Source organism: Molossus molossus, unplaced genomic scaffold, assembly GCF_014108415.1.
Source record: "Molossus molossus isolate mMolMol1 unplaced genomic scaffold, mMolMol1.p scaffold_m16_p_12, whole genome shotgun sequence".
Lineage (NCBI taxonomy): Eukaryota > Metazoa > Chordata > Mammalia > Chiroptera > Molossidae > Molossus > Molossus molossus.
In genome coordinates, this window is record NW_023425347.1 from 99,456,835 (window position 1) to 99,517,782 (window position 60,948).

General features: G+C 49.7%; 1 protein-coding gene and 1 pseudogene across 1 annotated transcript; one reads left to right on the forward strand and one right to left on the reverse strand.

The window, feature by feature from the left end:
• Positions 1-21,282: 21,282 nt before the first annotated feature.
• Positions 21,283-38,936, forward strand: ENO1 (enolase 1). The gene is made up of 12 exons (XM_036255878.1): positions 21,283-21,419; positions 23,561-23,654; positions 28,427-28,522; positions 30,245-30,303; positions 32,620-32,689; positions 33,147-33,280; positions 33,660-33,882; positions 35,383-35,580; positions 36,261-36,462; positions 36,906-37,014; positions 37,287-37,345; positions 38,521-38,936. Exons 2-12 carry the CDS (start codon positions 23,570-23,572, stop codon positions 38,588-38,590), a joined length of 1,305 nt encoding a protein of 434 aa, XP_036111771.1. The 5' UTR covers positions 21,283-21,419; positions 23,561-23,569; the 3' UTR covers positions 38,591-38,936.
• A 10,749-nt stretch (positions 38,937-49,685) lies between these two features.
• On the reverse strand, positions 49,686-60,443 carry LOC118626839 (annotated as a pseudogene).
• Positions 60,444-60,948: the final 505 nt, after the last annotated feature.

The window sequence follows — 60,948 nt, forward strand, 5'->3', positions numbered from 1 at the left end:
AACCACCCAAGGATAAACTCTGGGTTTCGGGTACTCACAACTGTCAACCTGCTTTTGCCCCACCCTGTGTTCCGCAAAGTGATTCCCACCATAGCGTGACCTGGGAATGAAACTGAGACGGAGCCATGTCCCAGCAAGGACGGAACTAAAGCAGGCTGAGTGAAAGGAGCCAGACGCAGAAGAGCTGCTAGTGTATGGTTCTGCTTTTACGAGGGAGCTGGAGTCGGCAAAGCCAGAGACCGGGAGTAGGATAGTGGTTACCAGGCGGGCGGGGGCACTGGCCAATCCGTGTTCAGTGGGGACAGAGCTTCTACTTGGGAAGATGAAAAAGTTCTGAATGTGGATGGCGGTGACAGTTGCACAACAGTGTGCATATTTAATGCCACCAAATTATACCCTTAAAAATGGTTAGAATAGAAAAAAAGAAAAAGAAAAAATGAAAAAAAGAACAAGAAAAAGAATGGTTAGAATGTTCAGTTTTACAAGAGAAAAGAATTCTGAACATCGGTTGCACATCAGTGAGATGTACTTAACACTACCAAAAACCGTACCCTTAACAATGGGGAGGATGGTAAATTTTATGTGACATATATTTTACCACAATCTATAAAGTTAATAGCAAAAAATTCTTTATTCATTAATTTGAAAATGTAGATCAAGTGGACACATTCCCCCAAGAGCACATGGTGTACTATCTCATAGAAGGGGACAACCAGAAGAGTCCGACAATTATTCAAGAAAGTGAATCCTTGTAACTTGCGGACAGACCCACCCATGAGGGAAAGTGAACCCGGTGTCCTCAGAAGTGTTCAGTTTAATCTATAAAGAGCCCCAGTTTACTTCCCATTTAATTCATTGACCTTTCTTCCTAATTTAAAAAGACGTTGATGATGTTATCATTCCAGATGACTTCCCACAACCAAGAGGAATAATTGAAGGTGCTGGTTTGCATCCAGGCCTCCCAGAACTAACCCCACATGGGGAGGAAACCAGGAGTACTTTGATCAGTGAGGGTACTGGTGCCATAACTTGGCATAGCCAAAAAGTCCACAATGACTGGAGTCAGGACGATGTACAAGGAAGTTACTCTCCAACGAAAAGACCGGTCAGTGGGAAGTAAAATAGTGACGATGAGCATCTCTCCATCTTTATTTTACTTTGCTAAATGAGCAAAGCCCTGTACTGTCTGAAGCCAAAGGGTTCCAGGTCACTCACCTTTCGTGGTCAGAATACTTGAGAAGTGGCCCCAAGAACACCTTATGTTAGATTTTAAGTTTCCTCTTATAACTGAGGACTCCTTGAAATATTCTGGAAAACATAAAGACGCCAGTGTTGTAGTTTTCTTTTCTTTTCTTTTTTAATCCTCACCCGAGGACATTTTTGCATTTATCTTCAGATAGAGCAGTAGGAAGAGAGAGAGAGAGAAACATCAATGCAAGAGGGACACATCAACTCGTTGCCACACACACGACCCCAACCGGGGCCGGGGAAAAACTGCCAGCGAGGTTTGTGCTCTTAGCGGGAACCGAACCCGGGACTCTCTGGTCTGTGGGCCTACGCTCTAACCGCTGGGCCAAACCGGCCAGGGCCAATGTTGTAATTTTCAATCTCCTGCCTCTAATTTGCTTCTCAATGTCCCACTTGCAGAAACAAAATATCTTTGCAAGGCTCATTGCTGGCCCCTCTGCACAGTCATGCCGAGGACCACCTGGTACTAAATGAAGGATGCAGTCTTTCGAGCTGAAGCATAATATTGTGCACTCATGATATCTGGTGGTCAGAAAACTACGCAGGTTTTTTTTGTGTGTTTTGTTTTTAGCTCTGTACAAAATCCATCGCAAACAGCTGATCTGTAGAGAAAGGATCTGCAGTGAAACAGGATCGAGGTTGGTGTCTCCCTGCTACAATGTCAAGGACAGTCCAGGCTGGCCCAGGAAACCTGTTTGAAGATGAGAAGATGCCCATAAAAGGTTGTTTGGATATTCAGAAAATCTGCCCTGGCTGGTTTGGCTCAGCGGTTAGAGCGTCGGCCTGCGGTCCAGAGAGACCGGGTTCGGTTCCCGCTAAGGGCATGTACCTCGGTTGCAGTTTGTCCCGGCCCTGGTTGGTCGTGCGGGTGGCAGCCACTCAATGTGTTCCTTTCACATCGATGTTTCTCTCTCTATCTCTGTTCCTCTCTCTCCCTCCCACTCTACCTGAACAAAAAATGGAAAAATGTCCTCGGGTGAGGATAAAAAACAAACAAACAAACAACAACAAAAAACGGATATTCAGAAAATCCCATTCCCCAGGGGATCGATTTTTCTTAATTGAAGTGAAATTCACAAAACATAAAATTAACTTTTTCTAAAGAGTACAATTTAGTGGCATTTATATATTCACGATGTTATTCAGCCACCCTCTTTATCTAGTTCCAAACATTTTCATCAGCCCCAAAGAACACTTCGCCTCCATTCAGCAGTCACTCCCTGTTCCTTCCTTCCTCCCGCCCGGGAACCACCAGTCTGCTTTCTGTCTGTGGATTTACCTGGCTGGATGTTTCATGTAGATGGAATCATTTCGTGAGTCCCTTTTATGTCTGGCTCCTTTCACTTCACTGTGATTTTCTGAGGTCCATCCATGTTGTAGCATTGTGTTAGTACTTTATTCCTTTTTATGGCTGAGTAATATCCGTGTGTGTGTGTGTGTGTGTGTGTGTGTGTGTGTGTCTGCCCATTGGGCTGATTCATTCATCTGTTGATGGACATTTCGGTCGTGTCCATCATTCGGTTGTTGTTAATGGTGCAGCTATGAACATTTGTGTGAGTATTTGCTTGAGTACCCGATTTCAATCCTCAGGAATGGACTTGCTAGGTCATATGGCAAGTCCATTTAACTTTTTTTTTATCCTCACCCGGGGACATTTTTCCATTTTTTGTACAGATAGAGTGGGAGGGAGAGAGAGGAAGAGAGAGAGAGAGAAACATCGACGTGAAAGGGACACATCGAGTGGCTGCCACCCGCACGACCGACCAGGGCCGGGGACAAACTGCAACCGAGGCACATGCCCTTAGCGGGAACCGAACCCGGGTCTCTCCGGACCTCAGGCCTACGCTCTAACCGCTGAGCCAAACCGGCCAGGGCCCATTTAACTTTTTGAAGAAAAAATTTTTAGACTCCTTAAAATGTGATAGAAGAGCCCAGCTGGTGTGGCTCAGTGGATTGAGCGTTGTCCCAGGGACTGAGAGGTCCTGGTTCGACTCCTGGTCAGGGCACATGCCTGGGTTTCAGGCTCAAACCCTGGTAGGGAGCGTGTAGGAGGGAGCCGGTCAATGTTTCTCTGTCACATCAATGTTTCTCTCTCTCTCTCCCTTCTCTCTCTGAAAAATCAATTAAAACATTTTTTAAAATAAAATAAAATGTGATAGAAGACATTGAAACAGATTTTTAGACTCCTGGAAATTGATGGAGGAAGGAGTTTATTTGGACCCGGACCAACTTGTCCCCAGTGACCTGAATTTTTTCCCTTCATTCATGTGTATCTAACTCCTCAGCCCAGACTGAAAGGACCCACCGGAATGAATGCAGATAGATGAGGGACAAAAACCCATTCAGGGGAAAGTTAATTCCCTGAGAATTCTCTGTTGACATTTGTTTAGCTTGAAATGACAGCTCAGCAAACAGAAATCCTCACCCCAAATCTTCGGGCTGAACTCTGTCATAACATGGTGTTTGAAAATCACTGGCAGACCCAGAATGAATTCGGACAGCCGAAGTGAATTAATTACGCTGAAAAGAGCTCTCAAAACGATTGCCCTGATGTGTTTTTTATTCAAACCTTCCAGGTCACTAATTTGTCATGTTTTCTTTAAAAGGATGTTTGGTGCCCTCTACAGTCAAATATGTTGATTTAACGTCCATGAAGAAAGCGCCATCTGGAATAAGCGAATTGTCTCTTGAAGCCCCCGTTGTAGAGATGTTAACCATTTTGGGTTTTTTTTGTTTTGGTTTGTTGTTTTTTTTTATTTTTTATCCTCACCCAAGGACATTTTTTTTTTTTTTTTTGATATTTTGTTCAGATAGAGTGGGAGGGAGAGAGAGAGAGAAACATTGATGTGAAAGGGACACATCGAGTGGCTGCCACCCACACAACCCAACCAGGGCCGGGGACAAACTGCAACCGAGGTACATGCCCTTAGCGGGAACCGAACCAGGGTCTCTCGGGACCGCAGGCCGATGCTCTAACCGCTGAGCCAAACCGGCCAGGGCGAGATGTTAACCATTTGGGATGAACCACTTTCTAGAAGTGAGCGCTCAGTCCCTGTCCTACACAGAAGATGCTGAACCTGATTGTGGACGTTGTCGGACGTGTCTGAGCTACAACACAGCCATCTTCTCAAGAGCAGAGGCCTTGGCAAGGGCTCCAGGGCCTGCAAATGACTTCCACGCCGAACCAGACCGTTGCCTTAGGTTCCTGTGGCTGCTGTAATAAACTGCCGCACACTTAGTGGCCTCAAACCACACATGTCTATTTCGCATAGTTCTGGGGGTCAGAAATCCGCAATGGGTCTAAAGTCAAGGTGTCAGGGCTGCATTCCTTCCGGAGGCTCATCCTTGACCTTGCCTTTTCGAGCTTCTAGAAGCCTCTTACAGTCCTTGGCTTGTAGCCCTGAACCACTCTAACCTCTAGTGTACTTTTGACCTTCCTGTCTCTATGTTTTAGATGGAGTGGAAGGGAGGAAAAGAGACAGAGAGACTTCGATGTAAGACACATCGATCAGCTGCTTCCCACACAACTGTGACCGGGGCGGGAATCAAACCAGAAACCTAGGCATATGCCCTCGATCAGAAATCAAGCCCTCAGCCCTTCAGTCCAAGGGCCAAAGCGCTAACTGCTGAGCCAAACTGGCTAGGGCTTGCCTCCCTTTTATAAGGATCCTTACCACTGCCCTGGGTCCACCCAGATAACGGAAGATAATCGCCCCACCTCAGGGTCCTTAATCTACCTGCAAAGTCCCTTTCTTTTTTGGGGGGTGGGGTAGTACGTGCCCCTCGCGGGAACCGAACCTGGGACTCACTGGTCTGCAGGCCGACGTTCCAACTGCTGAGCCAAACCGGCCAGGGCTGCAAAGTCCCTTTCGCCACGTAACATTCCAGGTTGTGGATTAGGACGTGGACATATCTGGGGGCCACTACTCGTCTGCCAGAACCATCATGCCAGGTCACAGTGAACAAAACTTACAGGAATTCTGTAGTACCGTATGACACCCAGCCCGTATTTCAATTTCTCTGCGTATTTTTTTACATTTAGTTTATTTTGGTTGGAATCCAAACAGGTCGACGTTGAGTTAGGTTGTTGGGTCCCTTTTGTCTCCATTGTCCTATACCAGTTGCCCCTTCCTTCCTAGTTCTTTTTTCAGGACTCAGGTTTGCTAGAGAAACAGCCACTTGCCCCGGGATGTGTGGGTGGCCTCCTCGTGGTGTAATTCACATGTTCCCCTGTCTCCTGCATTTCCAGAGAGGGCAGGAACCCGTCAGAGGTGCCCTCTGTACCTCCCATCCCATCAGGTCCTGAGGACGTGTCTGCTGGTCCAGGTATTGCAATGTGAAGGAACCACCTGCCAACACCTTGAGCTCAGACGCCCTGCCAGCAGGACTCAGGAAACACTTCCTGCTGCGTCAGTCACTGGTGGTGCTTTGTGAGGACAACCCTAGCAAACTGACACTGAGCTGTAGGAACGTCCCTCTGTTCCTAGCTTGCTGAGCGTTCTTACCGTAAATGAGCGCTGACTTGCTCAGATGCTTTCTCCATGCCTATTGAGATCAGCATATGGTTTTTTCCCCCTTTAATTTATGTAAGTTCTGGATTATTCTTTTCAAACGTTGCCTCTTCCCTTTCTATGTTTTGCTGTGGTGCTTCTCAACCTCTTGCAATTTCTCTCTTTGTCTCTCTGGGCTGTCTTCTGACTTTTTTTTTTTTTTCTGTATTGAATTTTACAGAGAGAGGAAGGGAGAGAGAGAGAGAAATATCGATGCGAGAGAACATAGATTGGCCTCCTCCTGCATGCCCCCCACTGGGGATCGACCCACAACCTGGGCATGTGCCCCGACCGGGAATCAAACTGGTGACCTCCTTCTTGGTGTGTGGGTCGACGCTCAACCACTGAGCCACACCAGCTGGGCTGTTCTGACCGTTTCTACTCTGTCCCTCTGGTGACCACTTCTGTCTTCAGTTTTGTCCAATAATCTGCTTCTTAATTGATTTGTGGACATTTTTTAAAGTTCTACTTGGTTCTTAAAAATATATACCTGGTATATCTTTTGGAAGTCTCTCTTTAGTGTTCATTTTTTTTTTAACTCTTTTTTTTTTAATTTCATGTGTAATTGCTTAGTGATCTGTAGCTGATCGCTCCAGTGGGAAGTCTTCCGGTGGTCTCCGTCTGCCGTTCACACTCTCCGTGGCGGCTCGCTCCGGATGGCTCTCTTCCTTACGTGTTTGGAAACTGTGTCGGGAACCTGTGTGTAGTTGAACTTTTCACGTGTGCTCCTGAGGCCAAGTTGGGGATGCTTTCCTCCAGAGAGGAGTGACATGTGACACAGCAGCTACAAAACAGAAAGGCAGGCGTGAAATGTAATAAAACACCACGTGGCCTGAAGCTGCAGAAGAGCCGGTGCCCCGGCGACGAGAAGGGGGATGAGAACGGAGAAGGGTGTAAAGGTGGTGGGAGAAATGCGCAGTTATGTGAGGAGGTCATGTGACAATCTTCTTTAGGAAAAAAATTGACAGTCCCACAGCCATAAGAATGTTACCAAATACTTTCAGTTTGGCAACCGTGCTACCTCGGCTGGATGAAATCAGCCAGGGACAAGCTTTGGCGGAGAGACACATACACGATGGGCAGCAGCTCCAGAATTTCTAGACAATACGGCAGCTACTTGCCGTATTCTGCGCTTGTGCCTGTGTTTACCTCCATCATGTTTGGGAGCTGTCTTGGAAGAGATGCTGATGGAGATTACAGGGGAGCTGAAGACCCCCATGGGCGCCTCTGAAGGTCTGTCCATAAACTGCAGAGAAATCAGTGCCCCACCCTGTCAAGGAGATACTGAGCCCTGCCCGAGCTGACCTGTTACAGCTTATTCCCCAAGTGCCTGGGACACCGGATCTGGAGCGGCTTTGAAACTGCTGACGGGAAACGTGCCAACAGCGACCGGCGCCAACCCTGAACCTCACGGCTGCCTGCACCCTGCTGCCTCGGGCAGCTGGCCGGGTTTCTAACGAGGTTCGCCCGTTGGCCCTGGGAGCCCAGAGGTCCTGCTTGGAGCCCCCGGAAGATGCAGGTGTCTTCTGTGACCCCTGTAGCCGGTCCCCCTGGGAAGGGGTTTGGCTGTCTGTGAAAGCTGGGTCCATTTCTCCAGCAGAGCCGCCCGGGTGCAGATGAATTCCTGCAGAATAGCACAACCATTGACAAATGAGGACGAGAGGGATCTGAGGCCCCGACAGTGGGCTTGAGGGCACTAGGAGATGCAGCATCGCCTGCAGAGAAGCACTCACTGCTTAATGCGCCTGCCCTGGGCTGGACCTAGGAGTGCCAGCCTCAGCTTCCCGGTCTGATGGGGGAGCCTAAGGCAGGGCGGGGGACGGACAGGGTGCAGAGAGCCAGAGGCACCAGTCCACCGTCTGGGGGTCAGGAGACAGGCCTGGTGAGGAAGAGGCGGTTGGTTCATAGCGTCCTCTAGGCTGCGTGGTATAAGGCTTCAGAGGGGCTTTGCTGTTTGTTCAGCCAGTCAGAGGAAGAGGATCTGTACCCCAGGAGGAAGGAGCCCACAAACAGAAACCTGGGTTGTTGCAGGACCCCCCCCCCTCGCACACACTTGTCTCCTGACCCCACCACATGGCAGGAGAGGTGACTGAAGCACAGGGGTTGGGTTGGGGGTTGGGGGTTGGCCAGCCGGTGTGAAACCCCACAAAGGGCCCTCCCCCTGCAATGCTGTCCTTCAGAAGAAATCCCCGAGCTGAAGGTACCCAGGGTGAAGGACGTGGCCCCAACTCCCAGGAATAAGGAATCCTTGTTACTCCTTATTATTGGTTTATTAATATTTGAACATTGCCAGCATCTCCCCGCAAACAGCCCATGTGTGTGTTGTTTGACTTTATTATTAAAATGACACCTGAATCTTACAGAAAGTTTGGGGCCAGGGTGTCTGGGGAACCACCTACAATTCCACCTCCTACATGTCGTTTTCCAGACGTAGGCTGTATTTTGCCCAAAACACTAATTTGTTTTTGAGATTATAGGTTAGAAATACCTAATGATATGAAACGATGTTCAGAGTACTTTTTTAAGTGTGAAAGGAACGCAAGCCACTTAACAGTATGTTCAAAATGAGTCTCTCTGTGGGGATAAAGCTACCTCAATATATAAGATAGGAAAAATATGAATAAAACTGAAGAATTCCACTTGGTTTATACTCAAGAAAAATGCAAACGTCTGTCTACACAAAAATGTGTACATCAATGGTCATAGAAGCATTGTTCATAATAGCCAAAAAGTCCACCAGTTGTGGAATGGGTAAATCGCAGCATTCAGCAATAAAAAGAAATTAAGTACTGACAAATATTACAACATGGTTAAAATTTGAAAAGATTATGGTAAAGTGAAAGAAACCAGACCAAAAAATGTTACCTATTGTCAGCGTCAAGACTTACATAGATGGCTTGACACTGTGCTTTGTTTTGTTCTGTTTTTTAAATGAAACTTACATAACATTATTCTAGCTGATTCTGAAAACGTGTGCAGGCTTAATAGGGTCAACTGATGACAATCTAGTGACTTGGTGGTCCTTGTTTTTTGGGTGGTTTTTATTTTTTACTTTTATACTTGAAGACCTCTGCTTCCTACAGTTTGTTTACATTTTGAAGCTAATCTCAAGGAACTTGCAAAGGAACCCCTGGCCTGCAGAGGGAAGGCCTAGAAGCCCACGGGAGCCACGTCTCAGATTTCCCTCCCCTCCCGGACTCCAGTTCAGGGGCTAAGGAATAAACACGAAAAGCAGCTCAATTTAACCAACACTCATTAAAATGCAAATTAAAGCAAGATAATGTTTTTCCGCCTCATAGACTAGTCAAATGAAAATACTGCTATTATGGCGCGTTGGGAAAGCGGCAGACGGGCCCGTGCCCGCAGCGTGGCAGTGGGAGTTGGCACGGCCGCGTTAGCCGTATCTGTGAAAACATCAGGTTTTCGTGCCATTCCACCCAGCCGGCCGAGTCCCAGAGATCGGCCCTACGAACGCGTCCGCACGCCGACGGCGTCTGTTGCATCCTACGCACAGGAGTTAAAAGTTTGGCACTTAAATGTCCATTAGCCGGACACCAGTGACATCGTGCGTGATATTTAAACTATGACAAGCAATGCAGCCTTAAGAAGGGCAAGGACAGCCTGGGCCCGTTTGGCTCAGCGGTTAGAGCATCGGCCCACGGACCAATGAGCTGCGGGTTTGATTCCAGTCAAGGGCACCGGTTCACCCCGGCCCTGATCAGGGTCGTGCAGGAGGCAACCAGTCGATGGGTCTCTCTCTCTCTCTCTCTCTCTCTCTCTCTCTCTCTCTCCTTTCTCCCTCCCACTCTATCTGAAGATAAATAGAAAGATATCCTTGAGAAAAATATCCTTGGTTGAGGATTTAAAATAATAAAGGGCAAGGACAGATGACCCCGTGGTGTGTCAGAAGGGCGTGCAAGGTGTGCGGGGTCGGGGGGAGCACATTGCAGAACAGTGGATCTAGCATTGCTCCATTTTAGCTTTTTTTTTTTTTTTTAAGTATGCATCTATCTCTGTATGAATATGTATACGTTTCTTGGAATAGACAGAAAAACCCTGGACTGTCACACACCAGACAGTTAACAGTGGGGAGCAAAATAGGGAGGAACAGGGCAGGAGTATGTTTCTGTTCCATTTGAAGTTTTTATAACCAGCATAGAATGCTTTGGTGATTTTAGAGCAAGTAGTAAAAAACACAACTGCTTCTTGTAAGTACGAGGTGGAACGCAGCGGTGCATCTCCAGAGCGCAGGTTCACTGGGAACCAGTCTGCCGGACTACCTCTAAGGAGAGAGTAGCAGCCGGCTTGCACACACTAGGGATTTTTTTTTTTTTTTTTTTTTTTATCCTCACCCGAGGACATTTTTTCTATTTTTTGTTCAGATAGAGTGTGGGAGGGAGAGAGAGAGAAACATCGACGTGAAAGGGACACGTCGAGTGGTTGCCACCCACACGACCCAACCAGGGCCGGGGACAAACTGCAACCGAGGTACGTGCCCTTAGCGGGAACCGAACCCGGGTCTCTCCGGACCGCAGGCCGACGCTCTAACCGCTGAGCCAAACCGGCCAGGGCCACACTAGGGATTTTTAAACTCAGGGCTGGGGGGTGGTCGTCCACCCGAGCAGACGTGGTCATCTTTGATTGGTCGGGCCTGGGGTCTCCTGAAACTTGTTTTTCTTGTTGAGCGACCGTTTGCAGTTTTGGGTGGGTGAGGGTGGTTCTGTCATTCGGTTCCACCTGACTGGAGTGATGGGTTTTGGTTCCTGGAATGAGAGGCTTAGGGCAAGGTTAAACGATAAGAGGCTTGGGGCATCGATATGAAAGTAAAAGATTTAAGAGGCTGGGGCAGTAATATGTAAGTTAAGAGCTAACACTTCTTTTCTGTCCTATTTTAAAAAACAAAAACAAACCTAGAGACTCTGTAAAGGTATAAACTGCTGGAATTTTATATTGTGAAATTGTTTGCTATGGAATAAAGAACATACTATTCACGCAGGCTCCCCCCGCCCTTGGGAACTGCTTTAAGGATCTCCGAAGGGTTACTGCCAACCACTGGATCTACTTGATCCCTATCTGTTTCCTACACCAGAGTGTAAGTGTCAGGAGCTTTGCCTTGTTCTCTGTTCTGCCTTCAGCTCCCCAAACAGTGCCTGGCATGGTGTAGGACTTCGGTAAATATTTGTCGAATGAACCTTGACCAGCAGGGGGAAAGCCAGGTTTCTTTGAAAAGTGTAGCTTGAATGATATTTCAACACAAATCTGAAACCACAGGTGTTGCTACCCCGGTGATGATATTGTCAGAGAGGAAAAACCTTCCCTCTGCTCTCTGTGTTCTGGCTTTGGGGGCCTGCGAATTAAACCGAGCAGAGAGCTTTCCAAGAGAAAAGAGATTTTCATTCACACATGAAGGGAGTTCACATAAAAATGTGACTCAGGAACCGATCAGAGACAGCTTCCCAAGAGAAAAGAGATTTTCATTCACACATGAAGGGAGTTCACATAAAAATGTGACTCGGGGAAGTGATTAGAATCAGGGCTGATATCCCATCTTCACAGGGGAGGGAGGGGAGGCAGACCCTGAGGAGAAGAGATGGGAGATGTGATAGTTTTGTGACAATGTCTGTTTATAAGAAGCAATCTTCCCTGATTGCCCCCAGAGAGGGGATTAATGACAACTGAGTTCTGTTGAGAGGTTCTGCTTTTATTTTATTTATTTATTTTTTTATCCTCACCTGAGGACATTTTTCCATTTTTTATTCAGATGGAGTGGGAGGGAGAGAGAGGAAGAGACAGAAAAGAAAAACATCGATGTGAAAGGGATACATCAAGTGGCTGCCACTGGTACGACCCAAGCAGGGCCAGGGACAAACTGCAACCGAGGTACGTGCCCTTAGCGGGAACCGAACCCGGGTCTCTCTGGACCGAGGGCCGACGCTCTAACCGCTGAGCCAAACCGGCCAGGGTAAGAAGTTCTGCTTTTAGACAGAAAAAAGGAGTTGGGGGGGGGGGGTCCTGTTCTCAAATACCTTCAGCTCAAAGGAATTCCCATGCCGCAGTGGCCTGCCGTGGCCCCGTCAGCGCTACATTTTGCATCCCAGAGCTTGTGCTTCTGCACCAGCCAGCCAGGCGCCTGCACGGCAGGAGCTGTATCTGACTGGTTTGAGGTCCCCACCCCGAGGCGGTCGGTGGAAGGTATTTAATAACCATCACTGTATGCAGAGCTTTGCAGAATTGCTCAGCAATTCAGAATAAAGCAAACAAGGAGAGGGTGCTCTCTCCCCGACCACGTCTAAGAGCACCCCCAAACTCTCTGTGACTCTATCCCTGAATATACATTTTTATTGGGTGAGAACCCCAAACAAAAAGGATGTGCGATCATCTCCAAAAGGTAACTACCATTATGGCTGGTAGAAATTGATGTCTTTTGTGTTCCTTTTTTTTTTTTTCTTTATTGATTTTACAGAGAGAGGAAGGGAGAGGGAGAGAGATAGAAACATCAATGAGAGAGAACATTGACTGGCTGCCTCCTGCATGCCCTCCACTGGGGATAGGGCCCACAGCCTGGGCATGTGTCCTGACTGGGAATCGAACCAGCGACTTCTTGGTGCGTGGCTCGACGCTCAACCACTGAGCCACACCGGCCGGGCTTGTGTTCCTTTCTGATGTTCTTCTTTGGGCATGGTTATCATAGATTCTAGCCCAAGGCACTGCTCCAAATGAAGCTGGTAGGGGGTAATGCTGCTAAAGAGGGGACCCCCTCCCAGCCTCCCTCCATAAGATGCTGAGCTGGGCTCCCGACCTCGTTTTTCTGGGGAGGAAAATGCCAGAATCAAAGATGCTGATGTACCCTCGTACCCTGTACTCACATGCACCAGTGGCAGCCTGGCAACCTCAGTAGGAGCCCACAGGAAAGGTCTGGAACCTGCACAACCACGTGACGGGCCTGTGGCCTCCTGTCTCCAAGGACGTCTCCTGAGAAGCTGGGAGGAGAGTGGGAAGTGAATGGTCCTTCTGCAGGGCTGAGGGCCCTGCAGTTCCTGTTGCAGAGTTCCTGAGCTTAAAGCAGAGCCATGCTGACCCGGGTCAGAAAACAGCGATTTTACAGAGTTACAGAAAGGTTCATTCCTTTTGTCCAGCTACAGATGAGCAAAGACATTACTCGGGCACCATCTGGAACAATGGTTCTTAATGTTCTGGGGCCACAGCCCCTGTCAGGAATTTAAAGTGGACCGCCTCGCCACAGACACACCTCGCCCGCCCACAGCTCGGGCATTCCTTGGACCTCTGCATGCTCATGCACAGACTCCTGCCCAGATTAAGACACTGCTTCTCAGTACATGGGACCAGGTGGAGCAACTCCTGTGATGGATGAGAAGACGGTAAACTCATTGCACAAGAAGTGCCCGCCTTGGAGAGCTGGTGTCCGTGCATCGAGCAGGAGCCCAAGGACACCATCAGGATGGGACCAAGACAGGGACCTTGGCACCGGCCATAGATGGTCCCTCTCTTGACAGGAGTCTGTGCATAAGTACCACATTAGCAAAGCCTGGGACAGTGTCCAAATGGGTCAGACTCCAACTGAAAAGTAATACAAGCATCTTTGTCTTTCCTGGAACCAGAAACCTATTTGTGATAAATGGAGTAGGAGGCAGAAGCCCAGGATATTGATGTTAATGCTCAGCCGTGGGGTTCTGTTTTCTTTTTTCTTTCTTCGTTTAATATCAAGGTTTCACGAGTGATCTTAAAGATGTTCTAAACATCTCCAAAGGGTTGAATGGTGATGAATTTTAGTTTGCCTTATATTAACACACACCGAGAACCCTTTTGACAGAGAGGGAGGAACTGCAGGCCCCAGTGGCGAGCGACGAGTGTCGTTTTGCAAATGATTTGTTCTGTTTTTCTCTCTTTTTTTTTAATCCTCACCCAAGGACATTTTTGCATTTATCTTCAGATAGAACCGGAGGGGGAGAGGAAGAAGGAGGAAGAGAGAGAAACATCAATGTGAGAGAGACACATGGACTGGTTGCCACCCACACGACCCCAACTGGGGTCGGGGCCAAACCTGAGGTACGTGGCCCTATCAGAAACCAGACCAAGGCCTTTCGGGTCCGCAGGTGACCCTCTAACCACTGAGCCAAACCAGCCAGGGCTTGTTTTTCTCTTAAATTGAGCTGCTTCAGCCTCCCTGGAACCTTCTCTCTGTAGTCACTGTACTCATTTCTGGAGCCACAGAGATTAAGTCTGTTCCCTTTGCTGCATATTAATCCTTCAATAACTCAAGTTCAGCTCTCAAGTCCCCCGAAGTCGGCTCTCCCGGGGGTGGGGAGAGGCATGGTCCCGTGTCCCCATCTCCTGCTTCCCTAGCGGAGCCCAAGCGGGCTCCTTACTTGGAACCGAGTGTCCTTCTTCAGGGCGCAACTTTCACGTCGGACAGGGACCTATCGATGCCCCTTACGTACCCGCTGCTACGTCAACCTGAGCCAAGAATTAGGGTGAGGAGATTTTTTCTTTTTTTTTTAGTTTAAAAAACTGAATGAAAGTTTTTAAAAATCTAGACAGAAGGAGAGAGAGAGAGAGCAGGGAGACACAGAGACACTGGGATGTGACAAGTCAGTTTGAAACGATAATCTACGAGCAAGGAGTCCAGCAACCAGCAGAAACTGGACAGAGCAGAAGCAGATGCTCCCTGGGCCTCCAGCAGGGACCAGCCCTGCCGACACCCTGATTTCATGTATTTATTCATTTATCCTCACCCGAGGACTTTCTTTTTTCCCATTTATCTTCAGATAGAGTGGGAAGGAGAGAGGAATGGAGAGAGAGAAACATTCATGTGAGAGAGACACACCGAGTGGCTGCCACCCACACGACCCCAATAGGGCCAGGGACAAACTGCAACCGAGGTACGTGCCCTTAGTGGGAACCGAACCCGGGCCTCTCTGGTCCGCAGGCCGATGCTCTAACCGCTGAGCCAAGCAGGCCAGGGCTACAGCCTGATTTTAGACTTCTGGACGCCAAGACTGTGAGAGTCGTTCTGTCCCTCCACGCCCCATGGTGCGGACCTGGGTTGGCTACAGCAGCCCTGCCGCACAGAGGCAGAGGTTATCCAGGCTCCCCAGTCTTCCTGCAGCAGCCGCTGGAGTGAGCCTTCAAAGCCAGACGTCAGAGCACAGTTCTCCTCGGAACCCACCATCACCTCCTCCCCTCGGGCAGAACCCACTGTCCTTCGCATTGCCCACGAGATGCTCACCCCATCCGCCGTGGCATCGGGTCTAGTGTTGTCCCCAGCCCCCAACTCAGGCGCACTGGTCTCTTTCAACTCCTCAGACACGAGGGTCCCTCTGATGGGCACACTCTTCCCGGTGACTCATTTTCTGGGTCTGTTGAAATACGCCCTCTGATATGGGCCAAGTGTATAATTTATGCACTTTTCTTTTTAATTCTCATCTGAGGATATTTTTACATTTGTCTTCAGACAGAGTGGAAGGGAGACAGAGAGAAACATGGATGTGAGAGAGACACATCGAGTGGCTGCCTCCCGCACGACCCCAACCGGGCCATGGACTAACCACAACCGAGGTACGTGCCCTTGGCTGGAATCAAACCCGGGACTCTGGTCTGCAGGCTGATGCTCTAACCACTGCGCCAACTGTCCAAGGCTAATTTATGCACTAGCAAATGTCTGCCTCCCTCCTCCCACCCCATTAGAAGGTAGTTTCCTTGAGGTTAAGGCTTTCTTCATTTTGTTTTGGTTTTTTCCTGGCTACACCCAGGACCTAGCACGTAGTAGGGGCTCAACAGACAGGCACTGCGGTGACAAATTTAAGTCACTTCTTTCCCATCAGGGGACTCCATGCTTGTCTTCACTGAGGCGGATCTGGCCTCCATCCCAGAGGGTCGAGCTGAGGTCAGCTTGCAGAGCACCAAGCACGGGCTCCTCAGCTCCTGGGGCTTCCTGGGGGATCCCAGGAAATCAGCGAGGACAGCAGTCGGAGCAGCTAGACATCGGGCCTCCTGAGAAGGAAAATGTCAGCACAGTTCCGGCTGTGGCAGCTCCGTCTCCTACAGCAGCTCGCTAAGCTGTGACCTACGTCTGCCTGCCCCGCAGACCGGTGACACTACGCTTCCGTCTCTCGGAGCGGTTTCTTTGAGGGCTGTCCAGCCCCCTCTTCCAGCCCACTCCATGTCTCTCTACATCTGCAGTTTCTACCCTCAGATCACTCTCTTTGTAGATCCTGAATCCAAACTTCCCAAGGGAGAGGCGCCAGTGGGCTGGCCAGGACCCACAGTCCCGACAGCTCGCACTGGGCAGAGCCTCAGACCAGGCTGTCTCCCTGTGTCCGGTGCCGATCCTGGTCCAGCCAGCCAGGTGGCAAAGACCTGCCCAGCCTGGGAAATCCTTCCTCAGGGGCTGGGCATGTGGCAGGCACTCAGACGCCCCTCCCAAGGGGCACTTTATCAGCTGTCACCTTGCTTGGCCTGGCTGGTACAAACCCCGAGTCAGCCACACACTGGCAGGCTGTCCTGCCACCTCTGAGGACCTGTGACATTTAGCAGCTCCTCACCTGGGAGCGAGCCTTCAGTTCGGGACCAGCCCCTGAGGAACCCACTGGGCCAGTTACGAATCCACCTAGTCTGCATCGCTCTTCTAGCCACGAGAAGATTCCCACAGGCTCTGACAACCGCTGAGGTCCATTCTCCCCTCAGCAGCCTCCTGACCCTCGGGAAACAAACAAAAACAAGACTCACCATGGAATTCCACGTCGGCGGGCCACGGACCGGCCCCAAGAGAACTGTAAGGGGTTTGCGGAAAAGCAGAGGAAGTTCTACCCTTTTGTTTAGGGAATGCCAGAAAATGCCTTCGCAAGTGGGGGTTGGGGACATTTTCGAACGGGAACTGTGATGCAATGTAACTGTCGCTCTGGCTGTGGGAACGGCTTTCTCCTCATAGCTACAAAGTCGTTCTAGAGAGATGGGACCCAGCACACACAAAGGCTTCCTGAGTCACATTGCTCAAATACGAAGTTGCTACAGTTAAATTGTGCGTGCGGTTATAGTCATGGGCTGGACGCAAAGGACGGGGAGGCTCCTGGGACGAAGTTTAGGGTTGTGGTCCAAGCCCAAGGCTGGGTGAAGTTCACCACGGAGAAGCCGGAGGCTGAGGGCGTGGGGGTGGTCCCTGGCCCTCTAGCTGTAGGCCTGGGCAAGTCAGCGAGCTCTGTGGTTTGAACAGTGAAGATGATCCCATGCAACCCAGTCACAACCTTGTCGCGGGGATGACATGAGTTACAGCTGGCAGATAATAAGGCCTCAGGACTGTTGCAGATTTGTGACAGGTTGGGGGTGGGGCAGGGATCTGGTGATCTTGTGGTCCATGTGAAGCCTCCATGGAAACCCTACGCTCAGTCAATGAATCACGCGGGGCCAAGCCCTTCTGAAGGAAGAGCTCGGCCCTGCTTTTCCATCGGGGGCTCGCACTGTGTCCTCTGACCTCTCTTCCTGCACAGGGTCTGGCATTCCGGAGAGGGCCACCTGAGGGTCCTGCATCCTGCCGGCCTCTAGGAATGCTGCTGGCCTGACGGGCTCTGTCGGCTGCACGTGCTCTGGGCCCCCCTTCAAGTGACCACCCTGAGAACCGCGGAAAAGGGGGTAGGACCGTGGAGAGGAAGAGAAGACTGCTCCAGAACTACTGCAGCGGCTGCCTGCCGAGAGCTGAGTCCTGCTTTCCGCAGTCACTGCCGCGCTGATGGGAGCCCTCTGGCTGCACAGCTCAACACTGCCTCCTGAGGCTGGTGTGGTTCCACCTGGTGCAGACAAAGGAGCTGGCACCGGAGAGCCGCCGAGCTCTCTGACACAAGGTGAAGACTTCCCTCTGATGTTCTCCGTTGGCCCCCACCTTTATCTGCTCCTCTGGGGGGAGCTCTGCTCACCGGGAGCCTGCTCCTTGCTTCCCTGACTCCTTGAGTTGTTTTTGTTTTTTTTCTTAATTCCCCTCTTCCTTACTCCCCTCAGGAGGGCACCCCCGATAAATGCCCTCCTAGCAATGACAGTTTAAAAACCATACTGTTCTCCCTTCTGTTCCCCAAACGTACGCCTTGCCCAACCCCTCCTTCCTACCGCCGACTCTGTGAAGTCAGCTCTGAAGAAGGCAGGGGAGGGGGCTGACAGCAGGTGCCCTAGGAGGTGCCCTCGAAGCCATCATTGGTAGAATGCTGCTGCCGTTTAGAAAGGGGACATGGGCTTTCTTTAAGTGAAGGACTTGGAAAGGGTGGTATCAATCCAATTTCTAGAAAACACTGCAAAGGAAGAGCTGAATTTGATTCCCTCCTCCCCCCAAACTGGTTCAGAACTCATATACGGTCCTGGGAGAAAAGCACAGAGGTGCACATTCTTTGGAAAACAACGATGAGGAGGCTTATACCCATGACCTGGGAACTCCAAGTCTAGGTGTATGCCCAAGGCATATGACCTAGAGAAACTCTTGTGTCTGCTCAGGAGACATTTGCAACAAAGTTCATAGCAGCATTGTTGACATTAACAAGAAAAAAAGACCAGGAAAAAATCCAAATGTGCATTGACAGGAAAAATTGTGACATTCACATGATGGAATACTATACAGCACTGGAAACAAACCATTTAAAGCTATAGGGATGGAGCTCACAAACGTCAAGTTAAAAAGTTGAAGCAAAAGGCTGCAAACAGTATGATGCTATTTCTATAAAGTTCAAACAATTATTTGAATACCATAAAAAGGGGGACATCTGTAATACATTCAACAATAAAAATGAGTTTAAAAATAAATAACCATAAAGAAAAACAAGGGAATGATAAATACAAAATTTAGGATAGTGGCCCCTCTAGAGCCAGAGAAGAATGACACAAGGGACCTTCACAGCATTGCTGATGTCTTAACAGTGGTGATGGGCGCACAGACATTCAAGTATTATTCTTTACACCAGATACACTGCATGTAATCTTTGGTATGTGAGATAATGATAAACGTACATTTCATGGTCTGTTATGAGGAGGAACCATCCTCTGAGGGCTTCCTACCTCCTCTGATCTCTTACCTCCCTTGGCCACTATGCAACCCTGAAGTTTCCTGTCTGGCTGGTTACCTGCCACTCCTTCAGCCAACCAGCAGATTTCAACCAGGGATACACAAACCACAGGTGGATCACAGGCTGCGGCAGATTCACCTTCTCTCAATCCAGTATGCGCCTGCAACTGTCTCGCAGGTGCTACCCACAGTGCTTCATGGTGTGGTCTTCTGACAGTAGCTTCAGACACTCATTTCCCCTTCCTTCCCACCAGCAGGGTGACTGCTACTGATATGCCACTGCAATGAAATTGCTTAGCAAACACATTAGTCAATGACGGGTAATAACTAAATGCCTGAAACAAGGTCAGTGTCCCTGCCCTGGACTGCAGACCAGTGTGAGCTCCATGGCCTGCTAATAAAGCCTCGGGAGCCATGGAGACAAGAAGGGCATTTGGCAGCCTGTAGATTTTGGAAAAGATTTGAGGGCGTGAATACTCATTAACCATTAACAGTGGAACTACAATTTGAGGTTGAAGTGCTGGCTCAGAACACTATGCTGTGGTCCCAAGAATCTTGCAACAGCTATCTGTGATCATGTTCTGTTTGATTTACTGCTAGGGATCGCTGATTGTGGCTAGGGGGCAGTTATAAGAACCATGTCTTTCTCTAACCACTTTAAATGTAAAATGAAAGATTGATCTGGAGCCTTTCCAGGGCCACATCTTTTAACTGCTCTCAAAGTGAGTTGTGTCTGATTTTTGTAGCCATGTTTAAGAGATGCCCTGGCCAGTATGGCTCAGAGGTTAGAGCATCGGCCTGCGGTCTAGAAAGAACCGGGTTCGGTTCCCGCTAAGGGCATGTACTTTGGTTGTAGTTTGTCCCCAGCCCTGGTTGGGTCGTGCGGGTGGTACCCACTCGATGTGTCCCTTTCATGTCAATGTTTCTCTCTCTCTCTCCCTCCCACTCTATCTGAACAAAAAATGGAAAAATGTCCTTGGGTGAGGATAAAAAAAAAAAAGAGAGAGATATGTTGGCTGTTGATTTAGCTGCTGAGTCATAGGGCTGAAATCTTGGTTTTAAGCAGTCTGAAACATCAGTGTATTGCTGGTGAAATCATAAACTCGGCTTGCAAAATTCATCTAATTTTTAAAGCAACATTTTACAACTTCCTTGTTGCTTGTTTGCTGAATTTAACCCTAAAGTTCTTGCTTCTTAGTCAATGGAAAACAAATACTATGGATTCGATAGGACTTCTTCACTTTTACTGTATGCCTTGGAAACCTAAGCCCAGTACTAGCTCGGGAGATTTAAAAAAAAAAAATGCTAGGCATTAAGGAAGAAAGGCAGTTTTTGCTTCCGACCAGAAGAAATATTAGATTCACACATTTGGACGTCTCCAGGCAAGGCATGTGGAAAATATGGCGATGAAAGGTATCGTTTTAGCCTTCAGTCTTACAGACCAAGAGGAATGCCGAGAAATACAGAACAACTATACTAGAAAATGGAGTCGGGGCGTGTGCCGGAGAACAGATTTTAAACGTGTATCAGTTCTTTCCTGATCAGAAAGGTAAAAATCACGGCACTCACACCTGCCCGTTTTTCACTGGTCACTCTGCCCGGGTTCTGCACTTGGAGAAAGGCCCCTGCCCTGCGCGATTCCAGTCCAAAGCAGTACACGGCCGGCTCACTGGACGCCGGGCAGGTTCGATCCACGAGGTAGGAAAGGGAGGGAGCCGAGTCTCCTTTCAAGACGCAACATTAGCAAGAGCCAGGGAATGAACCGACACTGGGGACGCACGCGGAGACCTGCCCGGCAGGCGGGAGGCGCTCAAAAGTATCAGCTGTAATGACAGGCCATCGGGCCGACACTCAAGTCTGACCACGCACAAGGGCAAAGGGACGGGGTCACCTCGGCACAGACGCCGCGGGCGAACGAGGGCCTGGGTCGCAGCTCCGGGCTCGCGGCTCCCGGGCGCCCACGCCTCCGGGCCTGCGGGGTCCCGGACACCACGCTGCGGGGCGGTGGGCGCAGCGGCGGAGGCGGAGGGCGGGCCGCGGAGGTCGTCCCCAAGGTCGTGGGCCGGACGTGCGGCGCCGGAGCGACGCTGCGTGCGTGCGGGACTCGGAGTACGTGATGGATCCCCGAGCGCTCATGCCGGCCGCCCCACCCCGCCCCTCCCCGGTGGTAGCGGCGCCCCAGAGCCCGCGATTCCAGGGGTCCCAACGGGCGGCGGGAGTAAAGTGGGGCGAGGGCTCGCCCGCACCCCCACACAGCCGCCGGGGAGCCCCAGCACCGCGGCGCCCCACCTCCGCGGGTCGTTCGCCCCGTCCCCGCAGGAGCAAAGGCCGAAGTCGCGCCCCTTTCCCGGAGGCGAGGGCCCGAGTGACAAGGCGCCGGGCCAATGGCGAGGCGGCACGGCGGAGGCGGGAAGTGGGCGGGGTCTCCCGAGCTGGGCAGGAAGTCGAGGCGCTCGGCACAGACACGGGCTCAGGGTCTTCCGAGCGGCCACACCTGCTGACTTAGCGCTCCCCTCGAGTGTCTGCAGCACCCTCTTTCCCGGGCGGCGACATCCGGCAGCCAGGTGAGGACTCGGGGGAGGGCTGCCCAGCAGGCACCCAGGCAGGCGCGCGTGTGCCCTCCTGGGGCTGCGGCCCATCAGACGGCGTGCCCGGGGGTCGGCGGGTCGTGTAAAGGGCGAGTGGGCGCGTGAGCCGGCCTCCCCGCCCCCGCTGTGCGGCCCGAGGCCGGGCGCGGCGCCCGCTCTCCCCGGAGGGCTCATCCTGTGATTACGGAATTACGGGGCCACGTAACTGTCCTGGGAGCCCAGGAATCGAGCGCGCGGGCCACTTAACGAGGTGCTGGGAGTGGCAGGTCTGGGGGGAGACACAGGCCTAACCCGGGCGCTCGTTGAAGCCAAGCCCTTCCTAAAATGGAGCGAGGGGCCGGGAAAGGAGAGATGCGCAGGGAGCTAGAATCCCCTCCCCCACCAGCTGCCCCTGCTTCCCGCGGCTGGGTGCCCAGCCCGTCTGCTCGGAAATGAGCGGTGACTAATACAACTTCAGAAGGTGCTCATTCATGGGGAGACTGCAGCAGAACCGTCGGATGATGGGGAAGCCCTCCGGGCGACCTCCCCCAGCCCCGGCACGGGCTGCTCCCGGCTCCCCGGGCTGGCCACCGCCAGTGGGCCCCGATCTGACATAAAGAGGATGTAGTTTAAGAAAGCTGTGGGTTCCCTGCTTCCTCCGCCAGGAGGTCTTCGCTTTGGGTGGTGTGATGTGCTGGCTGACTTGCCTCCGGGGCACGTGTAGGCCCTGGCCGCGTGGCCCACACAGGGCGTCCCAGGGGGTCCAGCCCCAGTAGATACAAAGCTGTGAAGACTCCTGATGAGACCACTCTTCCTTCCTGCCTGTACTCCCCGACTTCTTTGCAACATCCAATTTAAAGCCAAGCTGAATTTGTTTTCACATCATGAAATAAGTTGATCACTAATAAACAAAAAATGAGCGCTTACAACAGTATGCTGAGGTAGTGTAGTGAAGATGTGTTTAAAAGTACATCAAAACCGAATTTTTTAAACAAATTACTCTTTTGTAAGTTAATAGATAAGAACCAGATATCTTTTACCCGTTCATGAATAAAATTCCAGTGTTACACCAGCAGCAAAGCTCCAGACGGACTTCAGCATCTAATTTTGAAACTTAAAAAAAAAGCCATTTGCTGCTTCAGAACATTCCAGAGAGTATTTTGCAGGGAGCCCAGCTAGGTCCTGGCTTCTGAACACTAATTCAGTTCCTTTCATCCACACTTCAGTCCTACAAGTGGTTCAGTGTCTTCCTTGGAGAGAAAGTAAGAGAGAGGCTTTCTTTGAAGACTTGCTATTTGCTCTTTGTAGCTGAAGTTTTTTTTAATGGTGTTTTCAAAGGAAGGCTCTTACCTTGGAGTACCTTAGTGTTCAAAGATAGAATCTTTCCTCTATTTAGAGATCATGACAGTTCATAATAAAGTTTTTTGTACAGGGTAAAATGCCCTTTGAAAGAAATACTAACTACATATCATTATTAATGTGTCCTATCTTGCTAAAGATCCAAGTACTGTGAGTTTTGAAAGACCCAGAAATTGGCAGTACAAAGATCACAGTGCACAGACCAAGGAGCTTACTGATTATCTAATATCCACCAGTTGAACATCCTACTGCTGCCTCAAGTTTAACTTGATGAAATATGTCCCAAACTTTTAATCCACTGTTTCACTAAAATCAGATTTTCTTTCTGTCCCCACCCCTATATTTAGTCCTAGATGGTTTTGCCTGTGACCTTCATGTACCCTTGGTCCTGACTTTGTCTCTCTGCATGCATGCCAACCCTCATTAACTAATTACAATAATTCCTTTCCAACTGCCCCCTCTTCAGCCATTCTCCATTAACACGGTCATCTTACCTGCTGGATTTGATTTTTCCCTGGCATACCTTCTCTGGCTTTCTTCGCTTATAGGACAAGGCCTGAATTGCTGGGGTTTAAGGCCTTACAGAGCTGAGCCGAAGGTATTTTTTAGGAGCAGTTCCCACTGCTTTCCAGCAGGCTTTCCCCATTCTAGCCAACCTGTCTGCGTCCAGTATTTAGTCCGGTGCAGGTTCTTTTAGTCTAGGAATCCTCAGAAGTGATCCCTGAGTGAATGAGTCAAGGCTGCGTTATGGTTTACTATGTGAACTCTCTTCCCCACAGAAATTCACGATGTCTATTCTCAAAGTGCATGCCAGAGAGATCTTCGACTCTCGTGGGAATCCCACTGTTGAGGTGGATCTCTACACCTCGAAAGGTATGGTGCCACGTCTGTTTCTCTAGTTCCTTCCACCACACTCTATTTTTGAAAACTTGCTTAAAGTGACAGAGTCTGGGGCAGGAAAATGTCTATTACTGTAAACGCCTTTCTTTTGTGTCTGCACGTGCTGGTGGATTGGTTCCCGACTAGGGTTGGGGGCGTTGTAAGGCAGGAGTCCTAGTGTTGCTGCTTCCTAGGTCAGTGAGGTGGGTAAGGTCAGACCTAGTCCCTAACTGGCCCCATCACTCGTTTGCTCTGAAGCTTGATGTGACCAGATCAGCAAGTGCAAATATAAATATAGCACTGTCACCTTTGTTTGCAGAAATCACTCTTTTAAAAAAAAAAAAGCCCTGGCTGGTTTGGCTCAGCAGTTGGAGCGTCAGCCTGCAGTCCGGAGAGACCTGGGTTCGGTTCCCGCCAAGGGCACGTACCTCGGTTGCAGTTTGTCCCCCGCCCTGGTTGGGTCGTGCAGGTGGCAGCCACTCTGTGTGTTCCTTTCACATGGATGTTTCTCTCTCCCTCCCTCCCTCCCACTCTATCTGAACAAAATATGGGGGGAAAAATTCTTTTTTTTTTTTTTAATCCTCACCCGAGGACATTTTTTTCTTTTTTGTTCTGTTTTTTTTTTTTTTTAAATCCTCAGCCAAGGACATTTTTTCCATTTTCTAACTGCTTAACTGCTGAGGCAAACCAGCAGGGCTGATTTTTTTTTTTTTAAGAGGGGGAGGTGGAGAGAGATAGAAACATCGATGTGAGAGGGAAGCATTGATCGGCTGCCTCCTGCACACCCCGCCACTAGGGATCGAGCCCACAACCCGGGCACGTGCCCTGACCAGGAATCTAACCCGGACCTCTCAGTCCATGGGACGACAATCCACTGAGCCACACCATTGGGCAGAAATCACTCTTAAACCAAGGATTGGGTACAGTTTTTACTTTTGGGTGTTGGGCTATTCTGAAGGTTCTTATTTTTACCTGCTATAAGTCCCCCTAGGAAGAGTTCACTTGCCTGTGTGGAAAAAAGAATAGAATGGGGACTTTTAAAACTTTCTCTGTTGCCCTGCTGGTGTGGCTCAGTGGATTGAGCATCACCACGTGTACCAACAGGTCACTGGTTCAATTCCCAGTCAGGGCACATGCCATGTTGCAGGCTCGATCCCCGGTAGGGGACATGCAGGAGGCAGCCAATAGATGTTTCTCTCTCATTCGTGTTTCTATCTCTCTCTCTCTTCCTTCTTTTCTTCCTCCAAAATAAATAACGTATTTTTTTAAAAAGAAAAAAGAAAAAAGTTCCTCTGTTGTCCTGGCCGGTTTTTGGCTCAGTGGTTAGAGCATCGGCCTGCGTACTGAAGGGTCGCAGGTTTGATTCCCAGTCAACGGCATGTACCTGAGTTGCAGGTTAGGTCCCTGGCCCCAGTTGCCATTGTGTAGGAGACAACCAATAGCCGTGTCTCTTACATTGATGTTTCTCTCTCCATCCCTCTTTTCCACTCTATCTAAAGCTCAATGGAAAAAATATCCTCAGGCCCAGCTAGTGTGGTTCAGTGGATTGAGCATCATTTCACGGATTGAGAGGTCCTGGTTCGATTCCCGGTCAGGGCACATACCCATGTTGTGGGCTCAATCCCCAGTGGGGGGGTCTGCAGAAGGTAGCCGATCGATGTTTTTCTTTCACATCAATGTTTCTATCTCTTTCCCTTCCTCTCTAAAAAATAAATTAAAAACAAAAGATATATCACCTTGTGTTACTACCTCCACAGTGTCTCATCTGTCTTCTAGTTGGACGTAGTGAGTGAGGTTGGAAGAGGAGGGTTGGGCAGAATCACCCAGTGGTGCTGAGCACGTGAACACCTGCCAGGCAGAGCTGAGTCACATTTGTGACTCACAGGCCTGGGTATGGCACCTCCAGCCCTTCCTTTCCTGTCCTCATCTCCTCTCCTCTCCCCCTGCCCAGGAAAGAAGCCCTTGAGCCCTGCCGGTTGGCTCCGCAGTTAGAGTCTGGGCCCCAGGACCAGAGGGTCTTGGGTTAGATTCTGGTCAAGGGCACATATCTGGGTTGCAGGTTTGACGCCTGGCCCCATTGGGGTCGTTTGGAGGCAACCAATTGGTGCGTCTCTCTCCCATTGTTTCTCTCTCCTTCTCCCTATCTAAAAATCAACGGGAAAATATCTTCAGATGAGGATTAACAAAAAATAAAAATAAAAAAGTAATATAAAAAAGAAAGCCCTTAATTCTAGATGTCATTGGCCAAAAGTGTGCCTGTGTTTTGCCTGTGCTCACTAACTGTGGTAGGCACTCTCTGGTAGGGGTTGTTCCCTCTGAGCTTGCGCTTAGAGTGGATGCCGTGGGCTCTCTGAGGATTTCTTGGCATCTTATGAAGTTGGTTTGCTTAGTCATTGGGTGGAACTTTCCACTTGGAAAGCAATGGACTTGAAATAACGGGAAAAGACTAAGACACTAGAAGATTGTAGGGAGTGGGGCCATTTTCTTTGAAACCCTTTAAAATGACTAAAATTAACATTTCTTAAAAATTTAAATATATGGAACTTTCCCTCTTCTGTCTTTTTTAATTTTTTATCTTCACCCAACGATATTTTCCCATTGGTTTTCAGATAGAGTGGAAGGGAGGGAGGGAGAAAGAAGAACATCGATGTGTGAGACACACATCTATTGGTTGCCTCGTGCACGACCCCAACCAGGGCTGGGGATCGAACTGCAGCCGAGGTACGTGCCCTTGACCAGAATCAATCCCTGAACTCTTTGGTCCCTGGGCCATTGCTCTAACCACTGGGCCAAGGCTCCCTCTGTGTCTTAATCCTTTTCATTTTTTTTTAAACAAGGACATTTTTCCATTTTTGGTTCAGGTGGAGTGGGAACGGGGGAGAAAGAGAGAAACATCAATGTGAAAGGGACACATTGAGTGGCTGCCACCCACACTACCCAACCAGGGCCGGGGACAAACTGCAACCGAGGTACGCGCCCTTAGCGGGAACCGAACCCGGGTCTCTCTGGGCCACAGGCCGATGCTCTAACCGCTGAGCCAAACCGACCAGGACTTAATCCTTTTCAAATAAAACAGGAAATAGTGGATTTATCAGCTTTTTGTCACTTCTTCCTTGGAGTCTCTACTTTAGAGCAGTCTTAGTTCACAGCAGAGTGGACGGGAGTAGCAGAGAGCTCGCCTGTACCAGCTGTCCATATCAAAGTGGTCCATTGGTTACAGTCATCCTGCCCTGACACTTTGTCACCCAAAGTCCATAGATCACATTAGGGTAACTCCTGCTTTTGTCGCTGCTTCACCTGGTCCAGTACCTGGTGAATATATAGAAAGCCAGGCCGTGCCCAAGAGAATGTCCTGCTCACACAGGGCAAAGACCCAGGCTTACTAACAGGTCACTTGATTACAATCCTGGCTGATTGCTTCTTTGTTTATTTGCTGTCACACCCCCACACACCCACCCTTCTTCAGACCTCAGGCTGGGAAATGCCTTACAGTTCCAAATAGATTGAGGAGTCTGCCTGCTCTTAACTGCTCCCCCAAGCCTGTCTCCCATGTAGCCAGATCTCAGCGCCGTCCTTGACACTCTCTGTCCCTCCAAGACTGGCCATTTTCCGCTCCACCTGCAAAGTGTAGCCAGATGGCTGGTTTCTGTATCTGCAAGACCGGGTTTAGTGCTTTGTGTTCTGGTGTCGTCAAACTGCACCTGTATTGTCTTGAGTCCTTTACCTCCCAGTCTGTCCTCTTTTCCGGTTTTTCTGCTGTGCAGAGAACCCCCAAGTAGCATTGTCACTGCTTAAACTGAAACAACTGAGCTGTAGAGATTCCTCTTAAGCCAACGCTTTCAAGACTTGAAAGCAGGTGACCTGATCCCAGGGTTGTCCGAGGGTGACTTAGCAGCAGTGCTCTCTCACGCCGGACTGTCTGAAATAACCTCAGAACGTTTCTATTGATTTGGTTACGTGTTGAAATGATAACGTCTTGGCTATATTTCCCGTTTTTAATTTTTTTTTTGTTTTGTTTTGTTTTGTTTTTTTTGGTATGTGCCCCTAGCGGGAACCGAACCTGGGACTCTCTGGTCCGCAGGCCAATGCTCCAACCACTGAGCCAAACCAGCCAGGGCCCGTTTTTAATTTTTATCTTCAACATAGCTGCTAGAAAACTGTAAATCCTGTAAGTGGCTCACATGTTTCTGTTGGGCAGTGCTCCTGGGTGGTCAGCAGACCCACTGCAGGGCATGAGGCGCTTGTTAGAGAGGAAGAATCTGGGACCCCCTGGTTTGCTCTGCATTTTTACAAGAGCCCCAGGTGATACATACGCACAATCAAGTTTGAAAAGCTCTATGTACTCTAAAGCTTTTTCTTTAAACTAGAGCGGCAGTTCTCAACCTGTGGGTCACAACCCCTTTGGGGGTCGAATGACCCTTTCACAGGGGCGCCTAAGACCATTGGAAAACACATATTTCCAATGGCGAGTCATAACAGCAAAATTAGTTATGAAGTAGCAACGAATGTAATTTTATGGTTGGGGCTCACCACAACATGAGTGAACATTAGGAAGGTTGAGAACCACTGAACTAGAGGAATTCATCAGCTTTGCTGCAGGGTCTGTGTTGCAGAAGCATGCAAACCAGGAAGAAGAAACCATCTGAGTCTCCCAGTTGGTGGAAGGAAGTAACAATGTTTCCCAGTAGCCCATGCCACCTGTGGGTGGGTGGCATGGGTGAGGGCTGTAACTTTCTTAACGTTCGTTTCCCTCCCTCAACAACCAGGTCTCTTCAGAGCTGCTGTGCCCAGTGGTGCCTCAACTGGTATCTACGAGGCTCTAGAACTCCGGGACAATGACAAGACCCGCTATATGGGCAAGGGTAAGAACCGTCACCCACAGCCTGCCCCAAGCATGGCTGTCAGAGCCCCCCACCCCCCTTGTATCTGAGGGTGAGAAGCCTCAGGTGTGGCCCACCCTGTTACAGCAAGCAACCTGAAGAGCTAAAGAGTTGCCTATTGGCTCCAAGGTTCCTACACCTACTGTAAACTCAGACGCAAGCATTTTTTGGTCTTGGCTTTTGTTTTTTAAGTTGTTTTTGTTTTGTTCTGGGGGTGGGGGGTGGGTTGATGAAGAGAGAAACATGGATCAGTTGCCTCCCTGTGCGCCCAGACCAGGAATCGAACCCACCACTTTTTGGTGTACGGGATGACGCTCCAGCCAACTGAGCCACACTGGCCACAGCTGGGGCAAGCGTTTTAATGCTTATTGCTGCTTGTCTCCGGCCTGTGAAAAACTCCTGGGTAGGCCAGGGAACCGGCAGATAAGAGGACATGTTAGTTAATACGAAAAGCCCTGCCGGGCTCCCAGGGCCTCCCGGACCCCAGCCCTCTTCAGGGGTCTCAGGGAAGCATCTGGAAGGTCTGGCTGACGGTGACCTGCACAGCAGTAGTAGCGGCTCGACCTTTGTTGACTGGTTCACGGAAGCATCACTGGCGGAGCTGGGAGCAGGGACCTAGGTCCCATTTTTGCGTTTATCTTCAGATAGGGCTAGGGGCGGGGAGACATCGACGTGAGAGAGACACATTGACTGGTTGCCACCCACATGACCCCAATCGGGGCCGGGGACAAACTGCAACTGAGGTACGTGCCCTTAGCGGGAACCGAACCCAAGTCTGTCTAGTCTGCAGGCTGACACTCTAACCGCAGAGCCAAACCGGCCAGGGCTAGTTCATTGTTCTGTGAATAGAACCAAACGACAGAAAGGTAGAGAGGGCTGGATCACATGTATTCTCGGGGGGGGGGGGGGGGCAATGTCACCCCAGGGGGCAGAAATTGGTTTTGCCCGAGAGGCAAAAAAAATATCCTACAGTATTGCCACAGTTTGTGGCCCACAAAGGGCCACGATGCCCTGGGGGAGCGCGAATATCGAAAGGTCTAAGGGGGCTGTGGGCACGGCAGTCAGGAGATAAGTTTGGAAGCACTCCCTGCGATCGGTGTTCTCGGTCCTACCCGATGGTCTACAAAGGGCCCTCCACGGGAACAGTGGCTCGGGGCCCGCTCGTGTGTGTGTGTCTGAAGTGGGACGGCGCTGTGCCTTAACCGGCAGGAGGGTGAACTCGCAGTCCCTGCACTGTCTTCCCGCCTTCTGTCCTCTCTCTCTCACTGTCCTTCACAGCCTTTCTCTTCTCTTCTTTCTTTTTTCCTTCTCTGTCACTCTGCACTGGTCAGGTGTCTCCAGACCCGTTAAGTATATTAATGAGTTCCTGGCACCAGCCTTGTGCACGCAGGTAACGCATTGCACGCCCTTTAGTTTTGCAGCTGGTGTTTCCAGTGCATGGTCTTGCCCGCTAACCTCCCCTGAGACACCGAGGCGGTTGCTCTGTGTGCGGCTCTAACCCGGGGGTCCTAGGAGAGAGCACTCAGACTGGGCCAGAAAGTCTTCCGATCTGGGGGGAGGGACATGGGGATTTGAAGGAGGTGCCAATCATTAAAGGGCTTCGGTGGGCTTTGGACTAGCTGGGTTCGCAGCAGTGGTTCCCCAGCAATGCTGCTCAAGCCTGTTTCATTACTGTCCGTAATCTGATTTGATTGCTCCTTCTAGGTGTCTCCAAGGCTGTTGAGCACATCAATAAAAGTATTGCGCCTGCCCTGATTAGCAAGGTAGGACCTGCCTCCTGATAACTAATGAATATTAATGTCATCAGAGCTGTCCCAGGCCAGCGGGCTTTCCTGTTTATGGAAGAGCTTATTCTGAGCGCTGAAGGTGCTGGGGGTTCCCTGTCAGCACGAGACTCGTGTGGCCTTTTCTAACCCACTCCCTGTGTGTCCACGTCTAACAGTGAATGGAACTAGAGCAGGGGGGTGGGAGGCTGCCTCAGAGCCTTGGCTTTTCCCCCCTGCTGCCTTGACCTTTGGGAAGTATACATCCAGGGGTGTTAGACGTAATATCCATGGTGACTGACTCATTTTTGTGAACTCTGGATTATCTGCTATATTTCTACTGACTACTTTTTTTCCTTCACCCGAGGACATTTTCCACTTTTTGCTCAGATAGAGTGGGAGGGAGAGAGAGGAAGAGAGAGAGAGAAACATCGACATGAAAGGGACACGTTGAGTGGCGGCCACCCGCATGACCAACCAGGGCCGGGGACAAACTGCAACTGAGGCACGTGCCCTTAGCGGAAACGAACCCGGGTCTCTCTGGACCGCAGGCCGACGCTCTAACTGCTGAGCCAAACCGGCCAGGGCTATTTCTACTGACTTTAAACAGTGGAGCTCTTGTTCAGTCTTACTTAGACTGTCACATATTAAAAGTAGGGCACTGTGGGCGAAGTAGGTCTGGGACCCAACAGCCCGAATGTCCAGCAGTTCTGCCTCATTATTCTCCCTCCGGAGCTCCTGCGGCCCTTGCACAGGGAACCGTTTGACAACCCCTGGCTGGAGAAGCTTTCTCAAGGCCCAGACCCGCCACAGCCTCACGTCTGTTCTTGGGTGTGGTCACCCCTCCTTGAATTCAGCCTGTGTGCTGGTGGCTCCTCTGTGTCTCCCCTGCTGGCTTGCTTTGGCCTGGCCTTTGGGACCCTGGAATTGGTCCTCCGTTTCTGCTTACTGCCCAGCCGGTGCATGCCTCCATTTTTTGTGCCCTTACCTGGCGTGACTAACAGCAAGCAGGGTTTTCCTGGACATTTTTTTTCCTTGGGAGAAAGAGGGAGACATACTTCAATCTAACTCTTGGTGAGGGTTGGTCCCTGAAGCCATCTGCTTAAGTAACTGCTGACTTTTTCCATATTTACCTTGTCAAAAGGCAAAAGGTGCCAAATTACCATGGCATGATGGATTTACATATGGTTTTATTTATTTTTATTTTATTTTTTGTTTGTTTGTTTTTTATCCTCACCCGAGGACATTTTTCCATTTTTTGTTCAGAGAGAGAGAGAGAAACATCGATGTGAAAGGAACACATCGAGTGGCTGCCACCCGCACAACCGACCAGGGCCGAGGACAAACTGCAACCGAGGTACATGCCCTTAGCGGGAACTGAACCCGGGTCTCTCAGGACCGCAGGCCGACGCTCTAACCGCTGAGCCAAACCAGCCAGGACTACATATGGTTTTATATATGAGTTTCTAGAACATGATAAATGAAAGGACACATCATTATGATTCAATTATGAAGTTTTTGTTTTGTTTCTTTATTGATTTGAGAGGGAGAGAAAGATAGAAGCATTGATTGGCTGCCTCCTGCACGCCCCACTCTGGTGATTGGGCCCACAATCTGGGCATGTGCCCTGACCGGGAATCAAACCAGTGACCTCTTGGTACATGGGTCAATGCTTACCATTGACCCACACCGGCTGGGCCAATTATGAAGTTTTAAAGTAATACCAACTTTTATTAAAAATTGACATTGAGCCAGTTTTCAAGATGCCAGTTTTATTACTTTACAATCTCACCAAAAGTATTCGTCTTGAGTATTCATCAACTGTTCCGCTAAATGGTTTTGGACTATTGCAAGAGTCACATCTCCCGTCAGCTGCTGAAGTGGGCCGTCACTGCGGACGGCGAGGGTGGCGCTGCTGAGTGCATAGCCTGCCCCTCGAGGGCGAAGCCCGTTTGAGTGAACAGTGTCCGATACCGCCCTACGAGTCACATTTTGTAGTAACACCTTAGCATGCACCAGTCGATTCTGTCTTATGTACGGTGTAACTTAGGGCTCCCCAGGTAGACTTACCTTTGCACACAAGGACCATATCTTGTGTATTTCTTTATTGGCTCCCTAGTCCTTGGAAAAATGTCTGATAGTGTTAAAGCAAATGAAGGGCAGTTTTGTGTCTCCTCGTTTTTTCGGGAATTTCCCCCCTTTTTGCCTGTCACATGTGTAACAGAACTGATTTGGACTTGGCACAGTTCAGACTTGTCTGCTTCCATGGTGAGTCCAGAGACCGTGCAGATAGTGACGTCACCCCTCTCCCTGCAGAAACTGAGCGTGGTGGAGCAGGAGAAGATCGACAAGCTGATGATAGAGATGGACGGAACGGAGAACAAGTGTGAGTGGTCCGAAGTGGACTCCCTGCCAGGGGAGGTCATGGTCCCCAGGAGACCTGGTGACCGTTTGCGGGGAGGTTGTGTAGTCCCTAACAGTGAACTACGTGAAGACTATGGTGTCCCCTAATTTTCCTGCCTCCCCTTAATAAGTCACAATTTTAGATATCATAGCCAGTGACGGCAGTACGTCTGAGGGTTACTCAAAAGAGTAGTCCTTTACGCTAAATCCAGCAATTTGTGGAATTTGCCCCCATTCCATACACCAAAGAAGGGGCTCTCTCTTGAGGGGAACAGCAGATGAGGCCACGTGGCATGCAATCTGCATTCCTAGCTTGAACATGGAAAGTAAATCAGGTGAGGGAAAGGTTCAGGGTGCAGTCCAAGGTGCACTCAGGCCGGAAGGCCAGCAGGAGGAACGTTGAAGAGTAAGAAGTACCTCAATTAACTCTTCTGTTCCAGCTAAGTTTGGTGCGAACGCCATTCTGGGAGTGTCCCTGGCGGTCTGCAAGGCTGGGGCTGTTGAGAAGGGAGTGCCCCTGTACCGCCACATTGCTGACCTGGCTGGCAATGCCGAGGTCGTCTTGCCAGTTCCGGTGAGTGGCTTCTTTGGGAGTTGGGAACATTAGCTTTCTGGTGGGGGCCCGAGACCACCTACCTTGATCGCATCCGCCTGTGTCTCCCAACATGGTGGACGTGAGCAGGCTCTGGAGGTCTCAGTGGCGGTGATTCGAATTCTCTGCTCCCCAAGTCCTTGATGGTTGATGGGGGGTGAAAATCGTCCTCGCTGGGCTGTGTGCTTTCACTGAGGGAGTAGCGGGTGCTCAGAATGGCGAGTGCCTCTGAAGGTCATTGCAGTTATCAAGGGTGACCAGGGAGCATTCACAGCCACAAGTGGCCGTGCAGTTGGATGTCGCGCGGCTTGGTGCTCCGGGGGCTTCTCTGGGCTGATCCTGTACTCTCTGTCTCTCCCAGGCTTTTAATGTCATCAATGGTGGTTCTCACGCTGGCAACAAGCTGGCCATGCAGGAGTTCATGATCCTCCCCGTCGGTGCCACCAGCTTCAAGGAAGCCATGCGCATTGGAGCGGAGGTGTACCACAACCTAAAGAACGTCATCAAGGATAAGTACGGGAAAGATGCCACCAACGTAGGAGATGAAGGCGGCTTTGCTCCCAACATCCTGGAGAATAAAGAAGGTGAGGCTCTGGGCTAGAGGGACCCCAAGTTCTGTGGCACTGTCCCGTCACCCCCCACCTCTGCCCCTGATGGTGGGTCTTCCACACCTACCACCAGGGAGCGATGCTCTTTCCACCTTTTGTTCAGCAGAACTGCAGTCTGGGGTGGGTGGGAGCTAGCCCTTCTTCTTTTTTAGTAGCAGGGATTTTTTATTCGTTGGACTTCTAAATGGCCTGGTTTGCTGGCATTGGGCTGGTGGGCTGTAGAGGCCGTTTATTTCTCTCGCTCCATCTGGCAGTGGCAAAGGTGTGACATCTCTGTCCGAGGAGATGCCGTGTGTACAGGACTGATCAGTGCTGTGTGGTTCCTCCCACCGCGGGGAAGCTCACGCAGGCTGCGTTTTCTTTTTCCTTAGGCACAGAATTCAGTGTGAGCATTGAACAGAGGGTACAGAAATCATGGCTGATCCTGGCTGGCATGGCTCAGTTGGGCACAGAAGGGTTGCCAGTTTGATTCTTGGGCACTGCCCAGGTCTCAGGCTTGATCTCTGGTAGGAGGTATGCAGGAGGCAGTAAATCAATGTTCCCCTCTCACATTGATGTTTCTTTCTCTCCTTCTTCCTCTAAAAAAAATCAATTAGAAGTATTTTAAGAGAGAGAGAAGTCATGGCTGAGTATTTTTTGCGTTAGAAGGAAAGGACTCGAGCATCTTTGGCTGCCTTCAAGGGCACCTGGTGAAGGAGAACATCCGTCCTGCTCTGTGGTCAGCGCCAGTCGTCCCTCGCTGCTTCGCACTTCAACTTTCACATCTTCACTCTGTCACGGTTTTTCAAATATAGTATAATCTTTTTTTAAAAAAACCACGATAGAGTGAAGCTGCAAAAGTCGAAGCGCAAGTGGCAGGGACAACTGTATAAGTAAAGATTCCTACTTCGCGGAAATTCATTTATGGTGGTAGAGTCTGGAACTGATGGACCGCGATCAGCGAGGGCCGACTGCATAGGATATTGATGGTGTTCGGCCCTTTGACCTATGAACAGTGGCCTTTTCACGTGGTTTCTGTGTTTTTGCTGTGAACAGGAGCCACGTGTGAGAGTTAGTTTCCCTACAGACAGTGCTGCCGAGTGAGGCAGAGCCTGGGTCCTGGGCCCCCGTCCTGGGCTCTGCTCCCCTGGGCTGTCTTGGATCCCAGGCCCTGTTCCTCAGGACAGCTGATCTCAGCTGGTCGCTGTACCTGTATCTTGGCCAGCATAGAGTTTGGGCACTAAATTGGGGGGCGTCTGTCAGCGAGAGCCTCTTTTCTGAGACGCAGGATTGCATTTCCCGCTGGGTGATGCACTAGGGGTTTCTCGCCAGTGGTTTCTCGCCCCAGAGCAGAAAGAAGGAACTGGAATCCTTGAAGCTGATGGTGGGGCCAGAGCACCTCTGGGTCTGGGTCACGGGTCCCATTTGGCAGCTATTAGAGAAAACTGTGTCTCTGACTGGTCTCCAACCCCATTGTCGCCCGCCTTGTGTCCCCAGCACTGGAGCTGCTGAAGCATGCCATCGCGAAAGCTGGCTACAGCGACAAGGTGGTCATCGGCATGGACGTGGCTGCCTCTGAGTTCTTCAGGTCTGGGAAGTATGACCTGGACTTCAAGTCACCCGATGACCCCAGCAGATACATCACCCCTGACGAGCTGGCCAACCTGTACAAGTCCTTCATCAAGGACTACCCCGGTGAGTGCTTCCCGAGCGCCGCCGCCTCCAGCGCTGGGGCAAGGTGACCGCAGCACTCCGCCTGCTGGTGACGGCGCCAGCGTGAGAATGGGGCGGCGGCCCAGCGCGCTGTCCCCGAGGGACAGTTCAGACGCACACCGAGAGCAGAGGGCTTCCCAGAGGCAGCTGGTGCTGCGGAGGAGTCGGGGTGGTTCTGCAGTGACTCTGACGGTTGTCACGGTCACAGCAGCCGCCTAAGCAGATGGGTCTTGGTGTTGTCGTAGAGGTGAGGGGAGCAAGCTTTGTCAGGCAGGCTGAGCTGGGCGCACCTGCAGGTCCTGTGCTCACTTAACGCACGTAGGAAGGTAGGGACTCTTAGTACCATTTTATAGGAGGAAATGGCACAGAGGGGTCAGTAAGTTGCCCAAGGGCGCTCAACAAATGATTCAGACCAGAAAGGCTGCCCTGAGCCCTTGTGTGTGACCTTGGAGCTAAATAATTCGCTCAAGGTAGAGCCGAGATGCAAACCACCCTGGGCAGGTAAGTACCCCACTAAAAGCCTGTGAGTCCCAGGATGGCGGGTGACTGTGCCGTCACAGGAGTAGGTTGGCAGGGCAGGCGTGAGCTGGGGAGCTGTTCCTGCCCTGTAGGTGAGGTGCGGCTGGGGGCTCACTGATGCCGTGCGGCGCCCCTTTCCGCAGTGGTGTCCATCGAAGACCCCTTCGACCAGGACGACTGGGAAGCGTGGCAGAAGTTCACTGCGAGCGCGGGAATCCAGGTGGTGGGCGACGACCTCACAGTGACCAACCCGAAGCGTATCGCCAAGGCCGTGAGCGAGAAATCCTGCAACTGCCTCCTGCTCAAAGTGAACCAGATCGGCTCGGTGACCGAGTCCATTCAGGCGTGAGTGCCCCGGGGGAGCAGCCCCTCGGTGTTGAGCCCTCCTGCCTGGAGCTGTGGCAGGGTTGCTCGTGTGAACTCGCGGGGACTTGTGAAGGAAGCGATGGCACCAAGGGGACTGGGGCATTGGGCATTTGTGGCCTAATCCTGACCCCACTTTGTGGCCCTAGACTTGTAATTTAATTTCACACGGGGAACTTCAGAGAAAAGTCTCACTCCCCTCAAGAAAGCTATGCCTGGTTTTTAAATGTGACCAGAGGGCCGATGAGGTCCCTGGGGTGCGTGAATGCAGAGGAAGGCCACCGTCTCCCCCAGGCCGGCCACTCCCGGGTCCTGGTCCTCCCCTGGTCTCCTGCCGTGGGTGGTGAGGCATGTCACCAGGAGGGCCAGCAGGGGCTCTTGTGGAAACGGAGTTGGTGGCATCTGGGTGGTTTCCTGGCTTCTAGGTGCAAGCTGGCCCAGTCCAGCGGGTGGGGCGTCATGGTGTCGCATCGCTCCGGGGAGACTGAAGACACCTTCATCGCTGACCTGGTGGTGGGGCTCTGCACTGGGCAGGTAAGGAGCTCCCTGGAATGAAAGCTGGTCCTTCCTTCCCTCTGACCTCAGCTTCCTGAACACAAAATGGGGGCGGGGGCCACGAATGGGTCCTGGATGCCGCTTTTCTTCTTCCTCTCTTGTGGATGCCCTCTTTCTCCCCTTCTTTCTAGGGTCAAAAACCCTCCTTAAAAAATTGTTCTTTCTCATCCCCGGCACTGTCCTTGCCCAAAATGCCTACCAAGATCCAATGTGCACTAGAAGCAAACATAACCTTTCTTTTCTCTTCCCAGATCAAGACTGGTGCGCCTTGCCGATCTGAGCGCTTGGCCAAGTACAACCAGATCCTCAGGTAAAGAGGACGCCTGTGCTGAGTGCGTGGGCACTGCCCTCCACTGGGAGCTCCTGGCTCTTTGGGGCTGGTGCAGGTCATGGGGACTGAGCAGTGTTAAGCTAGAGCAGAGGTGGGTGCGGAACCTGGGATGCCTGCCTTACCACATTGCCCCAAAGCAGAGTCTGGTCCGTGCAATGCTGCCATCTGCTGGTGGAAGAGGGAATAGGCTCCCTGTTGGACAATCATAGAATTTTAAGAGCCTTGGTGATTATCTAATTTAGCACCATTGTTTTCTGGACAAGGAAATCATTGGGGGTCAGAGAGATGCAGAAAATTGCCAAAGGGCAGACATCAGGGTTTTGCTTTGGGATGTTCTGGTCCTCCCGTTTTTTATCTTGGTTGTATCCTTAGGAGGCTCCCAAATCCAGGGAGACTTGCCGCCGCCCCCGTTTTTTATTAGTTTTTCCAGGCTTGCAGGGAAGAGATATACCCATTTTTAAGCCCTGCCACCTCACTCCTTTAAAAGTGTCCTGGAAAGTTTTAAGCATAGAAGAAGCAACAGTAAAACGTACGCCCTTTCCCATCACCCCGACTTAACAGCTGTCGCTGTTCCTCCATGCTCGTGTTGTCAGCACCACACTTGTGATTTTAAAGCCAATTCCAGGCGTCTTAGGGTTTCACCTGCACATACTTCAGTATGTATCTCTTTCAGATAAAGGTATTTTTGGGATAACCACTCTGATTATAGTGCCCCGGGTTAGTAGTAAGTCTGTAATGTCAGTTACAAGTCTGTCATCTGTTCAGTCCCCAGGCTCCTGTGTTCACACTCAGTTCCCCTCCTTTTTTCCCCATGCTGCTTAGTAGTTGAAGAAACTGGGTTTTCCTTTCATTTAAAAAAGGGTTTTTTTTAATATTCAAAGAAATAACGATTGTGATGTTTCTTCTGTTTTGTCCTTCGGAAACATTACGGGGGTAGAGCAGAGGAGGCAGGGCTATAGGTGGACAGCAGCCTGCTGGGGGAGGGGGAGTGAGTGCCCCTCTGTCCCCAGCTTCTCGGAGACCCTCAATTTCAGAGGGTTTGAGTGAATTGTACAGACCGGGCGAGTATGGGGTCTCAGAGTCTCTGGATGAGAAAGCTTACTGCACTGAGATCTGACTTCTGTTTTCTCCTCCCCCTCTCTCTGCTTCCCAAGAATTGAAGAGGAGCTGGGCAGCAAGGCCAGCTTTGCCGGCAGGAACTTCAGAAACCCCTTGGCCAAGTAAGCTCTGGGCAGGCGAGCCCCTGAGCCCTGTCATTAGACCTCCGCACGGGCAGCTCAAGGCCCCCAGCCGATGTCTGCAGGGCCTCTGGTAGTTCAGTGCCCCGTCCCCTCCCTGTGGTGCGCTCACTGCTTCCTTAGAACTACAAAAGCCGAGCTTGACCATCTGGAACCCTGGTGGAAACCCTGACCCCGTAGTCCTGTGATTGCCCCAAATCATTGTTTTTCTCACCTCGCTTCTCAAGTGTCTGGAGCCAAGTGTATCTGCATTGTAATCTCCGAGGTGTCCACAGGCAAGATCCCCAGTGGTTTGTGAGCAAAATAAAATGGCTTCAGTGTCTGTAGGAATACTCTGTGTGTGCGTGTGTAGAACAGTCTGTGAGTCTCTGTCCTTGTGCCTTGGGGCGTTGCCATAGGCCTGCAAGAGTTCGAGGCTTTGTGTCCTGAAAAAGGGGACAAGGAGTTTGTTGACATTTGCCGAAGTCCTTGGAAGGGCATTTTAGGTGAGGACGAGTGCAGTGTCCTTCCGTAGGAGTCAGGTCAGGTGGGAGGCCCAGTGTGACTTCGAGTTTGTGCGTCTCATTGGAGCAGAGACAAATGAGGAGCTGTTAGAGGTCACCCAGGGCAGTGGCATGTCAGCCACCTGACCATATTGCCCACCAGAGGGACTGCAGTTACCGTCCTGGGCAAGCTGGGGCACAGGCTCTTGGTTCTGGGAACAGGTGAAAGAATGGCCAAAGATAGCTCCGGGAGGAAGGGCATCTCAAGGGTCTCGGAACCCCGTTTCGATGGATTAAATTTTAATTTTACTCCTCTTGTTTCACTGACCTTATTTCAGAAGTTACAGGGGCCGATGCCCACTGGGTTGGGGTGTGCTGGCGTGAACATTGCACTGCGGGGAGCTCTGCTCTGGAGTAAGGAGGCAGCACGTGTATTACAGAGTGAAATGCTGTGGTTGCTTGCTCTCTGCCCCTTGGAGTTTGATGCTTTATTAGCATTTTATTCCTCCCCTAAAAGAATTTGATCAGTCTATTGAGTTGTTTTTAATATTCAGTCGGGACTAGGAGGCCCCCAGGTGGACATTCTTATTTATTGCACACCTATCGGAATTGAACCCAAAAAGCAGAATCAGTAAGTGAAGATACCTGTATTGAGAGATTAACCACAAGGAATCGGCTTCCGTGATTGTGGGATTTGGCTGAGCAAATCCAAAATCCATAGGGTAGTCAGCCAGAAGGGAGGTGACCAGGACAACTCCACGGGCACAGGTGAAGTGCCAGTTCACAGGTAGAATTCATTTTGGGGTAATGGGGCAGGGGACCACAAGCCCTGATGTAAGACCTTTCATCTGATTCCGTCAGGCCCGTGCAGATCACCCAGGGTAATTCGTTAAGGTCAACTGATGAGTGGCTTCAGTTACGTCTTCGAAGTAGCTTCACAATAATACCTAGATTAGTATCTTAACAGGACTTCAATTAGGCTGACACGTCACAAAGTCATCACAGTCTAACCTTTGTCATGCTGCACCCGCACACGTCTTATACCATGATCTCCAAACCACAGCAGTGACATGGGTAACTCGCACGTGCAACCAACCACTCACCCGTTCCAGGTTTGAATGACGAGTGTCCGTCTGACATTTGGCTCTGGAGGGACCTGGTAGTCTTACTAAAGTGTTTGTCCCAACTTGAAAACCACAGGTTGGTGTTAGTGTTTGTTTATTTTTATTTATTTATCTTTTAATTCTCACCCAAGGATATTTTTCCACTTATCTTCAGGTAGAGTGGGAGGGAGAGAAAATCAACGTGAGAGGGACACATTGACTGGTTGCCTCCTTCATGACCTCAACCAGGGCCGGGGACGAACCGCAACTGAGGTACGTGCCCTTTACTGGAATCGAGCCCACGACTCTGGTTCGGGGGCTGACGCTTCACCACTGAGCCAAACGGCCAGGGCTGTGTTTATTTTTAATCCTCACTTGATGTATCGCTTTCATGGAAGTGAGAGAGAAACATTGATCGGTTGCCCCTTCCCTTACACACCTGGACTAGGGATGGAGCCCACAACCTGTATGTGCCATAACCAGGAATCTAACCTGTGACACTTCAACCAGTTGAGCTATATCAGCCAGGGCAGCATTAGTATTTTTGTTTTTTTAATCCTCACCCGAGGATATTTTTCCATTTTTTGTTTAGATAGAGTGGGAGGGAGAGAGAGAAACATCAACATGAAAGGGACAGACACATCAAGTGGCTGCCACCCGCACAATCCAACCAGGGCCGGGGACAAACTGCAACCAAGGTACATGCCCTTAGTGGGAACTGAATCCAGGTCTCTGGACCGCAGGCTGACGCTCTAACCGCTGAGCCAAACTGTCCAGGGCGCCATTAGTCTTTTTAAGCTTGGTTTAATGTCAACATTTTTTTTTTTAATCTTCACCCGAGGGTATTTTTGTAATTGTCTCAGATAGAGTGGGAGGGAGGGAGGGAGAGAGAAACATCACGAAGTGAGAGGGACTCATCACCTGGTTGCCTCCCACATGACCCCGACCAGGGCTGGGTACAAACCGCAATTGACGCATGTCCCCTTGACCGGAATCAAACCTGCAACTCTTTGGTTCTCAGGCTGACACTAACCAGTGAGCCAGACCAGCCATGACTAATGTCAACATTTTCTGACACTGATTTTTAAAACAGTTACCTGACCGGTAGATAAAGGCATTTGTCATTCGGGTTCAAGGGCAAGTGTAGGTAGTAGGAGTCCTTTCAAATATGCTCCTCCCTGAAAGAAGGCTGTGATGGGGCTGGTCAAGGAAGGACCACGGACAGGTTCTGACCCAGCAGACATGAGGCTTCAAGATGTCCTGGGTTTTAGCCATGTCTCTGGATCATGTGACTTTACAAGAACTTTGTTTTTAAAGTAAACATTTATTAGCACGTGTTCACATTCACAGTCTCTGGGCTTTTTTTTTTTTTTTTTTTTTTTTACTTTATATTACAAACGCTTTTCCACAAAACACGTATATCTCCCCTGACTGGGTATTTCAGTTGGTTAGAGCATCGTCCCAGTACACCAAGGTTGTGAGTTTGATCCCCAGTCAGGGCACATAAAAGGGTCAATCCATGAGTGCATAAATGAATGGAACAACAGCCCTGGCCGGTTTGGCTCAGTGCTAGAGTGTTGGCCCGTGGACCAGTGAGTCACGGGTTCGATTCTGGTCAAGGGCATGTACCTCAGTTGTGGTTCATCTCCGGCCCTGGTTGGGGTCATGGTCGTGGGGGAGGCAACCAGTCAATATGTCCTCTCACTTCGATGTTTCTTTCTCTCCCTCCTACTGTTTCTGAAGACAAATAGAAAAATATCTTCGAGTGAGGATTTTTTAAATGAGTGGAACAACAAATCAATGTTTCTCTTTCTTCCTCTCTAAAATATCAATTTTAAAAAGAAAGTGAAAAGTTGAAATAAAACCATGTATATCCCATGTGTCCTTCAACTTCCAAATTACTACACTTCTGCCATTCGAACAAAAACCAACTGACAATGGGAGCAGTGTGGTTCTCTAACTTGGCCATGCAGCACAGTCACCTGGGGGCTTCTGAACCTCCCGCCCCGTGCCCAGACGAGCACCGCAGTCTCGGGTGCAGATAAAGCATCAGCCACTCTCAAAGACCCAGCTGACTGGTGTGTGCAGCCCAGCTTGAGAACACTGGTGCAGAGCAATGAACTGCAGGGCTGCTGCTGACCGGGCACAGCTGGGTGCCAGGCCTTCCCTGAACACCCCCAGCCCTGGCACTTGTTAAAAGGAAAGCAGCTGAGGCCGGAAGATGGCAGCTGAATGCCATGAACACAAGCCCCAGAGCGGGGCCATGTTTCGGGGAGGGGGCCCTGCGGGGCTGGGGCCTATGGATGCAGCAAGTCCGCCCCCCCAACAGCCACAGCGCGGGCAGTGCAGCGGCTGAGCACGGCCGGAGCCAGGCGGCCTGGGCTTGGGTCCTGGCCCGTCCTCTGAACCAGTGCTTCCACTTGCCGTCTGTGAAATGGGGCCAGTAGGATAGCACAACCTCGGGTCATTACAGAATGAGGACCAGAAGGAGTCACATCGGTGTGGGCTCCCACTTGGAATAAAGCGAATTCAATCAGACGCGGATACACTTACGAGGTACAGGGTACAGGGACTGAGGAGGGAGGTCTTCAGTGCATGTAAAGGACCTGTGGCCGTGGTTAAACAAAAGGGAGAGGCTGTGGAATGGAGTGTTGGCAGCACCCCCAGGAGGAGCGCTAGGGCCCCCTGAACCAGTCGGGAACAACCTCGTTGGAGTGTAATTGACATGTAGGAACAGGCGCCCGTGTAGTGAGTGGACACCGGAGCCAACAGCATGACAGTCAAGACAATTCCAGCACCCCCAAGAGTTCCTTGAGCCCCTTCCCAATCAGTTCTACCCCCAATCCCTGACCCAGTGTTTCTTTGTTTTTTTTAATCCTCACCTGAGGATATTTCTCCATTGATGTTTTCAGATAGAGTGGGAGAGAGAGAAACTGATTGGTTGCCTCCTGCACAACCCCAACCGGGCACAGGGGTTGAACTAGAAACAGGTACGTGCCCTTGACTGGGAATCCAACTGGTGACTCTTCAGTCCGAGGGCTGATGCTCTAACCACTGAGCAAATTGGCCAGAGCTGGACCCAGTATTTTTTTAAAATTCTAATTATCGAAATCTAAAAAAACATTTCTTGTAAACACAGTTTCTGGGTTATAACAGGTTAGAAAATTGATACACTGGGCCTGATTCTCACATACGTGGCCAGTTGTCAGCTTTTGAACCTGCAACCCCTGGTCCACGGTCTCTTTGGCAAGCGATCTTCCCAGTTCCTTCCTTTTCTGTAGAAGCCCTCTACCTCAACCGGTCCCAGCGTGTCCCTGCCATTGGCAACCGACCTGGTGCCCTAAGGAAGCAAGGACTCCCCAGACACAGTCTCGAACTCTCGCGCTCATCTAGGACCCAGAAATGAGGCAGGCAGGTACCACCATCTAATTATGCTCCTCAGGTCTTAATGGGAGGCCACCTGGCCAGTGGCATCCTTACTTCCTGCCCATCAGGCTGCGTGCTGTCCGCTGGGACCAGGGGTGATAGCAGACTCATTTGCATATGTGACCTGAGTAATTAAACCCAGGTGCCCCAGGGGTGAGAAGTAAGCACATTAATGCCGGAGCACAGAAACCCTCCAATACCACCCTCACCAGCCACCACTTCTGAGACTGGCTCTCACTGCTGACAGTCACCCTCTGGCTCCCTCTGGGCCACCAGACTGTCCATGACTGCACGTGTTTGAGGGGGGTATGCTCAGGCCTAATTGGGGCCCGCTTCCTTTACTCAGACTTCTCTAGGGCTCCTGATCCTATAATGGAGAATGGCCTAGTCTTTTTTTTTCAATAGCGGCAAAATACACATAGCAAACTTTCAACCTTTCTTTTTTTTGTGGTACGTGCCCCTAGCGGGAACCGAACCCAGGACTCTCTGGTCCGCAGGCCAACATTCAACCACTGAGCCAAACTGGCCAGGGCCAACCATTTTCAAGTGTACAATTCAGTGACATTAAGTACACTCAACATTCATATAACCATCATATTAACTATTTCCAGGACTTTATTATCCCAAACAGAAACTCGACACCCATTAGGCAATAACTTCCCATTTCTTGCTTCCCCCAATCTCTGGTACCTTTTACTCTTTTCTCTCTAAATTTGCCTACTCTAGGTGTTTTATATAATAAGGGTCTTGTACAATATATATATTTTTTGGGGGGGGGGGGTCTGGCTTATTTTACTTGGCATAGTGTTTTCAAGGTTTATACATGTGTCAATATTTAATTCCTTTTTACAGCTGAATAATATTCCATTTTGTGGATATACCACATTTGTTTATCCATTCCTCTGTTAGGCACTTGGATTATTTGTACCTATTGACTTAAAAAAAAATTTTTTTTTTCTTTATTGATATTAGAGAGAGGAAGGGAGAGGAAGAGAGAGATAGAAACATCGATGAGAGAGAACATCAGTTGGCTGCCTCCTGCATGCCCCCCACTGGGGATCGAGCCCACAACCTGGGCACGTGCCCTGACCAGGAATCAAACTGGCGACCTCTTGGTGCAGGGTCCACGCTCCACCCGAGCCACACCAGCCGGGCCCTATTGACTACTATGAATAACACTTCTATGAATGTTGCTGTACAAATACGTGTTTGAGTCCCTGCTTTCTATTCTCTTAGCTATATACTTAGCAGTAGGAGTTGTTGGGTCGTATGGTAACCCTATATTTAACTTCATGAGGGACCACCAAACTTTTCCATAGCAGCTGCACTATTCTCCATTCTCACCAGTAATGTGCAAAGGTGCAATTTCGCCACATTCTTACCAACATTTGTTATTTTTTCTTTTTTATTATGGCCATCACAGTAGTTACGAAGTGGTACCTCACTGTGGTTTTGATTTGCATTTCTTTAATGACTAATGAGGTTAAATCTCTTTTCGTGTGTTTATTGGCTATGTGTTTAACTTTGATGAAATGTCTTCAATTCATTTGGCTTTTTTTTTTCTATCCTCATCCAAGGATATTTTTGCATTTATCTTCAGATAGAGCGGGAGGGAGAGGGGGTGGAAGAGAGAGAGAAACACCGACATGAGAGAGACACATCAATTGGTTGCTGCCCACATGACCTCAACTGGGACCGGGGACGAACTGCAACCGAGGTACATGCCCTTAGCAGTAATCGAACCCGGGACTCCCCGGTCCGCAGGCCGACACTAACCGCTGAGCCAAACCGGCCAGGGCTCATTTGGCCATTTTCTAAATTGGGTGGTTTGTCTTATTGTTGAATTAATAGAGTTCTTTCTGTTTTCTAGGTACTATCAGATATGTGATTGCAAATATTTTCTCCAATTCCGTCATTTGTTTTTTCACTTTGTTGATAGTGTCTTTTGATGCACAAAATCTTCTGCCCTGGCCAGTTTGACTCAGCGGTTAGTGCATCAGCCTGCAGAACAAAGGGTCATGGGTTTGATTTCTGGCCAAGGGCATGTACCTGGGTTGCAGGTTCAATCCCCAACCCCCATTGGGGTTGTATGGGAGGCAACCAATTGATGTGTCTCTTTCACATCGATGTTTCTTTCTCATTCTCTCTTTCTCTTGCCCTCTCTCTCCGTCCCTCTCTCCCTCCCTTCCGCTCTCTAAAAGTCAATGGAAAAATATCCTTGGGTGAGGATTAACAGAAATATGTTTCTAATTTTGATGAAGCCCAATTCATCTATTTTTTTTCTTCTGTTGCTTATGCTTTTGTCATGTTTTTAAGAAACCATTGTCGCCCTGGCCGGTTTGGCTCAGCGGTTAGAGCGTCGGCCTGTGGGTTCCCGCTAAGGGCATGTACCTCAGTTGCAGTTTGTCCCCGGCCCTGGTTGGTTGTGCGGGTGGCAGCCAATGTGTCCCTTTCACATCGATGTTTCTCTCTCTCTCTCTCTCTCCCCCTCCCACTCTATCTGAACAAAATATGGAAAAATGTCCTTGGGTGAGGGTTAAAAAAGAAACCATTATCTAGCCCGGCTGGTGTGGCTCAGTGGTTGAGGGTCGACCCATGCACCAAGAAGTCATGGATTCCTGGTCAGGGCACATGCCCAGGTTGTGGGCCCAATTCCCAGTAGGGAGCATGTAGGAGGCGGCCTATCAATGTTCTCTCTCATCGATGTTTCTATCTTTTTCTACCTCTCCTTTTCTCTCTCTCTCTCAAATCAATAAAGAAAAAATATATAGCCCTGGCCAGTTTGGCTCAGCGGTTAGAGCGTCGGCCTGCGGTCTGGAGAGACCCGGGTTCAGTTCCCGCTAAGGGCATATACCTCGGTTGCAGTTTGTCCCCGGCCCTGGTTGGGTCGTGTGGGTGGCAACCACTCGATGTGTCCCTTTCACGTCGATGTTTCTCTCTCTCTCTCCCTCCCACTCTATCTGAACAAAATATCAAAAAAAATGTCCTCGGGTGAGGACTAAAAAAAAAAAAAAAAAAGAAAAAATATATAAAAAAGAAATAAAAAAGAAACCACTGTCTTAATCCAAAGTCTTGAAGATTATACCCATGTTTCTTTTTAAGAGTTCAATAGTTTGGCTCTTACATTTAGGTCTATGAGCCATTTGGGTTCATTTTTGCGTACGCGGTTGTGGTGGATAGCGTTGTCCTAGGACGATTTATTGAAAAGATGTCATTTTCTTTTCTTTTTTTTAATATGTTTTTATTGATTGTTTAGAGGGAGAGAGATAGAAACATCGATCATCTGCCTCCTCCACGCCCCTCACTGGGGATCAAGCCCGCAACACGGGCAAGTGCCCTGACCGGGACCTCTCAGTCCATGGGACGACACTCAATCCACTGAGCCACACCAGCCAGGTGAAAATATGTCATTTTCGTCTGTTATAACACCTTTCAACAGGTCGCCTTAAAAACTGTTGGAACCCTGCCCGGTTTGGCTCAGCTGTTAGAACATCGGCCTGCAGTCCGGGGAGACCCGGGTTCGGTTCCCGCTAAGGGCACTTGCCTTGGTTGCGGTTTATTCCCGGCCCTGGTTGGGTCGTGTGGGTGGCAACCACTCGATGTGTCCCTTTCACATTGATGTTTCTGTCTCTCTTCCTCCCACTCTTATCTGAACAAAATGTCAAAAAGTGTCCTCGGGTGAGGATACAAAAACAAACAAACCGTTGGTGGCCACCCAAGCACCCCACCGCCCCTGGACTGCGCTGCTTGTAATCCTGAAGACAAGAGCCCTTCAGCCCTGGCCTGTGTGGCTCAGCGGTAGAGCGTCAGCCCATGGAACAAAGAGTTGAGGATTCAGTTCCCAGTCAAGGACATGTACCTCGGTTGTGGTTGGGTCCCCGGCCCTGGGCCAGGTCGTGTGGGAGGCAACCAGTTGATTTGTGTCTCTCATGTCGATGTTTCTCTCTCTTTCTGTCTCTCTGTCTCTCTCCCATCCTCCCTCCCACTCTATCTGAAAAAAAAAATCAATGGAAAAATATCCTCAGGTGAGGATTAAAAAAGAAAAGAGCCCTTTGGGTGCAGTAAGGGCCTGTCAAACTGCTGCCTTCACTGAGCTTACACCTGGCTGAACTGGAAAAACTCCCAAGTCAGCATGAAATCTGTGGAACCAGGGCTCCCGATGTGTGATGCCTGGGGCCACAGGCTAGAAAGGACCCCAAGGCCTCCTCCAGCCTTCTGCTGGTGCTGCTTCAGGTACCCCTACTTTCACCTACCCCCTAACCTCGATCTGACAGCAAGGGCCCCTCCATCCTCCATTGGGGGTGAAAGTCAGGACCAGAGCTAGGGTGGTGCAAGAGAGGCCTGTAGGGCACACAAAGTAAGGAGGCACCCAGTCCGGTTAGTCCTGGCCCTGCTGTGGGCTCCTCCTCCATACTCCTTAACTGGGCAGTAGGTGAGCCAGTAGGTGAGCTAGTTCCTGCTCATCCTGGGCTGGAATGGAGGTTAGGGGCCTAGGGCTTTCCTCAGCCACCAGGGGGCACTGTGGGAGCTGTCCTGAGCCCTTGGCCCTCTGGCCTTGCTCTGCCTGCTGGGCCCTGCCTGCAGGCTCTGCCAGGCTGGCCGGCCTCCCTGCCCTTCTCTCCAGCACCAGCTGGCTGGCACAGGCTTGCTCTCCCCAGCTGACTACCCTACGGCTCACGGAGGCTCAGAGCCAGGGCAAAGCCAGCCCGGAGCTCTGGGCAAAGCTGGTGAGGCGAATGGAGTTGTCACTGGGTAAAGGGGAATTCCTGGACAGCAAATCCTTGTCAACACCTCACTCCCTCGTCAGTGCAGATGCTGTGGCGAGGTTCAGAGAGACTGGTCGCCACAGTGCCATGGAGACAGGGTCAAAGTGAGCCCTTCCCTGGCTCGCTGTGGTTTCCGAACCTTTTAGGGAGCACCTTCCTCAAATCTCTTGTGTGTTGAGGATTTTTGTTCAGTCTTTTAAGGGACAAAGAGCCTGAGAAGGAAACGGGCAGAAGGGCGTCCCATCCACCTTCACTGTGCTGTCCCTGGAACCAAACTCTGGGGTCTCAAGCAGTGGACCTCATCTGGCCTGCCTCGGCCTCACTGGGACACGAAGCCGGGCGGCAGATGCTGAGCGGGGCCTCCCTCCAGCACAGCTGTGCTTGGCACTGTCAGAAAAGCAAGCGGGCTGGGGCTGGGTGGCACTTCCCGGCAGTGAGCCGGCCCAGGCAGCGCAAGTCCACGCGCACCTGCCCTGACGGAGCCCGGGCTTTGCAGCATCGCTCTCTGGAGGGTCTCTGGTCAGACCTCAGCTAGAGAATTCCCACGGGAGCTCCATCGCCCCTCGGGACAGCACCAGGCCCAGGGCAGCCCTGGGGCGGGCTTCTGGCCTCGAAGTCCGGTTCTGCCCTGTTCTGTTTGTACCCGGCTCCATTTAGGGGCAATCAGCAAATCCACGAAAGGCTGGGCCCTGGACACCTGGTCTGGGGAAGGACGGCCCGAGGTGCGCTGGGGGAGTGAGCAGTTCCTTGGCCTCTCCTCTTGGCCGTCCTGTCCTAGCTTTTCCTTCCTCTGAAATGTTGGGCCTTGTCTTCACCGGCAGGCCAGCCTGCAGAGGCCAGGGAGCCTGTGGTGTCGGACGCCCTGGGCCACCACTGCCATCACCCTGTGGGAAGCCGAACCCTAGAGCAGAAATAGAAACAACAGGCTGGAAAAACAGGCTCCAACAGACCCTTCTCTGATGGCCGGAGCTCTGTTCCAGGTGACTCTGCGTGGGCTGGGGCCGTCCTAAGAAAGCCATTTACTCAGCTGAACCCACCCACGAACACAGAACTAGTAGGCATGCCAGCCTGATTCAAGTGACTCCGAGTGCAGAGACTCAGAACAGAAATAAACCACTGACCTCAAGTATGTGAGCCCAAGAAAAGTATGACCCTACCCGCCCGGGTGTCTTTTGTCCTGATACCTGCAAAACAGCCGTGACAGCCTCCATATTCCTAAATCTCGCGCCACACCCTAAATCCTGTTCACAGGCAGAGCTGGGAGGGGCTCCTCAGGGTTGCTGCACAGGAGGTTTGGAGAGCAGTCACTCGGGAACCTGCGGGGACATGGGGGGGCAGGTCGCCAGGCAGCACTTGAACCCAGGATGCAGCTCTTGCCGAAACCCCATGTCGGCCATACACGAGCCCACGGCCGAGCAGGTGGGGTGTGGGGTGTGGAGCAGGAAGATCAGGGCTGACTCCGAGGTTTCTGTCTGGAACGATGACCTGCTGTCCACCGAGACGGAAACCCAGGGAAGGACCAGGCTGGAGGAAGAGAAGGCAGACGTTGGGTTTGGGCCCTGCTAAGTTTAAGGTGCCCGTCAGACTCCCACGTCGGCATGTAGATCCGTGAGTCTGGAGTTCTGGGAAGGGGTCTCGGCTAGAGACACACCCTGGGAGTTGTCAAGGTCGGTTTTATTTAAAGTTGTGAGCACAGCCCTGGCCGGTTTGGCTCAGCAGTTAGAGCGTCGGCCCGTGGACCAGAGTCCCGCGTTTGGTTCCTGCTAAGGGCACGTACCTCAGTTGCAGTTTGTCCCCGGCCCTGGTTGGGGTCCTGTGGGTGGCAGCCAGCTGATGTGTCTCTCTCACATTGGCATTTCTCTCTCTTCCTCCCTCTCTATCTGAAGATAAATGCAAAAATGTCCTCTGGTGAGGATAAAAAATTAATAATAATAAAATTAAGTTGTGAGCACAGATGTGGCACCCAAGCTGTGAGTGTAGAGAGAGAACACAAGGAAGCTGAGGTCTGGCCCTGGGGCAGTCCAACATCAGGAGGTTGGACGACTGGAAAGGTAAGCAGTCACCCTAAACTTCCCCAGGCTTAAATATTTTTATTTGTTACATTTAATCTTTAAATGATTGAAATTTTATTTTGGGTTTGGCAAGAAAGAAGATTCTACATTGATTCCCCTCCCAGACCCCAGACAGGCATAACAGTTATCTATTATCTCCTTTATCTGGAAGGACCCCTCCTGCTCCCATCTCCAGCTTAATAATTATGGGTGAATTATTCGGCCATGTGTTCGTTCACTGACAAAATCACAGGGCTGGACTGAAGCAATTCAAGATGCCTGTTCAAGTCTGTTCTCAGAAATGCGGCAGGGCCTGCTCACCAGCCTGCAAGGAGTGTCCCTCAGGGAAATGCAGAGCTCGGGTGGGGGCTTCCAAGGCACTCGCTAGGTCCGAAGTGATGCTGTGCACCCAGGCAAGCGTCTTGGGAGGGAATAAATATGCGTGGTGGACCAGCTCTTATTATTATAGATCGCTCTGATGTTCTAGCCTTTGCGAATACATAAATGAAAAGGTTTGAATTTTGAGTTAGGATATGAATGAAGGAATCCCTTTGTTCTTTTTAATGAGCATCAAAAATCAACTTGTTTTTTTTTTGTTTTTGTTTTTGTTTTTTTATCCTCACCCGAGGACATTTTTCCAATTTTTGTACAGATAGAGTGGGAGGGAGAGAGAGAGAGACAGCGACGTGAAAGGGACACATCGAGTGGCTGCCACCCGCATGACCAACCAGGGCCGGGGACAAACTGCAACCGAAGTACGTGCCCTTAGCGGGAACCGAACCCGGGTCTCTCCGGACCGCAGGCCGACGTTCTAACTGCTGAGCCAAACCCGCCAGGGCTCAACTTGTGTTCTTTTATTTTATTTATTTTTTTTTGTTTTTTGTTTTTTGTTCAGGTAGAGCGGGAGGGAGAGAGAGGAACAGAGAGAGAGAGAAACATCAATGTGAAAGGGACACATCGAGTGGCTGCCACCCGCACGACCGACCAGGGCCGGGGACAAACTGCAACCGAGGCACGTGCCCTTAGCGGGAACCGAACCCGGGTCTCTCCAGACCGCAGGCCGACGCTCTAACCACTGAGCCAAACCGGCCAGGGCAACTTGTATTCTTTTAGAAGGGACAGGTTGACAAAGGGGCAATCAGTCAGAATGTCAAAGATTTGGACAATGTACCCTTTAGTACATTTTCTCAGTGTAGGGAACAGTACAGACAGTAAACGTATTTAAAACTTTTTTTTCTTTATTGATTAGAGAGAGGAAGGGAGAGGGAGAGATACAAACATCGATGAGAAAGAACATCAGTTGGCTGCCTCCTGCACACCCCCCACTGGGGATCGGGCCCAAACCTGGGCATGTGCCCTGACCGGGAATCGAACTGGCAATCTCTTGGTGCGTGGGTTGATACTCAACCAATGAGTAACACCGGCTGGGCAGACAGTAAATGCATTTTATTCTTTGCAGTGATGTATTGCATTTATATGATCCCTTTAGAATTTTTGTGCTTTTGATTTGGGTTCATTGGAAACAAAATGTTTTATTATAAAATATATCTTTCAGTATTTTTTTCCATTTCTTCAGCATTCGTTCCTTTTTTATATGAAGGCTCTTATTACTGTGCATTAATGACAAGGAGATACAACTTAGACTGCTGATTTTGGAGATTTATAATGAAGGGAAAGTGACTTTTAAGAATCAGTTTGCCACATTATGAATGTACATTGCATTTATTTGACAAGGTGGTAATTATTTGGAATAGGGAAATGCTGAAGGGTATCTGGTTAAAGCAGTGATGCATTAATAATCTAGAGTCATGTCCCGATCAGGTCTTTGTAGGCTAATGGTGACAAAGATATTCATGAAATTATTTGTAAGTTAGCCAAGTTGAGAATGAGCCAGGGGATCCTATCAAGGCTTTAACCTTTTAGATGAGCACTGTTAAATGATGAGCTGTGGAACGGAGGTGAGCACAGTACACGGTGCGTAATGATCATCACGTACATCTTAATGTCTTGGTGTCCATCAGGAAACCTATACATTCCATGACATCGTGAAGAGACTGTTTTGGACTCAGACCAAAGTAATTTAATTAAACTGATATTTTACCAGATAAAAACCAAGAACAAACTACTTTTTGTTGCTGTAAGGTATAAACGGAACACACAAGCAGGGGTGGGTGAGGAGCAGGCTGTGCAATCAAATCCCACTCAGGGAAAACCAAATGGTGTCAGCAGTGGTGAAGTCGGAGGTGAACCAACACTCTTCTTGGAAGATAAATTTCCTTTTCCAGGAATGGCCATGACGTCATTTGTTGTGCTGCAAAATATACCAAAATAAGCAATGAGTTATTTCAAACATTTGTTCAATTGGAGTTTCTTAAATTGTTTTTGATGTTGCATATTTTTGGTGTTTAGATGAGAAATCAATGTGCTAATTTTCGCTGCTCAGAATCCTCCAAAAATAATGTGTTTGGGGAAGTGCAGCTGATTCAAGAACATGAACATGCAAAGGCAAACAACGGAAGTAGTGGGTGATCATGAAATTGAACTTCAGATAGCTGCAGGAAAAAAGACCAGATTTTCTATATATCACTGTTTCTAAATGAAAACATTCTTACTTTAGTTACCAAGAGCTGAGTCTAGTCCATGAAAATCCATACAATAAATGTTCAAGTATTAAAATACTCAAAGTTTTAAACGTCATTGTTACAGGGTTTGTATTTACATGAACATGTGGTCCACCATGGTCCACACGGAGAGAAGGAAAAGACAACTGGGTTCTCTGCCTCCTGGTACCCTCCCTGCCCCTCCTGTTCTGAATTGTTCTATTCCACGGCTCCCACGGGGGAGGTCATTCCTCATATGACTTGTCAATGAACTGGCTGTTTCATGCACATCTGCTTTGTCATGAGACAATGGAGTGAAAGGTTCCAGGTCGAGGGAGGTCCCATGCACACCTCAGAGGAGAGCCGAGCAGACAAACTTGTCTTGTGGGCAGAAAAGAGAGAAATAGCTTGACCTCCAAGTCCATACACAGCAGAGAGAGAGCACCTTAAGTAAAACCCTCTGCAACCTACGTGTTTCCAAACACCGTCACAGTCTGAGGAGCAGGAGTTAGGACTTCAACGTATCTTTTTTTTTTTTTTTTTTTTAATCCTCATCCGAGGACATTTTTCCATTTTTTGTACAGATAGAGTAGGAGGGAGAGAGAGGAAGAGAGAGAGAGGGAAACATCGATGTGAAAGGGACACATCGAGTGGCTGCCACCCGCACGACCAACCAGGGCCGGGGACAAACTGCAACCGAGGTACATGCCCTTAGCGGGAACCGAACCCGGGTCTCTCCGGACCGCAGGCCGACGCTCTAACCACTGAGCCAAACCGGCCAGGGTCAACGTATCTTTTTTTGAGGGGCACAATGCAACCCCAAACAGCCGCCAACAATATTTAAGATTCTGAGACCAGAGTCTGACTAGGTGATGTCAAGGGTTCTGCCCTGATGAAATAGCGTAAGGTTCTAAAGCATATTGTAATAGATTTGAAATACCTGGCTCCTGTGACTGCATTTTTTTCACCCTGGCGTTAATGGAATTTACGTTTACACCATTCTATGGATCTAACCAGGCCTGACTAAATGAGATGATTGCTGTATCATTGCTTGTTTCCTTTTGTGGATACCATTTATGGATTTGTACTTGTTTACGTTTATTTTCAAAGGATCAAATAGTAGTTTTTTAAAACGTGATATAAGCTGAAGATATTGTCCATCCAGGGTGATTAGAAGCACTGATACCAAAGCCTTTTCATGGGGATTGAAGGCAGGTAAAAATTGTCTCCACACCAAACGGGGTGCATTTCAAAGAGCTGCTTCTTAAACTGGATCTTAATCCTATTAAATTCAGCTTTGAGAACATGAGATCCTCTGCAAAACACACGGACCCTTTGTTTATGGGTAAAGGGCACTTGTCGCTTCTCTAATGCTCCTCTAATGTTGCTTCGCTTGTCTCTACTGGTGAAACAGTCTTTGCAAACGAAGTGCCAGGGCTTTGTCTTAAAACACATGGAGAAGAGGCAGTGGATTTCTGTGATATCCTAGGATCCCGTGGCTACTTTTTCTAAAATTATTTTTATTTGTTTATTAGAGAGAGAGGAAGGGAAAGATAGAAACTTCAATGAGAGAGACATCCACCAGCTGCCTCCTGCACGCCCCCCCACTGGGGATCGAGCCCACCACCCAGACATGTGCCCTGACCGGGAATAGAACTGGGGCCTCTCAGTCCACCGATCGACGACACTCAACCAATGAGCCACACCAGCCGGGCTAGATGGCAATTTTAAAGGAAGTGGTTAATGTAGGAAGTGAGGGAAAGACTCCTGCACACACGCGAGGTGAATTGCAGAGCGGCAGGTGATGGCACCTGGGAGATAGCAGGCCGGCCAGGGAGGTGGGGGTGGGGGCTGCTCTGTGGAGCCCCACAGGCCTTCGTGAGGACTTGGCTTCTGTCGTGAGCACCCCTGGGAGCCTGGGGTGGTGATGCCTGCGTGCAGCTCACCACATTCTCTGGCTCTGCCCTCTGAGCACAGGGCAGGATTGCACGTTTGGTTTTCTTAGGGATGTGTCAGGCCATGGGACCAGTTCTGGCCATTGAGTTTTGAGGATTCACTTTAGGAATATTTAAAGACTAGTGATGATCTTCTAGAGCTTTTGACCCCTCTGTCAAGGGGAGCAGACACACTCGAGATGGTGTCCTGAGCAGTGCTGGTGCTGACAGTGTCCCCTTCCTGCCCGAGATGGGCGTGGTGCAAGGAAAGGAAATGATGGCCATTTGAAGTCACTGGAATGGAGTTATCTGTCACCGTGACATAACCTAGGTAATCTTGACTGATAGTCATTATTAGGTTTTGAAATGACGAGTGACATGCTATAACCTATACTTTAAAAGGATCACCATTTCCCCGGCCAGTGTGGCTCAGTGGTTGAGTGTTGATCCGTGCACCAAGAAGTCGCTGGTTCAATTCCCGGTCAGGGCACATGCCCAGGTTGTGGGCCCGGTCCCCAGTGGGGGGCGTGCAGGAAGCAGCCAATTGATGTTCTCTCTCATCGATGTTTCTATCTCTCTCTTCCTCTCCCTTCCTTTCTCTCTCAAAATCAATAAAAAGAAAAACAGAACATTAACAACAAAAAAGGATCACCATTTGAAAAAAATAAATAAAAGGATCGCCATTTGGCCCTGACTGGTGTGGCTCAGTTGATTGAGCGTTGCCCTTTGCACTGGAGGGTCTCTAGTTCAATTCCTGGTTGGGGTTTCTGCAGAAAGCAACTGATCAGTGTTTCTATCTCATATCAATGTTTTTCTTCCTCCCTCTAAAATCAATAAAAACATATATATTTTTTTAAAAGGATCACTGTTTGGCTCAGCGGTCAGAGTGTTGGCCTACGGTCCAGAGAGAGCCAGGTTCAGTTCCCGCTAAGGGCACGTACCTTGATTGCAGTTTGTACCCAACCTCAATTGGGGTTGTGTGGGTGGCAACCACTCGATGTGTCTCTCTCACATCAATGTTTCTCTCTCTCTCTCTTCCTCCCTCTCTCCCTTCTGCTCTATCTCAAGATAAATGCAAAACTGGGTGAGGATAAAAAATAAACAAAAAATAAAAGGATCACTATTGGTTGTGTTGAGACAAGACCACTCAAGGGGACAAGATGGAAGCAGGGAGGCCAGGATTTAGGGGGCCAGACGACAGTGACTTAAACTAGGGTAGTAGTGGTGGACGTGGTGAGAAACAGTCACCTCTGGACGCTGAAGGTAAGGTCGATAGGTTTTTTCTGATGGATTGTTGTGGGTGTGAAAGGCTTAAAGTTTTTCATCTGAGCAACTAGAATGGTCGAGTTGCTACTGACTGAGATGGAGAAGACCTGACATGGGGCAGGTGTTTACTTGGGGCAGGTTAAATTTGGCATAACTATTATCAAAGTGGAGACGGTGAGCTGGCCATTGGCTATATGAGTCTGGGGTTCAGGAGTGAGGTTTGGGAATCATGAGCAATTGTATGGTCTTTCATTTATTATTTTTTTAAATTAAAATTTTTTTTTTCTTTATTGATTTTAGAGAGAGAGGAAGGGAGAGGGAGAGAGAGACAGAAACATCGATTGGCCGCCTCCTGCATGCGCCCCACTGGGGATTTGGCCCACAACCTGGGCATGTGCCCTGACCAGGAACCGAACTGATGACCTCTTAGTGCATGAGTTGACACTCAATCACTGAGCCATACCTGCTGGGTAATTGTGTGATCTTTTAAAACCATGGCAGTGAATGAAATCCCAGACAGGCTGAGTATAGGCAGATAAAAGATCAAGGACTGAACCTATGGTCTCCAACATTCAGAGGCTGGGAAGAAGAGAGGGAGTCATTAAAAGGGGTAGAGAAGGAGTCACCAGGGAGATTAGCGGAAACCAAGAGGATGTAGTTTCCTGGTGGCCACGTAGAGTCTGTTAGGGAAGAGGTGGTGGTTAATTGTATCAAATGCTGTCGATAGCTCAAAAAAGTGGACGACTGAGAAGTGGCTCTTGTTTTTAGCCACATGGAGCTCATGGTGACCTTAATGGGAAAAGTTTTGGTGAAGAGATTGAGTCAAAGTGAGACTGAAGTGAATTTAAAAAAGAATAGGCCCTGGCCGGCTTGGTTCAGCGGTTAGAAAGTCGGCCGGCGGACCAGTGAGTCGTGGGTTCAATTCCAGTCAAGGGCACGTACCTTGGTCGGGGTTCATCCCCAGCCCTGGTTGGGTCGTGTGGGAGGCAACCAGTCGATCTCTCTCTTTCACATCAATGTTTTCCTCTCTCCCTCCCTCCTACTCTATCTGATGATAAATGGAAAAATATCCTTGGGTGAAGATTTTTAAAAAAAGCCCGGCAGGTGTAGCTCAGTGGTGGAGCGTTGACCCATGCACCAAGAGGTCACTGGTTCTATTCCTGGTCAGGGCACATGCCCAGGTTGTAGGCCCAATTCCCAGTGGGGGGCATGCAGGAGGCAGCCAATAGATGTTCTCTCTCATCGATGTTTCTATCTCTCTCCCTTCCTCTCTCTCTAAAAATCAATAAAGAAAAAATATTTTTAAAAAATAGGAACCTGGCCCTGGCCGGTTTGGCTCAGCGGTTAGAGCATCAGCCTGCGGTCCACAGAGACCCGGGTTTGGTTCCTGCTAAGGGCAAGTATCTTGGCTGCAGTTTGTCCCTGGCCCTTGTTGGGTCTTGCGGGTGGTGGCCACTCGATGTGTCCCTTTCACGTTGATGTTTCTCTCTCTCTCCCTCCCACTCTATCTGAATAAAAAATGGAAAAATGTCCTTGGGTGAGGATAAAAAAAAAAAGGAACCTGAAACTAATACAAAATAATACTGAATATAAACTGTAATTGAAAAAAAAATGTTACTTCAAAAAAATGGGAAAAAGGAATCGGAGATAGCAAGTATAGACCATTCTTTTAAAGATATTTTGCTGCAAAATGGCACAAAGATATGGGCAGTAGATGTTATGGTTAAGAAGAAACATCTTATTTGTATTCTAATGGGAGTGACCCAGTAGACGGGAAAAACGATGATGTAGCAGAAGGAGGGCGAATGGCTGAGCAGCATCCCTGAGAAGTGAGAGGGGCTGGGATCACGTGCACAGGCAGAGAGCTGAGCTTTGATAGGGCCGTAGATGATCCATCCGCAACAGCAGGTAGGAAGCCACTGTGCGGACTTAAAGATGGATAGATGACTGTGAGGAGGGGATGGTCCGCGGAGTTTCTCTGCTGATCATGCCAGTATCCACAGTGAATTCCAGAAGAAGGGAGGTGTTGGCAGTTTCAGGAAAGAGGAGAAGATGTGAAATAACTGGCTGGAAAATTGGGAGAGAAATTCACCTGGCTAAGTGTTGTATGATTGCCAATGACATTAAGGCTCTACTTGAGGCTTGTGGTCATGCAATGAAAGTGAACAAGGCGCCCTGGCTGGTTTGGCTCAGTGGTTAGAGCTTCGGCCTGCGGTCCAGAGAGACCCGGGTTCGGTTCCCGCTAAGGGCATGTACCTCGGTTGCAGTTTGTCCCCAGCCCTGGTTGGGTCGTGCGGGAGGCAGCCACTCGATGTGTCCCTTTCATGTCGATGTTTCTCTCTCTCTCTCTCTCTCTTCCTCTCTTTCCCTCCCACTCTATCTGAACAAAAAATGGAAAAATTTCCTCAGGTGAGGATAAAAAACAAAAAATAAATAAATAAAAAGAAAGTGAACAAGGCAACCGTGATGCTAGTCTCACTTGGCTGGAGAGGTGCGGGCGTCTAGTATGCCGCCAGTTGGAATTATCACCAGGGCTGTGCTTTTGCCCAGGGAGTATTAGGACATGAGAGAGGGAAAGAGGCTGACATTTAAGCAGGGAGAGGGTGCAGTGACTGACCACAGGGGGTACTCAGGGATGGAGCAGAGAGAGGGCATTGAGTCAAGGGGATATGTTATTAGGACTGATTCAGATTTGTCTTAGGAAGACAAGAATCTGAATTCTTCTCAAACACACAGACACACACACACACCATTATGTATATATGGTCCAACCACATGTTTTCAGAAAATATTTAAAGTGAAAACAATGCCTGAAGCTTTGTACACTTGATATTTATTTGTCTATTTTAATCTGTCTTAACATTAATTAATGTAAACATGATGAGACAAACCACTTATTTTACATGAGTAAAGAGAAATTGATTTGATATATTTTAGTGACTTTAAGCTAAGTAGTTATTTTTTGTTCCCCTACATCAACTCAAGCTATTAAAAATGTTAAAGCAAAAGAAATGGGCAAGTGGAAACCCAAGTGAGCATAGACTGTTTATCTCTTTAAATTCATCTCTCCATATTCACAAAGGGGCTAGTCCCTCTGAATTTAAGGACCTGTCCTTAAACATGAAAAGGCAGAAAGATTAATGGATTAGATATTCCACTGGGATCAACATATTCTAGAATCAGTATAATGCAGAAATTACCAAGTAGCTAGAGAGAGGTGCTGGGAGGATGGAATGCCTGACATTGAAATTAGGTAGGGCCTGGCCGATTTGGTTCAGCGGTTAGAGCGTCGGCCTGTGGTCCTGAGAGACCCGGGTTCAGTTCCCGCTAAGGGCACGTACCTCGGTTGCAGTTTGTCCCCCGGCCCTGGTTGGTCGTGTGGGTGGCAGCCACTCTATGTGTCCCTTCACATCGATGTTTCTCTCTCTCTCTCTCTGTTCCTCTCTCTCCCTCCCACTCTACCTGAACAAAAAATGGAAAAATGTCCTCGGGTGAGGATAAAAAACAAAAAACAAACAAACAAAAAGAAATTAGGTAGGGATGACAGATTTGGGAAATACAAACTCTGGGGTAAAGGCAGAGACTAAGATCATTGGAGGGGAGAATTTCTTTCGTTCTTTGAAAAAACAAATTTTTATTGTCTGGATATATATATATATATATATATATATATATATAATCCTCATCCGAGGATATTTTTCCATTTTTTGTACAGAGTGGGAGGGAGAGAGAGGTACAGAGAGAGAGGGAAACATCGATGTGAAAGGGACACATCGAGTGGCTGCCACCCGCACTACCAACCAGGGCCGGGGACAAACTGCAACCGAAGTACGTGCCCTTAGCGGGAACCGAACCCGGGTCTCTCCGGACCGCAGGTGGACGCTCTAACCGCTGAGCCAAACCGGCCAGGGCTGGAAATATATTTTTAAAAATTTCCCACAAAATATGATATTCTCTCATTTCTCCATCTTCTTCCTCTTCTTCAACACCCCTGATATAAAGGACATTGTTACTCCTTATTAAAACGTCACCCAGGTGCCCAGACAAGGCTCCATCCATCTATGTACTCTTCTGCATTTGCAAGCTGCACATTCATACAGCCGTCTGCAGACACCAGTAGCCTGTGCACTCCATTCCCCACTTAAGTTTCACCACTGCTGGCCTCCCTGTTAATCCACGAGGAGAGGTTTGGGACTGAGGGGCAAACTCATCACGACCATGAGCAACTGCTGCAGCCGCTCACCGCCCACCCAGCAGTCATCCGCCCCGCGTGACTGGAGCCCCCACAGCCTGGAGGGGAGAATTTCATGTTTAAAAAGCTAAATAGTTGATGTTACCTCACACCCATTAGGACGATGGCTATAAAACAAACAGAAGCCCTGGCCAGTTTGGCTCAGCGGTTAGAGCATCGGCCTGCGGTCCAGAGAGACCCGGGTTCAGTTCCCGCTAAGGGTATGTACCTCGGTTGCAGTTTGTCCCCGGCCCTAGTTGGTCGTGTGGGTGGCAACCACTCAATGTGTCCCTTTCACATTGATGTTTTTCTCTCTCTTTCTCCCTCCCATTCTATCTGAACAAAAAATGGAAAAATGTCCTCGGGTGAGGATAAAAACAAACAAACTAAAAAACAAACAGAAAATAGTAAGTGTTGACACGGATGTGGAGAGGTTGGAATCTGTGCACCACTGGTGGCAATGCAAAATGGTGCCGCTGCTGTGG

Coding starts and splice junctions, on each gene's coding strand:
- ENO1 (XM_036255878.1), top strand. CDS start 23,570: ATGTCTATTCTCAAAGTGCATGCCAGAGAGATCTTCGACTCTCGTGGG. Junction 30,304..32,619: donor CGCCTGCCCTGATTAGCAAG/GTAGGACCTGCC, acceptor CTCTCCCTGCAG/AAACTGAGCGTGGTGGAGCA. Junction 35,581..36,260: donor CTTCATCAAGGACTACCCCG/GTGAGTGCTTCC, acceptor CCCTTTCCGCAG/TGGTGTCCATCGAAGACCCC.